Source organism: Ovis canadensis, chromosome 14 (genome assembly GCF_042477335.2).
Source record: "Ovis canadensis isolate MfBH-ARS-UI-01 breed Bighorn chromosome 14, ARS-UI_OviCan_v2, whole genome shotgun sequence".
Classification (NCBI taxonomy): Eukaryota; Metazoa; Chordata; class Mammalia; order Artiodactyla; family Bovidae; genus Ovis; species Ovis canadensis.
This window is the reverse complement of record NC_091258.1, coordinates 63,567,752-63,638,750: the sequence shown is the minus strand read 5'-3', so window position 1 is coordinate 63,638,750 and position 70,999 is coordinate 63,567,752. Positions and strand designations below refer to the sequence as shown.

Below are 70,999 nucleotides of genomic sequence, written 5' to 3'. Positions count from 1 at the left end.
GCCTGGTCACCTCCGGTGGGCAGAGAACTTGCCCCGTCCTCCCTTCCTAGAAGCCGAGGGAAAAGCCCTGTAACCCCTGGGCATTTGCAGGTGTCAAGAAACATCTGTAAGGCCACCCCTTTTGTCTCCCCTTCTTCCCTTCTTTCAACCTGGCCTCCTTTCCTCCCTTGGAACTCTTTGAAGGCCTGAGATATTTCCATTTCCTCTGTTAGCACTAAGATCTGAAGTTCTGTGTCTCAGTAGGAGGTTTTCTGAGGGACTTCAACCTTGTGTTTAAGGGAGGGTCTGATTAGGACGGCTGGGCCTGTGTGTGTTTTATACTTTGTGATTTGTGATGGCCATTCTGCCTTGTGAACTGGGATAACATTGTGTGGTCACTGTATTGTTTAGATTCCAGAGAAACTTGATTTAGGCAAAACTCTTAAAAGACTCATTCCGAAACTGGTTCTTTTTGCATATACAGTTAGTAAAAGCAAGCTTAATCAAACATCTTTTGAGAATTCTGACTCGGAGGGAACAAGTCCTACTTAGAGAACTTGATTTTCCCTCCCTGTGCCTTGAGACTAGGGCTCTCAGAAACACTTACTTAGACCAGACCATCTGATTCCTGAGACAGAGAAAAATAGGAAGAAGCCTTTAAAATTTTTACCTATTCCAACAGGTATTTATAAACTAGTGAATTTTATGATACCTGATTTTCATGACTGAGTTTAGAAAATGAAGCTAGATCTCCCATTCTGTCTGTCTGGATATATGTATGTCTCAGTATGTGTCTTTTCCTTTGGATAATATTGCAGAGGTTAATTCATAAATGAGCTAAATTTAATTGGCTTAAAGAAAAGTAAGTGCTTACTAATCAAACAATTCTAAATACAAAAGAAATTGAAATGGAGTAAAGACAATCTCTTTAACAAGTGGTGCTGGGAAAACTGGTCAACCACTTGTAAAAGAATGAAACTAGATCACTTCCTAACAGTGCACACAAAAATAAACTCAAAATGGATTAAAGATCTATATGTAAGATCAGAAACTATAAAACTCCTAGAGGAGAACATAGGCAAAACACTCTCAGACATAAATCACAGCAGGATCCTCTATGATCCACCTCCCAGAATTCTGGAAATAAAAGCAAAAATAAACAAATGGGATCTAATTAAAATTAAAAGCTTCTGCACAACAAAGGAAAATATAAGCAAGGTGAAAAGACAGCCTTCGGAATGGGAGAAAATAATAGCAAATGAAGCAACTGACAAACAACTAATCTCAAAAATATACAAGCAACTTATGCAGCTCAATTCCAGAAAAATAAACGACCCAATCAAAAAATGGGCCAAAGAACTAAATAGACATTTCTCCAAAGAAGACATACGGATGGCTAACAAACACATGAAAAGATGCTCAACATCACTCATTATTAGAGAAATGCAAATCAAAACCACAATGACGTACCACTTCACACCAGTCGGAATGGCTGTGATCCAAAAATCTGCAAGCAATAAATGCTGGAGAGGGTGTGGAGAAAAGGGAACCCTCCTACACTGTTGGTGGGAATGCAAACTAGTACAGCCACTATGGAGAACAGTGTGGAGATTCCTTAAAAAATTGCAAATAGAACTACCTTATGACCCAGCAATCCCACTTCTGGGCATACACACTGAGGAAACCAGAATTGAAAGAGACACATGTACCCCAATGTTCATCGCAGCACTGTTTATAATAGCCAGGACATGGAAACAACCTAGATGTCCATCAGCAGATGAATGGATAAGAAAGCTTTGGTACATATACACAATGGAGTATTACTCAGCTGTTAAAAAGAATTCATTTGAATCAGTTCTGATGAGATGGATGAAACTGGAGCCAATTATACAGAGTGAAGTAAGCCAGAAAGAAAAGCACCAATACAGGATACTAACACATATATATGGAATTTAGAAAGATGGCAATGACGACCCTGTATGCAAGACAGGGAAAGAGACACAGATGTGTATAACGGACTTTTGGACTCAGAGGGAGAGGGAGAGGGAGAGGGTGGGATGATTTGGGAGAATGACATTCTAACATGTATACTATCATGTAAGAATTGAATCGCCAGTCTATGTCTGACGCAGGATGCAGCATGCTTGGGGCTGGTGCATGGGGATGACCCAGAGAGATGTTATGGGGAGGGAGGTGGGAGGGGGGTTCATGTATGGGAATGCATGTAAGAATTAAAGATTGTAAAATTTAAAAAATAAAAAACTAAAAAAAAAAAAAAAAGAGAGAAATTGAAGTGAAAGTCGCTCAGACGTGTTCGACTCTTGGTGACCCCATGGACCATAGAGTCCGTGGGATTCTCCAGACCAGAATACTGGAGTGGGTAGCCGGTCCTTCTCCAGGGCATCTTCCCAACCCAGGGATCGAAGCCAGGCCTCCCACACTGCAGGCAGATTCTTTACCAGCTGAACCACTAGGAAATTAAGCTAAATGAATTTCAAGTTCATGTGAACTAGGAAATATTTTGTATTAAACTAATACATGGTATTAATGTTTATTAGTTGATCTAATTAGTATAGACATGTCTTCAGAGTCATCAATGTGACGTGTAATATTTCTGTTCTGCTTAGGGCTTCCCTGTGGCTCAGACGGTAAAGCATCTGCCCACAATGTGGGAGACCCGGGTTCAATTCCTGAGTCAGGAGGAGCCCCTGGAGAAGGAAATGGTAATCCACCCCAGCACTCTTGCCTGGAAAATCCCATAGACGGAGGAGCCTGATAGGCTACAGTCCACGGGGTCGCAAAGAGTCGGACACGACTGAGCGACTTCACTTCACTAGGTTTACGAGAGATCAAATAAGATCTTATTCTATCTGTTACAAAATTTTCAGCAAGAAAAGTAACTCAGTGTGGAAAAAACTTTTTAAGGAAAGTAAGCTCTGTGTTTTCTGTAAGAGAAGGTGTGAGAAATGAAGTAGTACTGAAAAGAGTTAGGCATGATCAGGCTTTTCTAAGATGGAAATGAATTGAGTGGGTAGACGGATTTTGTTAGAAAAGGGCTAGAACAAAACTGGATTTGTTCTATCCTTCCAAAGTAGTCTTGAAATGCTGCTTTTGACAACAGACTGTGTGTTTCTTTGCCTTTAAATGATTTGCATTTGCTTTTGAGATCTCTTGTTACTTTGGTTGAGGAATCAATATTGTCTCACAGTGACAGAAGATCTTATTTGACCAAGTATTTCCAAACGTTTTGACAAGTTCTCCAAATATCAAGTTTTAATTAAAGTTCTTTTGATTTCCAGCTAACCTTGAGATACTTGAGAGCTTCCCCGAGGTATCTTAAAGAAAAATATTTAGGAGTCAGCCCTGAATATTCGCTGGAAGGATTGGTTGCTGAAGCTGAAGCTCCAGTACTTTGACCACCTGATTCCAAGAGCCGACTCATTGGAAAAGACTCTGATGCTGGGAAACATTGAAGGCGAAAGGAGAAAGGGGCAGCAGAGGATGACATGGTTCGAGAGCATCACTGACTCAATGGACGTGAATTTGAACAGACTGGGAGAAAGTGGAAGACAGAGGAGCCTGGTGTGCTACAGTCCATGGGGTTGCAGAGTCAGACACAACTTAGTGACTGAAAAACAACAAATTTGGTATGTTAAGTTAAATGTAATCATTTGTAATTCTGGTTACTGTAACCAAGTTTCTTTATTGATTACACTGTAATCAGATGTTTTACCATTCCTCTGAAGTATCTATAGATACTTTTGTACCCTGGTGCTATCAAGGGTATTTTGCACCGTTAATGCTTCCTTATCAAGGAGATTCATAGAAAGACTGTGGAAGCAGTTACAGTAGTTGCACAGGCTGGATGGTGACTGGGCAGGGATTCTGGCCCATGCAGATAAAAGCAAGGAGCTGTCCTGCCCCTGGGGCCCCTAGATCAGGAATCCAGAGATTTTCACTCCCTGACAGGCAGGGTCGATGTCCCTACTCAGCCTTGAAGTAGTCACAGAAGATGGATCATCGCCCCTCTGCTTCACAAAAGAGTATGGGAATAACATCTCTGAGGGAGGAATGAAATAGGACGAAAGGGAGCAGAACGCAACCTTTAAAAGAATGACGTAGCCATAGGATATGATGAACCCTGGTTAGAACTGTGGGGCCCAGGTCAAGAACTAGGAGATCCCGGCTGAGGGCCTGTCCAAACAGGTGGGGGCTCTTTCTGAACCCCTGAGGTAATACTGTCCAAGTCATCTGTTGGTGTTTTTCTCTTGGGACCTCCCACTCAAAGGCAAAAAGATATTGGGATTCTTTAGCCAGTGGTATGCAAAAAATTGCATCTTTGAGATCCAAGACTGTAAACCACTTGGCACTGGGTGGGATTTCTCCCAAGATTACATAGGGATTGGGTACTGTGGGATGGAGGGGGACTACAGCTTCATTTGTGATCTGGAGATCTTGAACCATTCCCCAGGCTCCATCCTTTTTCTTTACTGAGAGGATTGGGGTGTTACATGGCCAACTGTTGGGGACCAATAGCCCACAAGCAAGGAATTTATTTATTAAAGGCTGTTGTCCCTCCCGAGCCTCTCTTTTGAAGGGATATTGTTTCTTGTTAGGAAACTGAGTGGGATCTCAGAGGACAGTGATGACCGGTTCAGCTTGGTGGGCTCGTCCAGGAGCCCCCTGGTACCACACCTGGGGGTTAATTTTGTCTTCCCATAGTTTTTGGTCCCTCTCAATTGGAGGTGTAATGGGTTCTTCAGTAGTAACCAGGAGCTGTAGGGCTCTGAAAAGCTTCCCATCACAAGGGTGGTCCCCAGTTTAGTGAGTATGTCTCTTCCCATTAAGGGAGTAGGACACTCAGGGACCATCAGAAACTGGTGGGAAAATATTGTCCATCCCAGCAACAAAGAAGTGCTCGGGTGAATCTTTTAGTAGTTGCTTTTCCTGTAGCACCCCAAATGGTACAGCTTTGGGAGGAGAACGCTCTGGAATAGGAGATCAAGACAGAGTAGGTAGCCCCTGTGTCAACCAAGAAATTCTTGGACCTACCTGCCACATCCAGTTGCACCCTTGGCTCCAGCCTCGGTGATGGTTATCTGTGACAGGCGAGCTGGCTGGAGCGGACAGCTTCAGTCCTCTTGAACCATCGTGAGGGTAGGCTTGGCGCTTGACCTTGAGGCTCTTGGGTCCTGAGGGCAGAGTGCCGCCCAGTGTCCCAGTTGATGGCATTTGTGGCAGCCGTTTTAGGAGACTTGTCACGGTTTGGACACTCTTTGGCCCAGTGAAAGGCTAAAGGAGGCCCTCCAAAAGTTTACTAGAAAGGTCCTTCAGAAAAACAGGCCTCCAAACAACTATGAAACAAGTGGTCTCCTCTTGGCCCACTTGCCAATGAAACAACCCCCAAGGAACTCGAAGACCCCAGCTGGCCCAGCCTGTCCAAGGACGTGGGGCCTACCCAGGAGACTGGCAGATGGACTTCACCCCGATGCCACTATATAATAGTCTAATAGTGTATAATAAATACCTATTAGTCATGAGAGATACATTCACAGGATGGACTGAAGGCTTTCCCACCCGGACTGAGGAGGCTGAGGAGGCAGTAAAAAAAGAACTGTTCCATGAAATCATTCCAAGATTTGGTCTGCCCAGGTCATTACAAAGTGACAATGGGACATCATTTACTTCTAAGGCCACCCAAGGGGTCTCTAAAGCATTGGGCATTACTGATTATGTCCATGTGCCTGGAGGCCTCAATCTTCAGGAAAAGTACAAAGAGCCAATCAATTCTTAAAATCAGAGATAAAAGAGATAACCCAGGAGACCTCCCTGGGATGGAAGGAGGCTTTACCAATAGCTCTCCTCCGCACCTGTATTGCCCCTAAGAACAGGTTAGTCTTAGTCCTTATGAGATGCTATATGGGAGACCTTTTGTTTCTGTCCATAACCTCCTTCTAGATCCAGAGGTTCACACCGTCCAGTCTTATAGCATGGCCATTGGGCAATTTCAACAGGATATACGATGTGGGGTATGAACCAGGACCCAAAAGATTCTAAGGAGTCACCACTATATGCTCCAGGGACCCAGGTCCTAATCAAAGCCTGGAAAGATGGGTCCCAAAAAGCTCAACTCCAGCCCACATGGAAGGGCCCCTACCCTGTAATACTTTCTACCCCTGCAGCAGTCAAGGTGCCAGGACATGACTCCTGGATTCACTATTCACAAGTCAAGCCATGGGAGAAAACAGAAGAAGACACTCAATACAGCTGTGAGCCCCTGGGAGATCTCAGATACCTATTCAGGACTACAAATGAGTGCCATTCCTATGAACACACCCAAAATCTGGTTTCTGAGGATAAGATTTCTTAGGATAGCTCTAAAGAGCCAACACAGCTTGGTAGAGACTGTACTCCAAAACAGACAGGAGATAGATCTTCTGATCTCTGAACAAGCAGGGACTTGAGCCATCCTGGCGATGTGAATTTGAAATTGGCTAATGCCCCTACTAGTCCTTGTCATGCTATATTGATGACGCTTATGATTATTCCATGTACTGTCAATTATCTAACCGGTTTTGTCTCTTGCCAGGTCAACAAGCTGCAACATGCAGTGCCAGTTCAACAAAGATATAAAACTACAGCCGACCACGGAAAATACCACTCACCCTTAGATGGACACCGCTATAAGGACTCTGAGGCTTGAGACTAGCAAGAGGGGGAGGCCCAATACCCCTCGCCGTCCCAGTTCAGCAGGAAGTAGCCAGAAAGACCTCGACGCCCCTAATCCCAAAGAATTGGGCCTTCCGTCTCTTGAGGGGGTAATGTTAGGTAGTTAGAATAGGGAAAAGGAGTCCGGAATGGCGGTGGCTACAAGATAAGAACAGAAAAGCCCGCGAAAATAGAACACAAGAAGGTCTGAGGACCGGAGTGAGGACCTCAGGTAAAACAAACAACACTCCTGACTGGCCCAATTTACATAGGACAGGCCCAGGAAAAAAACATATAAAAAGAGGAGCCAAAGCTAGCTCTCTCTCTCTCTCTCACCCGCATGCTGGGGCGCTCATCACTTCGTGTTTTTGGATAAACGTGCCCTCACGCCTCGAAGGTGGATTTTCCTGCTATCTTCTAAATAAAATAGAGCTGTAACACTGATTTGTCTAAGAGCTATAACACGGTCCGTTCAAGGTCTGAGAGCTATAACACGGTCTGTCCAAGACCCGATAGCTGTGACATGCCCAGGGGGCTTTCATGTCCGTCACTCCAAATCTTTGTTGTGACGAGGCAGAACCAATGAGCATACACTCGCCTGATAGACCCAACTAAAGCCAAGATGCAGAGTCGACTTCCACTAGACCCTGAGCCTCAGTATATGCTCACTGTAACATATCAGCAAGCTAAGTGACCATCCACCACCACTGGCAAAGTGAATAACCACGGTTTCACACTGATCTATGATTCTACCTGATTTAGTGTTTCAACCCCTTTTGATATTTTCAACAAAACTTCCTAAATCAAATTCTAATGAAGTCTTCTTGACCCCTAGCTAACTCTGGGATGCTTCAAAGGGCCCCTGAAACAGGACAAAGAGAGATATTAAGCTAATTAGGTTCCTTTGGTGGGTTAAATTACACGGGCAATATTATCAAATGAGTAATATGTTGAGGTCCTTTTGAAAAATCTAAGCTACTCCATTTTGTTAGCAGAAAAACTCCATTTTGTAAGGTTCCGGGAAAAGAGCCTTTGGAAAGCCTGTGACCTCACCCCACCACCCACGAGCCAATTGGACCCCAGACCAGAATCTCCTGACTTAACGTTCAGGAACTCGTGGTCTACCTAGGTAATAGGGACCAATCAAAAACCAACACACAACCCTTTGAAAGAAAGTGACCAATCAGACGTCCCCCTACCTAGAAATTCTTTTTTTTCCATGAACACTCCCTATATAAGCAATGTAACGCAAAACCCAGGGCTCCTCCCTATAGCCACTGTGTCGGTATCTGGTGGGAGCCCCAGCTCGAGCTTGGTAATAAAAACTCTCTTGTTTTTGCATGGGATATCAGCTCCCTGGTGGTCATTGGAAGATTTTGCGACTTGGGCATAACACTCTAATGGACTGGAACCTGGTGGTCCAGAGTCGACGATAAGAAAGTAAAAGAGAGAAAGAGGCTGATATTCCTTGGTTTATGCAGAAAACCAATAAAATGCTTTGACACAGGGCTTGTGCCACTCACAAAGGCACCTGGCGCCCTCTCGAGGGGGGTGAAGGCACAGGGTGCCTTCCTGAGAGGGTCTTAGGAGCCTGGGCAGGAGTGTGAGCACGACGGGTCTCTGTGCTCCAAAGAGTTAGCCAGAGAGAGAGAGAGAGAGAGAGAGAGAAAGACACGGGGACCAAAGCTCTATTGGAGCAAAGTGTTTTATTCAACACTGTGTGGGTATTTATACTGTCTTACAAGATAGTTATTTTCAGCAGAGATAAAATCAAAACTTACAGGTTATCAAGGAAACATGAGGTCATCCATATGAAAGAGAGAGGGTTGTAAATAATCACTTTTACCGTATGGTTCATAAAATGGAAGAGGGTCATAAATAGTTACTTATCTCAGCATGGAAAAACAAAAGAAGGAAATGCATGCATTCCTAAGCCCCAGGAGTAGTTTGCTACTCCACTTAATTCCTGAATATTCAGGAATTCATAAGGGACAGAGGATTCATGACAGATCCAAAACAGCACACAGGAAGCCTCCTCTTAAATGCTTCCTGACAATTCCCCCTATTTTATTATATTTGTAAAATGAAATTTGGTTTGTTCCCAGTTGTAGGCACTATGATTAAAATGAACAGGAGTAACACAAAATTGAAGTAATCTGGAAGCAAGTCCAGCCATGGGCCTTTCTCCCCAAGGTCGTTGGAGATTTCCTGGTAACCACAAATTACGTCGAGATCAAAGAATCAAAAGGGAATCATTTCTTAAAGAGATAGAGGAGTTAAGACAAGTATATGGTTTGCAATTAATACAAGTTACAGAACATAAAGTCCTATTAAATTGTCAATGTTATGCCCAGAGTCCGAGTCCCCAAAACTGAGAGAATAAGACGTCCACAGCAATGCAAAAGCATAAAGGGGTATATTACTAGCTCGAGCCAGGGCCCAGGTTTTATCCTGGGCACAGTGGATATCCGACAAAGGCCCCTTGCTCTGAATCACATATACTTTTATACAGACGGTTCTTTGTTTCTGTAACAGCATAGCTGATTGGTTAAACCATACGTGCACGCGGGACTTTTAAACCTCGTATCCCTATCTGGATTGGCTCGGGTCTGGCGCGGGCGGGGGGGGGCTATGGGGATTTTTTTGATTGGTCTAACTACACTGCCTGTGGGCTTGCCCCTTAGAGCCTGTCCTGGCTTCAGTTTGGTCCTAACAGTCAATTTCCTATGGCTGTAACAAAAGGAAGTGGGACACAGGCCTGTATAACATGTGACTGATTATAGCGAAAGAAATAGTTACTATGACCACGACTGGTTCCTGTGAAATGTCCGGTCCAAGTTCCAAGTTCTTCGGTGCTCAAGCAAATGTGCAAATGTCCCATTGTTCAGGCCCCTCTGTTGCTCGAGGACCATCCTAGGACGAGCTGGGGCTAATCCACCGGCAAGCCCCCAAGAAGTCCTTCGTCATGACAATGTTCCATCATAGTGTCAGTGACCTTCCATGTCACTTGCGTAACAGTCACACACCGTGCTGTTAACATCTTCTGAGCAGTTAGATAACCACATACCATGGGGTCCCCAATCAACAATTGTATGATTAGCCAGAAACATTAATTTTCCTGATTTGGCTTGACATTAGTCCCAACGAAGAGGAGTATATATAAAGTTCTTATAAGGAAGTGAAAGTGAAGTCGCTCAGTCTTGTCCGACTCTTTGTAACCCCATGGACTGTAGCCTACCAGGCTCCTCTGTCCATGGGATTTTCCAGGCAATAGTAATGGAATGGATTGCCATTTCCCTTTGCATAATGTTCTTTGTTCTTTCCCTAACACTTTCCCTAAAGTCTCAGTAGTATAAACATGGTTTACAGACAAAGAAAGGGCAGTAAATAATCCAAGCAACATCTGAAAATCCTTTTTGGGAGGTAGGGCGAAAGCCCAAGTTTGTCCGCTAAGGTTTATGCACAATTCTGCCAGGCCAACGCAGGGGAAGGACTTCATAGCCTAAAGATATGTTAATGAGTTTTCCCTCCTCCCCAGGGTGTGAGGGCCCTTTCACGTTCCAGGGAAGGGGCATGTGGGTGGAGTCAATGGTTGACAAGATCTGTTTTTTCCGGTCCATTCTATGTCCTGCAATAGAGGGGGTTTGGGTATGTAAGCTCAGTAAGTGTGATTAGTCAGAGCTGGAGCGGGGGAGGTACAGGCCAAAACACTGAGCATTGCCAGGAGAATGTATTCAGGACTCTGAGGCATTCCCTGTAGAGAGACCAAATTTTCAGCTCGATTAGTAAGGGTTTTTATTTGTCCCCAAGTGGGGAGATCATAAGGATGAGGCCACGGAGGGAGGTGCTTCTTGGAGATCTTCAGAACCGACATGGCCCGTGTTGGAATTGCTTCCTCCTGGGGTCCTTGTTGTCCCGTCTCCATTTTGAAGGTTGGGGGCCCCCTTGGGTCAAATCTTCCGAAGAGGAAGCCATGTGAGTTCGTTGGATCCATCTGAGGCAATACAAGCATACCCTTTCCCCTGTAAGATTAATTTCCCCCATTTCCATTTTTTCGTGAACTCATCCTGGTTCCAAGTGGGCAGAGGAAGAGAGGTGACCTTCAATTCCTTGAAGTGCTTCTCTGCCCTCGTTAAAATATCTCCCTGTGGTGAGTTTAAAAATTTTAAAACAAATAAAGCTGTATTAACAGTAGGTATAGGTTTAGAAAATATCTTATGTTGGAATTGTTAGGTAGAATAGGGAAAAGGAGTCCAAAATGGTGGTGGCTAAAAGACAAGCAAGGGAAAAGCCCGCGAAGATAGGACAAAAGAAGGTCCGAGGACCGGAGTGAGGACTTCAGGTAGAACAAACAGCTCTCCTGGCTGAGCCCAGTTTGTGTAAGGCAGACCCAGGGGGAGGAAAAACACATAAAAGGAGGAGCCAAAGCACTTTCTCTCTGTCTTCCTCTCCCACGTGTGTGCGGTCTTTCTCTCTCTCTCCCTCCCCACGAGCTCCTCTACTTTCTTCTCTTCAGATCTTTGGGTTGGCATGCCCTCATGCTTCGAGGACGGATTCTCCTGCTATCTTCTAAATAAAACAGAGCTGTAACACTGATTTGCCTAAGAGCTACAACACGGTTTGTCCAAGACCCGAGAGCTGTGACGCGCTGAGGGCTTTAATGTCGGTCGCTCCAAATCTTTGTTGTGACGAGACAAAGAACCGAGCAACATACACCCTCGTGACAGAATCTAGTAAGGTCTGCTTTAAATAAGGAAGACAGTAGTGTTCCTGTGTATTCCCCCTTTTAAAATTTTTTTATTTGCAACTTTAGTGTGTGATGTGTTCATTCGACTATGCCTTGTGCCTGTGGATTATAAGGAATACCTGTAATATGTTTAACAGAAAAAGATTGTAAAAATTGTTTAAAGTGTCTAGAAATATAGGCAGAACCATTGTCTGTTTTTTTATAGAATTAGGAGTTCCCATTACAGCAAAACAAGCCAGTAAGTGAGTCATATTCACTTTTCACTTTCATGCATTGGAGAAGGAAATGGCAACCCACTCCAGTATTCTGGCCTGGAGAATCCCAGGGATGGCAGAGCCTGGTGGGCTGCCGTCTATGGAGTCGCACAGAGTCGGACACGACTGAAGCGACTTAGCAGCAGCAGCAGCCGCAGCAGGAGTTCCCATTACAGCAAAACAAGCTAAGAAGTGAGTTATAACGTATTGTGTAGCCTCACCGTGAAGAGGTGTGGCCCAAATAAAAGAAGTATTAGTGTCGATACAGACATGCAAGAAAGAAGATGGAGAAAGTTCAGGGCAATGAGGTACATCCATTTGCCATAGTTCATTAGGTTGCAAACCACGAGAATTAATACCTTGTGCAATGAGTCGAAGATGTAGAGGTCTACAAGTAAAGCAATTACTAATAATTTCTTTAGCCTGGAGGTATGGGATTTTCCATAACTGGTATAGGGAGCCAGCATGGTTATGCAACAGAGCATGCTGTTCCTCTGGAGTCGCAAAGGAAACCAGTTTATCAGCTTGCTCATTACCGAAAGTCATGGGGCCAGGAAGACAAGAACGTGCTCGAATATGTGTAATATACATGGGAGAATTGCGGTTTCTAACAACAGATTGTAGTTCGAAAAAGAGTTGTTGAATAATAGGCTGATTGGAGTTTATGGTGGAGGTTTCTATATTTTTTAATACAAAATATATAGAATCAGAGACTATATTAATGGGGTAAGGATGTAGGCAAATAAGTTGAATAAGAGCATATAATTCATTTTGTTGAGCAGAAGGAAATTTAGTATAAAAGACTTTATATTCCCTAAGAGACCAGAATGAAGCTTTGGCGTTTTTAGTCCCACCTATATAAAAAGCCTCGGCCTGAGGTACAGGCTGTGAGTTGATAATGTGAGAACTAATAAATTCAGTATTTTTTGAAGAAATTCCACAGCTTACCAGAAGGATAATGAAATGAAATTTCTCCAAAATGTTCCAGAAAAGCTATTTGGAAATCGGTGGAAGTTTGTAATGAGTTCTCAAATTGAGATTTATTGATGGGTATTATAATTTTATGAGGATCAGAGCCGATTAGAGTTGTAGTCTTATTTTTTCCATTGATAATGATTAGAGCAATTAAATCAAGGTAGGGTGTAAGTGACTTTGTTCCCCTAAAACGAGTATAGATCCAGTCTATGGCTGTTCTGGTTGGGCAAGAAGTCCTGTGGGAGAAAGGAGAGGGGAGTATAAGCAATTCTAGAGGTAAATCCAGTTTGATGCGAGTAGGAAATTGTTTTTGTGATTTATTTCGCACCAAATAGAGTTCCTCTCATGCCTCTTGAGAAAGTGAACAAGGGCTATTTAAATCAGGATCTCCTTTTGAAGTATTAAATCGGTTATTCAGTTGATAATTAGCAATGCCTAAAGAAGGTCTGGAGAAGGCAATGGCACCCCACTCCAGTATTCTTGCCTGGAAAATCTCATGGACGGAGGAGCCTGGTGGGCTGTAGTCCATGGGGTCGCTTAGAGTTGGACACGACTGAGTGACTTCACTTTCACTTTTCACTTTCATGCATTGGAGAAGGAAATGGCAACCCACTCCAGTGTTCTTGCCTGGAGAATCCCAGGGACGGTGGAGCCTGATGGGCTGCCGTCTACGGGGTCGCACAGAGTCGGACACGACTGAGCGACTGAACTGAACTGAACTGAAGGAAGGTCTAATCCAATTTATATCACCGAAGAGCTTTTGAAAATCATTTAAGGTTGATAATTTATCAGTACGGATCTGAGTTAGTTGGGGAGTAGTACATTGTTTATTAACAACAAACCCCAAGTAATGGTAAGGTGTAGAGGTTTGAAATTTTTCAGGGGCAATGATTAATCCAGAGTTTTTAAAGCATAGTTGAGCTATATCAAACATGTGTTGAGTTTCTAAGATAGATGGAGCCGAAAACAATATATCATCCATATAGTGAATAACAAGAAAGTTAGGAAATTGGTTTCTCACAGGCTCAAGGGCTTTGGCTACGTAGTACTGACCCACGGTGGGAGAATTCATCATCCCCTGTGGCAGTACAGTCCATGGGTACCGCTTATGAGGTCCGATATGATTAGGGTAAGGGAGAGAGAAAGCGAATCTCTCTCGGTCTAAAGGGTGCAAAGGTATATTAAAAAAGCAGTCTTGTAAATCAATAATAATAATATGCCAACTTGGAGGAATAGTGGTAGGTGATGGGATTCCTGGTTGTAATGCACCCATAGGTTTCCGAGATGCATTAACTTTTCTAAGGTCTGTTAGGAGACGCCATTAGTTAGATTTCTTTTTTTATACCAAACATAGGAGAGTTCCAAGGAGAACAACATTCCTCAATATGCTTTAATTCTAGTTGTGTATCTATAAGTTTCTTAGCTGCCTATTATTTCTCTTTCCTGAGGGGCCACTGCTCTATCCAAATAGGCTCGTCATTCTTCTGAGTTGTTTTAATAATTGTATTGTTTGTTAAATGAGCAGTGGCCCCTCGGAAAAATCTGGAATGTATATCTGAGTTTGCCATTGCATAAGTAAATGTCTTTCTATTAGATAAAGGGGTGCCTCTATCACATAAGGTTTTAATGTTGCAGGTTGGCCTTCTGGTCCCTCACATGGATAAATTTGAGTACTCTGATATACCTCTTGTACTTTGCTTTGAGAAATCCCTGCAATTCGGAAGAAATTTTTTGTACAAGCCAGGATTGGGGGCCATAAATGTTTGGAAATAATAGTAATATCAGATCCAGTGTCGAGGAGACCAAAAAATCTTTTACCATTAGTTTTGATATTTATAGTTGGTCGGGCAAATTCGGGTACTAATGATGTCCAAAAGGACTGTTTTTGATCTGTACTGCCGAATCCGCCCGTCCGTACATCATTAGGGGAATTAATAGAAATGTAAGGTAAAAGGAGTAATTGAGCAATTTTATCCCCCCTTTGAATTGCCATAAAACCTGAGATGACATCATAATTTGAATTTCTCCTTTACAGTCTGAATCAATTACTCCAGGGTGAACAGTAATTCCTTTAGAAGTCAAACTAGATCGGCCAAGTAACAGACCAAAGGTTTGTTGGGGGCAGGGGTCCAAAAAGTCCGGTAGGTATTCCAGAGGGGACTGCCTGGGGGTAAAGGAGAAAGGCATTTAGGGCTGGTATATCGACTGCAGTGCGGCCAGCTGTTGAGGGTTTGAGGGAAAAGATGGAATTTGCCCCTGGTTTTTGTTGAAAGGGACCTGGGGGGTCCCCTGCTTGGAGTTTCCCCGGAATAGGTTTCCCTTCAGTGTCAAATTTAGATTTACAATCTTTGGCCCAATGCATTCCTCTATGGCAGAGAGGGCGGATTTTTGGAGGTTTTTAACTTTCTTAAGGGAGTCCCTTTCTAAATGGTTCTTATCTCCACATGTAAAGCATCCTTCATTTCCCTTTCTTAAGGGAGCAACCATTGTTTCAGCTAGCATTTGCACCTTTTGAGTTTCTGATCCTAGATTGTGACAAGCCTTCAAATAATCAATAATAGTCCCTGTCTCATGAATTGGAGCTATAGCTTTTTGACATTCCTGATTTGCATTTTCATAAGCAAGCGATTTCTCTAGTTGCCTTTTGGCTTCTTCTCCAATTACAGTATGGGAAATAGCAGTTTCTTTAGAGATACCAAGGGAACATTTCATGCAAAGATGGGCTCGAAATGGTCTGGACCTAACAGAAGCAGAAGATATTAAGAACAGGTGGCAAGAATACACGGAAGAACTGTACAAAAAAGATCTTCAATAATCACGATGATGTGATCCCTAATCTAGAGCCAGACATCTTGGAATGTGAAGTCAAGTGGGCCTTAGAAAGCATCACTACGAACAAAGCCAGTGGAGGTGATGGAATTCCAGATGAGCTGTTTCAAATCCTGAAAGATGATGCTATGAAAGTGCTGCACTCAATATGCCAGCAAGTTTGGAAGACTCAGCAGTGGCCACAGGACTGGAAAAGGTCAGTTTCCATTCCAATTCCAAAGAAAGGCAATGCAAAAGAATGCTCAAACTACTGCACAGTTGCACTCATCTCACATGCTAGTAAAGTAATGCTCAAAATCTCCAGGCCAGACTTCAGCAATACGTGAACCGTGAACTCCCTGATGTTCAAGCTGGTTTTAGAAAAGGCAGAGGAATCAGAGATCAAATTGGCAACATCTGCTGGATCATGGAAAGAGCAAGAGAGTTCCAGAAAAACATCTATTTCTGCTTTATTGACTATGCCAAAGCCTTTGACTGTGTGGATCACAATAAACTGTGGAAAATTCTGAAAGAGATGGGAATAGCAGACCACCTAACCTGCCTCTTGAGAAATCTGTATGCAGGCCAGGAAGCAACAGTTCGAACTGGACATGGAACAACAGACTGCTTCCAAATAGGAAAAGGAGTCCATCAAGGCTGTATATTGTCACCCCGCTTATTTAACTTCTATGCAGAGTACATCATGAGAAACCCTGGACTGGAAGAAACACAAGCTGGAATCAAGATTGCCGGGAGAAATATCAATAACCTCAGATATGCAGATGACACCACCTTTATGGCAGAAAGTGAAAAGGAACTAAAAAGCCTCTTGATGAAAGTGAAAGAGGAGAGTGAAAAAGTTGGCTTAAAGCTCCACATTCAGAAAACGAAGATCATGGCATCTGGTCCCATCGCTTCATGGGAAATAGATGGGGAAACAGTAGAGACAGTGTCAGACTTTATTTTGGGGGGCTCCAAAATCACTGCAGATGGTGACTGCAGCCATGAAATTAAAAGACGCTTACTCCTTGGAAGAAAAGTTATGAGCAACCTAGGTAGTATATTCAAAAGCAGAGACATTACTTTGCCGACTAAGGTCCATTTAGTCAAGGCTATGGTTTTTCCTGTGGTCATGTATGGATGTGAGAGTTGGACTGTGAAGAAGGCTGAGCGCCAAAGAATTGAGTGTTTGAACTGTGATGTTGGAGAAGACTCTTGAGGGTCCCTTGGACTGCAAGAAGATCCAACCAGTCCATTCTGAAGGAGATCAACCCTGGGATTTCTTTGGAAGGAATGATGCTAAAGCTGAAGCTCCAGTACTTTGGCCACCTCATGTGAAGAGTTGACTCATTGGAAAAGACTCTGATGCTGGGAGAGATTGGGGGCAGGAGGAGAAGGGGACGACCAAGAATGAGATGGCCGGATGGCATCACGGACTCGACGGATGTGAGTCTGAGTCAACTCCGGGAGTTGATGATGGACAGGGAGGCCTGGCGTGCTGCGATTCATGGGGTCACAAAGAGTCGGACACGACTGAGCGACTGAACTGAACTGAACTGAATCTAGCCAAAAAATCAGCACATGTTTCATTGGGTCCCTGTCATATTTTAGTATAGCTACCTGTAGGCTCCCCTTGAGGAGTAATTGGATCGCAAGCTTCAAGGGCCACTGTTTTTAATTGCTTATGTAACAAGGGAAGGCACTGTATTTGAGCTTCTATAGCGACAAATTGTCCTGTACCAGTTAGCATGTCAAAAGTAATTTGATTTGGGGGAGCGCCAGCTCGAGCATTTCTGCTAGCATCATCTCTGTTCTATATCACGAAACTACATCATCCACTGAAGATATTCTCTTGATTTAAGGAGAGCTTTTATTAAAGTTCGCCTGCTGCTGCCAAGTCGCTTCAGTCGTGTCCGACTCTGTGCGACCCCAAGAGATGGCAGCCCACCAGGCTCCCCTGTCCCTGGGATTCTCCAGGCAAGAACACTGGAGTGGGTTGCCATTTCCTCCTCCAATGCATGAAAGCGAAAAGTGAAAGTGAAGTTGCTCAGTCGTGTCCTACCCTCAGCGACCCCATGGACTGCAGCCTACCAGGCTCCCCCGTCCATGGGATTTTCCAGGCAAGAGTACTGGAGTGGGGTGCCGTTGCCTTCTCCAAACTTCGCCAATCATGGGTAATAAAATTTCCAATAGAGGATGTTATAGAATTTAGAAGTACTTTAGTAAAAGGTGAACATGGGCCGTACATAGTTATAGCTTTTTTAATTTGTTGCATGTGATAAAAGTTAATACCCTCATATTGAGGTATTATGTGCCCTTGAGCGTCAGGATTTCTTAAAACTGGAAAGGCGGAGAAACCATTTGCTTCAGAGACCTGTGATTGCAATTCCAGCAATTCAGAGAGCCTCTGTCGTGAAGGAGAGTGAGTAGGTAGATTATTGTTATTCAGAAAGGTGTTGTTGGTTTTAATGTCAAAAGGTGTCTTAGGGGAGTTGTTGCCAGAATCATTAGGTTCTAGCAAGGGAGGGACTTTGAGATTTGTGCCCACTGGCATGGGAGGAGCGCTTGGAGCAACCAGGGCAGGGCTTGTAGGAAAATTCTGAAATATTTTTATTTTGTTCTAATTGGGCCTTTCGTAAGGTTTCATCGTCTAATTCTTATTCATGTAAAAAGTATTCTGCCTGTTGCTGAATATCAGGAGGGCTAGAATTACGTTGAAATGGCAAAATCACGGCTTCAGTGAGAGCCCATAGAGGCCAAAAATCTATTGAGATATTTTTTCCCTGTCTGGTGGCACGTTCAACATTCTCTTTGGCCTGGTGCCAAATTTCTAAATCAAAACTACCTTCATCAGGGAACCAAGGGTTACATTCAACTGCTGTCTGAAGGCAAGCCTCTATTTGCTGAGACAAAACTGAAAATCCCTGAAGTTTAAATAAGTGCTGAAGTAAAGTGGAAAAGTGATAGGGCTTTCCAGCCATTTGACCCATGTCTAAGTACTTACCAGCCTCATTAGGCCATGGGGTCACTCTGTCCACATCTGCCACGTGTACCAGGTACCTGTTCTGGGCACCACTTGTTGAGGTCCTTTAATGGACCGGAACCTGGTGGTCCAGAGTCGATGATAAGAAAGAAAAAGAGAGAGAAAGAAAGAGGCTGATATTCCTTGGTTTATGCAGAAAACCAATAAAGTCCTTTGACACAGGGCTGTGTCACTCACGAAGGCACCTGGCGCCCTCTCAAGGGGGGTGAAGGCACAGGGCACCTTCTCGAGAGGGTCTTAGAAGCCTGGGCAGAAGAGTGCGCATGACAGGTCTCTGCGCTCCAGAGAATTAGCCTGAGAGAGAGAGACAGAGAGACAGAGAGACACAAGGATCAAAGCTCTAATGGAGCAAAGTTGTTTTATTCAACATTGTGTGGGTATTTATACTGTCTTACAAGATAGCTATTTTCAGCAGAGATAAAATCAAAACTTACAAGTTATCAAGGAAACATGAGGTCATCCATATGAAAGAGAGAGGGTTGTAAATAATCACTTTTACCATATGGTTCATAATAAGGAAGAGGGTCATAAATAGTTACTTATCACGGCATGGAAAAACAAAAGAAGGAAATGCATGCATTCCTAAGCCCCACCCCCACCCCGCCCAGAGTAGTTTGCTACTCCACTTAATTCCTGAATATTCAGGTATTAATCAGGGACAGAGGATTCATGACAGATCCAAAACAGCACACAGGAAGCCTCCTGTTAAATGCTTCCTGACAGTAATAAATCTTCTTAGGTTAGATAGTATGATAATTGTTACTAGGAATAATATAGATATTCTAGTGATTGAATGGAGTTCCTAAAAATCTAGTCTACCCTAGTAAAATGTTATCAGTCATAATTCTAGTTATTATCTGAAGGTGTTGTATGTCACAGCAGCAACCAAGCTACTTTGTCAATTGCACTGTAATCAGATTTTAAACATGCCTTCTTCTTTTGTCATTATAGACACAGTTTCACTACAATGCCTTTGCAAAAACGCTTCCTCTTCAAGAAGGTATATAAAAAGAGTTTTTGGATAAATACAGGCTTCTGACTTTCAGACCATAATGCTGAACTGAGTAAGAAACTGAAAAATTCTAATGAAAAACCTGATGGCTTCATAGAAAGTTAACAAAAGGACCGAATGCACTGTTTTTATTCACAGGACTGAGTGAATATGGTTATAATTTTTGTGGTTTCTATCTGAAAATTTACTGGCTTATCATTTATAATGTTTCCTTAACTTCTTGGACTTTTATATTTGGATCAAATGCTTTTCTATCATATGCATGCTCTTATGCTACTTTTAGAAATCAATCCCAATTGTTGAGTTTCTGGCCAATTACTTGCATCTAATACGTTTGGGTTACTGTGGTAAATTTCTCCACTCCAAGGGTCTAATTGTTTGGCCCTGAGGAAATTTATCTTAAAAGAAAGACTATAGTCATGCTCAGGTCACTACTGAACTTAGTAGATGAAATCCCCTCACCTGGCCAATTTATAATGCCTGCCCTGGAGGACCTGGTGAGAGTGGGCATGGACCACCTGGAGTACCTCCATGGGAAGGCCTGTCACTCATCTTCTTGGGATTCCTGCCCTGGAGGGACACCATGCTGTTGTGTGCCATGCTGGATGCCCACCCCAAGATGCAGTGCTGCCAGGAGACCCACATCATCCCCCATGTGCTGGCCATGCACCAGGCCTGGTCCAAGTCTGTCAGGAAGCATTTAACAGGAGGCTTCCTGTGTGCTGTTTTGGATCTGTCTTGAATCCTCTGTCCCTTATTAATTCCTGAATATTCAGGAATTAAGAGGAGTTGGCAAACCACTCCCGGGGCTGAGGAATGCATGCATTTCCTTCGTTAGTTTTTCCATATGGTGATAAGTAACTATTTACGGCCCTCTTCCTTTCTATGAACCATACGGTAAAAGTGATTATTTACAACCCTCTGTCTTTGATATGGATTGCCTTATGATAATTTGTAAGTCTGGACTTTTGATTTTTATCTTTGATGAAAATAGCTACCTTGATGCTGGGAGGGATTGGGGGCAGGAGGAGAAGGGGAAGACAGAGGGTGAGATGGCTGGATGGCATCACCAACTCGATGGACGTGAATCTGAGTGAACTCCGGGAGTTAGTGATGGACAGGGAGGCCTGGCGTGCTTCGATTCATGGGTTCGCAAAGAGTCGGACACTACTGAGCGACTGAACTGAACTGAACTGAACTGAACTGAAAACTGTATATATACCCACACTATGTTGAATAAAACAACTTTGCTCCATTAGAGCTTGGGTCCCTGTGTCTTTCTCTCTCTCTCTCTTCCTCTCTCTCTCTCTTCCTCTCTTTCTCTCTTTCTCTCTCTCTCTCTCAGGCTAATTCTTTGGAGCGCAGAAGCCCGCTGAGCTCACTTCCTTGCCTGGGCTTATAAGACCTTCTCGAGAAGGCACACTGTGCCTTCACCTCCTTGAGAGGGCTCCTGGTGCCTACGTGTAGCAGTGCAAGCTCTGTGTCAAGACCTTTATTGGTTTTCTGCATAAACCAAGGAATCTCAGTCTCTTTCTCTCTCTCTTTCTTATCGTCGACTCCGGACCACTAGGTTCCGGTCCATTAAAGGACCTCAGCATAAGTCCAGCCAGGAGAAGCTGCAGTTGGACGAGGTGGGCATGACTGATGAGGTGCTGGATGTGGCCATGCAGGCCTTCAGCCTGGAGGTGATAGCCAAGCACGGCAAGCCGGTCGGCATCCTCTGCCGCAAATACCCCTCCACACTCAAGTTTTCTGTCTACCTGTTGCACCTCCTCCCTGCCAGTGGTGCAGGACAGTTGGGCCTCCACGTACTCCATGGTCACCTGCCACATCACCATTGCCAGCTTCAACCTCGGCAGCTACCACGACTACCTCACCAAGTGGAGCCAGGCCATGGAGGTGATGTATGCCCTGTGCATGGAGGTGGGCAAGGACAAGTGCCTGCCTCTGTACTAACAGCAGGTGGTGCTGCACCCTGGTGCGCCCTCTAGCTCATCCTTGACCTCCTCGCCACCATCTGGAGCAGTACTGACCTGTGTGACAAAGACTTCATCAGCAAGCCCAGCACCATTTCCCAGTCCAAGATCGAGTGATCCACAGCCCAGGTCATCACGCCTGTGGATCTGGACTCTTTCTCCAAGTGGACAGGCCACATCCCTGGAGATGTGTCCCAGGACATGGTCCAGGTCCCCCCTGCTGGCTCAGCTCAGCTATGACCCCTACACAAACCCAACCCCATCATCATCAACAATGCACACCAGGTCTTGAAAGGGGATTGTAATCGACCAGCCATTCTGAAAGGCTGTTTTCAAATGAACAAGAATCACCTTGTTAGGAAAATTTAAATGGAGGTAGTCTTATTCAGGTTTCAGAAGTAGGCGAGCAAGCCTCTGACCAACTTCTGGCCTTTGCCTGAACCCTGCCTGAACTACATGCCTGCCCACAAGCATACCAATTGTTACCAATAAGTTAGATAAGAAAGGGAATTTCTTAAGCCCCTGGAGACCTGGCCAGTCCCCTGGGGTCTAAGGAATCTTGTGACTTACAAGGTGAAACAAACAGCATTATAAGTTAAAGAAAAACCAGAGCTGCACTTTTGCACATCAGTTAGTGGCCTGGGATTATAAGCGGGAGCCCCCAAAGCTGCAATATGAAGTCTCACCTGTGGGTTGGATGCACCACCTGGGAACTTTTTCCCAAATTGCTGTTATTTGGGGCTTCCCAGTGCTGTTCAAGTCTAGATATAGGTTTTGGCCCAATTTGGTGGTGTAAATCTCTCTCTCTTGTGGTTACATCTCTCTATTATTTCTATTTTTTTTTTGTTTGTTTGTTTAATGACCGTATATTGAAATTGTCACATAACCCACTATTAAATATTGAAATTGTTTAGTGTGTGTGTGTGTAATGAGTGATTTCTCTTGTTAAAAAAAATCCTTCAAGACTAAAACAAAAGTAAAACTTTTGGCAAAATACACCTTCTCTCTCCTAGGAAGCTCATGATTTCCAAATCTCTGCAAATGGCTTTGTTGCCAGAAGAGAAGAAACTGCATTCAAGTGGAAATATGACCTCTAATCCAAGAATATTGCTCGCTATTCATCGCCAAAACAGGACTGCTAATGGGGAATGTATTTGGATATGTTTGCAAAAGATGAATCCTTGAAAACTTACCTTGAAATACTCTCTCGGAACAATCCAAGGTAAAGAACCAAGAGTTTGGAAATAGTCTGGCTTTTGAAACGTTTGTTGTTCGGTTGTGTCCAACTCTTTCTGACCTCATGAACTGCAGTACACCAGGCTTCTCTGTCCTTCACTTATCTCCCGGAGTTGGCTCAAACTTATGTCCATTGAATCAGTGATGCCATCCAACCATCTCATCCTCTGTCATCCCCTCCTCCTCCTGCCTTCAGTCTTTCCCAGCATCAGGGTCTTTTCCAATGAGTCAGTTCTTCGAATCAGGTGGCCAAAGTATTGGACCTTTAGCTTCAGCATCAGTCCTTCCAATGAATATTCAGGATTGATTTTCTTTAGGATTGACTGGTTTGATCTCCTTGCTGTCCAAGAGATTCTCAAGAGTCTTCTCCAACACCACAGTTCAAAAGCATCAATTCTTTGGCAATCAACCTTCTTTATGGTCCAACTCTCACATCTGTACATAACTATTGGAAAAAGCATAGGTTTGACTATATAGACCTTTGTCAACAAAGTGATGTCTCTGCTTTTTAATACACTGTCTAAGGTCATAGCCTTTCTTCCAAAGAGCAAGCGTCTTTTAATTTCATTTCAAACTTAGGTATTTTATATATTCCCCCTTGAGAACTTTTTTTAAAGAAATGGATTTGCCCTCCTCCTTAATTTGCAAGACCACCTTGGTAGCCTTGTTTGCTGGGACAAGGCTCACTGCCTGTGCCTCCTCTATTGACTCTTTTAAAATCAAAGAATCTAAGAGTTTAATATATGAGGCTCTCTTTGATTCCTCCTTTGCTCTGATCTTGGGTGGCCTTAGCCTCCAATGGCTTGAAGTGGAGGTTCAACAGACTGAGATCCCAGAGACTGAGGACAAGTCACAGCAGTGAAAGCACTAGATCCTAGCCACTAGACCTGTGGTCAGTGACAAGAGCCCTAGCCCTTCAGGTCTGCAGAAGAGAATTTCCACCAAGACGGAAAGTAGTAAAGCAGGTAGAGTATTTATTAAGAGGAAAAAGCATAGTACTTGTGGATGGACACATGGGCAGACTCAGAAGGAGAGTCCCTGTGTTGCAACCTCACTTCAGTTCAGTTCAGTTGCTCAGTTGTGTCCGACTCTTTGGGACCCCATGGACCGCAGCACGCCAAGCCTCCCTGTCCATCACCAACTCCCAGAGTTCACTCAGACTCACGTCCATCGAGTCTGTGAAGCCATCCAACCATCTCATCCTCTGTCATCCCCTTCTCCTTCCGCCTTCAATCTTCCCCAGCATTAGGGTCTTTTCCAATCAGTCAGTTATTCGCCTCAGGTGGCCAAAGTATTGAAGTTTCAGCTTCAGCATCAGCCCTTCCAATAATATTCAGGATTCATTTCCTTTAGGATGGACTGGTTGGATCTCCTTGCAGTCCAAGGGACTCTCAAGAGTCTTCTCCAACACCACAGTTCAAAAGCATCAATTCTTCAGCACTCAGCTTTCTTTATAGTCCAACTCTCACATCCACACATGACTACTGGAAAAACCGTAGCCTTGACTAGATGGACCTTTGTTGGCAAAGTAATGTCTCTTCTTTTTAATATGCTCTCTAGGTTGGCCATAGCTTTTCTTCCAAGGAGCATACTCCCTTTAATCTCATGGCTGCAGTCACCATTTGCAGTGATTTTGGAGCCCTCAAAAATAAAGTCTGTCACTGTTTCCACTGTTTCCCCATTTATTTGCCATGAAGTGATGGGACCAGATGCCATGATCTTAGTTTTCTGAATCTTGCATTTTAAGCCAACTTTCTCATTCTTATCTTTCACTTTCAAGAGGCTCTTTAGTTCTTCTTTGCTTTTTGCCATAAAGGTGGTATCATCTGCATATCTGAGGTTATTGATATTTCTCCTAGCAATCTTGATTATAGCTTGTGTTTCATTTAGCCCAGCATTTCTCATGATGTACTCTTCATCTGAGTTAAATAAGCAGGATAACAATATACAGCCTTGACATACTCCTTTCCCTATTTGGAACCAGTCTGTTGTTCCATATCCAGTTCTAACTGTTGCTTCCTGACCTGCATATAGATTTTTCAAGAGGCAGATCAGGTGGTCTGGTATCCCTATCTCTTGAAGAATTTTCCATAGTTTGTTGTGATCCACACAGTCAAAGGCTTTTGGCAAAACAGAAGTAGATGTTTTTCTGAAACTCTCTAGTTTTTTTTCAATGATCCAACGGATGTTGGCAATTTGATCTCTGGTTCCTCTGCCTTTTTAAAATCCAGCTTGTACATCAGAAAGTTCAAGGTTCATGTACTGCTGAAGCCTGGCTTGGAGAATTTTGAGCATTACTTTGCTAGCGTGAAGTGAAGTCGCTCAGTCATGTCCGACTCTTTGCGACTCCATTGACTGTCGCCTACCAGGCTCCTCAGGCGACAGTCCATGGAGTTTTTTAGGCAAGAGTACTGGAGTGGGTTGCCATTTCCTTCTCCAGGGGACCTTCATGACCCAGGGACCAAACTTGGGTCTCCCGCATTGCAGGAAGACGCTTTACCATCTGAGCCACAGGGAAGATGAGTGCAATTGTGTGGTGTGTGAGGGTTGTACCCTCATGGCAGTTTGAATTACTTTCATGGGGCATTTCTTCTGAGTTTTCTTTGGCCAAGCATTTTGACTTGCCTGGTTCACAGTACATATTTGCTATATCTCAGGATCCTCCCATATGTGTACACGCATCTCTTAGCCCTGATGGATTCTACTGAAGGGACCTGTGGGTAACCTGGCCTTAGTTAACAATACTCCCGTTTGACTCCAAGGAGGCTTTTTGTACATGTGAGGTCAGGGAGGTCTCCCAACTTTGAGAATGAGAAATATATGGTCTGCGAAGGGCCCAGCCTCCTCCCTTAATTGTCCTGCTATTCTCGTCTTGGAGCTTTGGTTCAAAGGGAATAAATCTCCAGTCACTTTACCCTGGGGTTGGGGTGGAGGAAGAGAGGGCATCTACCTCTTGCCTCAGTTCTACTCAGTTTCAGGAATTTCTAGGGTTCCAGTGGTCAGGACACAGCACTTACACTGCTAAGGACCAGGTTCAATCCCTGGTTGCAGAACTAAGTTCCTGCAAACTGCACAACTCAGCAAAACATACAGAAAAATAAATGTATTAAAAAAAAAAATAAGACAACAGCTTCCTCACAAGACTGTCCCCAGCCTCCTTTGAGATCCTCCTTTGAGATCCTCCCTGGATCTCAAAATCCCCAAATAGAAATTATTAGTGTGGCAAAAGGGAGAAAAGGGAATAAATTTCAAAGGACCATCAGTTCAGTTCAGTCGCTCAGTCGTGTCCGACTCTTTGAGACCCCATGAATCGCAGCACACCAGGCCTCCCTGTCTATCACCAACTCCCAGAGTTCACTCAGACTCGCGTCCATCGAGTCAGTGATGCCATCCATCCACCTCATCCTCTGTCATCCCCGTCTCCTCCTGCCCCCAATCCCTCCCAGCATCAGAGTCTTTTCCAATGAGTCAACTCTTCGCATGAGGTGGCCAAAGCACTGGAGTTTCAGCTTCAGCATCATTCCCTCCAAAGAAATCCCAGGGTTGATCTCCTTCAGAATGGACTGGTTGGATCTCTTTGCAGTCCAAGGGACTCTCAAGAGTCTTCTCCAACACCACAGTTCAAAAGCATCAATTCTTCAGTGCTCAGCCTTTTTCACAGTCCAACTCTCACATCCATACATGACCACAGGAAAAACCATAGCCTTGACTAGACAGACCTTTGTTGGCAAAGTAATGTCTCTGCTTTTCAATATGCAGAATGTGGCTAATATGTACAACCAGGAACAAAAGCAGCCTACTTCTGAGCTAGGATCTAAGGAGTCATGTGATAATGGACTACAAATCTGAACACAGGGAGTGTGTCAGCATGGCAGGGGACTTCCCAGGTGGCTCAGGGGTAAAGAATTTGCCTTCCAATGCAGGAAATGTAGGAGACACGGGTTCGATCCCTGCATCGAGAAGAACCCATGGGGAAGGAAATGACAACCCACTCCAGTATTCTGGCCTGGGAAATTCCATGGACAGAGGAGCCTGGTGGGCTACAGTCCATGGGGTCTCAAAGAGTTGGACAGGACTGAGTGACTGAGCAGGAATGAAGGTCAACATGGGGACTACAAGTAACAGTGCAGTGTAATAAAATAACTTGTCAGGTCTTTGCCCCTGGTCCTGTAATTTCCCAAGTTATAGGACTGTCTTTGGTATTCAGGAGTTCCTGGACCCCTTCAGAGTTCATGCCAACACTTTGGCCCAGCTTGGGGGCCCAGTCATCCCAACGACCAACCTTGCAATTAGGAGATGAAGCTTTGGCCAGCCTGTCATCTAGGGATGGAAGTAAGGGTAGACATTGAGTTCAATATCATGGCCCGTGATTCAGTCACGCCTGCTGATGTGATAAAACTCGAATGAACAGTCTGAACACCAATGATCCGACGCGCTTGCTTCAGCATGGTTGAGGGTGATATGTCCTGCTTGACTCTATGGGGAGAGGACATGGGGGAGCTTGCATGTGGAACCTACCCTGTCTTTGACCTAGAACTCTCCCTTTTGCCGCTTCCAAATTGTGGCTCTTGCTATAATAATACTAATCATAAGCAGAGTATTTTCCTGAGTTCATGAGTTATTCTAGCAATATACCCAATCTGAGGAAGTCATGAGATTCTGAATTTGTAGCAACTGGGTCAGAAATGTGAGTGGAGGGCTTCCCTGGTTGTCCAGTGGTTAGGAATCTTTAAACGCATGGAAACACGGGTTCAATCCCTGGTCTGAGAAGATCCCACATGCCCAGGAACAACTAAGCCCATGTGCCACAACTACTGAAACTCATCCTCTAGAGCTCGTGCTCCCCAACAGTGAGAAGCAGGAGCACTTTAGTGAAGAGAAGCCCCCACGTGCTGCAATTAGAAAGCCCGTGCACAGCAACAAAGACCCAGCAGAGCAAGAATAAATTTTAAAATAAAAATTAAACAAACAAACAAACAAACAAACTGGGACTTCCCTGGTCGGCCAATGGTTAAGATTCTGAGCTCCCAAAGCAGGTGGCCCAGGTTCAATCCTGCTTCAGGGAACTAGATCCCAAATCCCACAACTAAGACCCAAGGCAGCCAAATAAATAAAAATTTAAAACAAGCAAATAAGAAGACAATGAAGCATGAGAGTTTCATGGCCTCAGGCACTATCCATGTCTCTGATCTCTCAGGTCTCCAATACTCCAGGCATGCTGGACCACCCAGAAGGAGGGTACATTATTATATCTGTACCTCCTTGAAAGATGCTTTATGGAGCCTCTGGTAGGACCTAATAAGAAAGAAGAAGTACAGAGTCCTAGGAGCAAGGCCATGCCTCTAGAGCAATAGGAAAACAGCTCCTGGTTTTTCTGTTTTTAAACAGGGGAACCTCGCTTGCTGCAGTTCATGGGGTAGCAGAGTCGCACACCACTGAGCAACTGAACAACAACAATTTTTCCATGGGTCAGAGTTTGGGGGGATGGTTTCTGGATGATTCAAACACATTACATTTATTGTGCACTTTATTTCTAATCTAATGCTGCTGCTGATCTGTAGGAGATATCAGTCTACATGAGCCAGAGCTTGGGGACCCCTGGGCTAGAGCATGATACAAGCCAGGGACATCTGTGACTTGCTTTCAGAATATCTCAAGCACTTGGGTTTTCATTGATTATTTTTTAGCACAGTCAAGCTTGTCATTGGAGGACTCTTTGAATTTTCAAACAAAGCCCAATGCTGCAGAAACCCTGCAGCATCTCAAAATAAAGCAATATTATAACCCAAAGAAAACAGGTGATTTCAAGGGCAGCTGAGCTAGCCTGCATGAGCCACATCCTTCACAGCCCCCAGGAGATGCACACACGTGACCTCCTGCTGGCCTATCCTGTTCTGTGACCCTCAGCTCCCTCTGAACACAAGTTCAGGCTCTCAGACTGCACTCACTGACCACAGCCAGACAGCCTTCACAGAAGTCAAATTATCAGAAGGAAATTGCTCTGGATAGGAACCAAAGGAGAAGGAAAACAATGTTATGTCCCAAATTGGTGGCCTTAATGCCTTCCGTGCTTTAGTTGCCCGAGACATGTGGAATCTCCCTGAACCTGTGTCCCCTGCATCAGCAGACAGATTGTTATCCACTGTACCACCAGAGAAGTTAAATACAACCTTCATTATGTTGAAAATTTTTATCAAAAGCTTTTTCTGCATCTCTTGAGATGATCATATGGCTTTTATTCTTATTGACTGATTTGCAGATATTGAAAAATTGTTGCATCTCTGGGATAAATCTCACGTGACCATGATGTAAGATATTTTGAATGTATCATTGGGTTCTGTTTGCTACTATTTTGTTGCAGATTTTTGCATCTGTGTGCATCAGTGATATTGACCTGTAACTATCTGTTTTGTGTGTGATGTCTCTTTCTGGTTGTGGTATCAGTATCTGGTTGCTGGCCTCACGGAATGTGTTCAGAAGCATTCCTCCCGCTGCAATTTTTGGGAATAGTTTCAGAAGAATAGGTATTATCTCTTCTCTAAGCGTAGACTTTTGTTTGTTGGAAGTTTTTAAATTTCTGATTCAGGGACTTCCCTGACAGTCCAGTGGTTAGGATTTTCCCTGCCAAGGGCCCAGGTTCAGTCCCTGCTGAGGGAATTAAGATCCTGCAAGCCATGAAGTGCAGCAAAAAATAATAATAAATAAATAACTGATCAATTTCAGTACAGTAAGTTCCTTACATGCAAACAAGTCCCATTCCAAGAGCATATTTATATATCTAAGTTGTTCATAATCCCAACAAATTTAGCCCAGGTACCAAACTAACATAATTGGCTAAATAGCACTGGACTGTAATAGGTCTATAATACTTTCCACACAACTAACAAATAGAAAACAAACACAAAAAATGAAGAAAACATTTTTAATCTTACAGGATGGAGCCTTGAAAAGTGCAGTAGTACAGTACAACAGCGGGCATACAGGGCCTGGCATCAAGTGAAAAAGCAAGGAGAGCTACTGTCTTTCTAGTTGGGAGAGAGGTTATTCCCAGAGAAGTGAGATGCTGCCAGATGTGAGAGTCTGTGCTCCTGCAACCCGGCCCTGACCCGTCTGTCTGTGCCTCCCCTCATCCCAGCCCTGCTCGTCTTGGCTGCTTCTATGTGTTAAGATGTGCCCCTCAACACACCTTGCTGGGCTGAGCACTTGGAAGGGCAAACCTGGCGCTTTTGTCACTGCTGGATGTAGCTCAGTAAGTGTGGCACTGAGGACAGCACCAGAAGAGGGGCTGCTGCCCACACCCACCCAAACTCCCTGAGTGTTTGATGAAGGTGACTCCCCTATAGATGTCACCTCTATGACCCAGGACATGGTCCAGAGCAACTCCCACCCCGACATCAGGAGCTACTGGTCATGCTGTTCTTTTTTAATACTGATTTTTCTATATGGTTGTGTCGGGTCTCCATTGCATCATTCAGGATCTTTCATTGCTGCGCACAGACTCTCTAGTTGTGGCATGCAGGCTCCATAGCTGTAGCGCGTGGGTTTAGGTGCTCCTTGGCACGTGGGATCTTAGTTCCCCGACCAAGGATCGAACTCGAGTCCCCTGCGTTGCAAGGCGGATTCTTAACCACTGGACCACCAGGGAAGTCCCCTTGCTGTTCTTGAATAGTAAGCATTCCTTCCCAAATCGCCCCCATCGGAGAGCTGTCTCCCTGGGCATCTCTTCTAAGAATGTGGACTTAGGCAGGAGTTAACGGAAGCAGCCCTACTTCTCTTCGGCAGCTATCTGCAGATACCTGCCCATCTCCTGCAGGTGGCGCTGTGACGCATTTGCATCGCGTCGGGGAACACGGATGAACCCTCGCGGCTCATCTGCTCACATCCACATTCCATTTTCAAACATCTGAAATAGTGCGGCGCAAGAGAAATACGGTGGGAGCCACTTATGTAATTTCAAGTTTTCTAGCAGTCATATTTTTAAATGTAAATAAGAAATGGGTGAATTAGCACAAGAAAAGATGCTCAACATCATTAATCATTAGGGACTGACTGCAGCCCGTCAGGCTCCTCTGTCCATGGGGATCCTCCAGGCAAGAATCCTGGAGTGGGTTGCCATGCTCTCCTCCAGCGGCCTTTCCTGGGATAGAACCTAGGTCCCCCGCATTGCAGGCAGATTCTTTACTGACTGAGCCACCAGGAAAGCCCAATCATTAGGGAAAGGCAAAGTAAACCCACAATGAGATACCACCTCACACCCACTAGGATGGCTATCGTGAAAAAAACAGAAAGAAAATAACAAGTGTTAGCAAGGGACTTCTCTGGTGGCCCAGTGGTTAAGACTGCACTTCCAACACAGGGGGCATAAGTTTTATCCCTGGTTGGAAACTAAGGTACCACAAGCCTCGGGGAACAGCCAAAAAATAAAGACAATAAAATAATAAAAGAATAATTAAATATTAAAAAAAACAAGTGTTGGCACGGAGGTAGAAAGTTGGAGCCCCTGTGCACTGGTCGTAGGGATGGGGATCGTGGTCATGGGCGTGTGGATGCAAATGGCATAACCAACAGCACAGCACTTCTCAATTAACTAAACAGAATCACCCACAGCCCAACAATCCCACTTCTGAGTATATACCCAAAAGAATTTTTAAGAAAAGACTTCCCTTGTGGTCCAGCGACTAAGGTTCTGCGCTCGCAATGCAGGGAGCCTGGGTTTGAGCCTGGTCAGGGAACTAAATCTCACATGCCACAGCTAAGATTGGAACAGCCAAATATATATATATATATTTAAAAAGAAAGAAAGCAGGGATTTGGACAGATATTTGTACACCCTTGTTCAGAGCAATGCTGTTCACCATCGCCAAAAGGTAGAAATGACCCAAGTGCCCATTGACAAATAAACAAAATGTGGTTGTTCATACAATGAAATATTATTCAGCCTCAAAGAGAAAGGAAACTCTGATACGTGTTGCAACATGGATGAACAAACCAGTCAGGAAAAGATACATGCCGTGCGATCCCATTTACATGAGGTTCGTAGAGTAGGCAAATTCATAGAGACACAAAGCAGAGGGGTGGTTGCCAGGGGCTGGGAGAGGGCAGATGAGGAGTTGTAAAACAGGTGCATTTTCAGTTTTGCAAGATGAAAACACATTCACACCACAACGTGAATGTATTTCACACTACTGAATGGTAAACTTTAAAATATGGTTAAAATGGGGGCTTCCCTGGTGGCTCAGCGGTTAAGAATCCACCTGCCAGTGCTGGAGACACAGGTTCGGATTCCTAGTCTGGGAAGATCCCATGTGCCTCGGAGCAACTAAGCCCGTGCGCCATAGCTTCTCAGCCTGTGCTCGAGAGCCCGGGAGCCGCAACTGCTGAAGCCTGTGTGCCCTAGAGCCTGTGTGCCCTAGAGCCGGTGCTCTGCGTCAAGAGCCACCGCAGCAAGTCCGTGCACCACAGCTAGAGAGTAGCCCCTGCTCTCCGCAACTAGAGAAAAGCCCGTGCAACCACAAAGACCCAGCACAGCCAAAAAGAATCCATTTAATTTAAAAATACACACACAGGGCTTCCCTGGTGTCTCAGTGGTAAAGAATCTGCCTGCCAAAGCAGGAGACACGGCTTCGATCCCTCATCTGGGAGGATCCCACATGCTGCAGAGTCACTCAGCCCGTTCACCACAACTGTTCAGCCTGTGCTCCAGAGCCTGGGAACACCAGCTACTGAGCCCACATGCTGAAACTACCAAAGCACACGCGTGAGAGTCCATCCTTCAACACGAGAGAAACCTGTACACCGCAACTAGAGAGGAGCCCCCTGCTCGCTGCAACTAGAGAGAAGCCCATGCCGTAAGGAAGACCCAGCACAGCCAAAAATAAATAAATAAATATTATTAAAAAAAAAATACAAACACAAAAACAACAGCTAGGAGAAAGGCGCCCTGACCTTCCCTTTGGTGGTGATTTAGTCACTAAGTTGTGTCTGACCCTTTAAAAATGGGTAAAAGGGTAACTTTTATGTTATGTGTCTTACCACGGTAAAAGAAATTTACAAATAAACAGGTGAAATTAGCTTTAGTCATATTTTTATTTATCCCAACATACCCCAAATATTATCATTTCAAAATAGAATTAACTTTTACAATGATTGAAATACTGAATATTCTTTTTATCAAACCCAGCTTGGAAATTCAGCGTGTGTGTTACACTTACAGCAGACCTCAGTTAGAGCTAGCCACTCTCCAAGTGCTTACTAGCCACCTGTACACATCTCCATCATATTTGCAAAGACACCAAGAGTTTCTCTGCAAACCTCCCACAGCATCTAGAAACACACACACCATTCAGGGGCCCACCCCTCAATCTCATCTCAGACACTTTCAGAGAAAGCACTTGCTCAGGGAGCACATGACCGTACCAAATTGGACATCTGCAGGTCAGTTAGACCTGCAAATCCCTCCCTTCCTGTCTTCTTACATAAATTTGCGTATCATTCACATGTCCATTGGAAGCACACTGGCAGGGCCTCAGATAGTCATCTCAAAGTCAGGGGGGCGGTGGTGGCCGGGGACTGGACTGTAGGCTCCCTCCAGTTTCCCTTTCAGCTCTCTGTCCTCCTCCTCTTCCTCGGTGTTCTCCTCTGCCTCCTCTTCCAGGAAGGCCACCAGTTCCTCCCGCAGTGCCCCCATCTCCAGTCCCAGGCTGCACAGCTGGCCCAGCAGCTGGACATCCACTCGGCGGAGGTTCCCCTGGGGTGGGAAGGGGCAGTCATGGGCGTGCCACTCCAGACGGCAAAGGGTTAGTGTGCCTCTGCCTGGAAACCTGGGTGGGAGCAGCTCCCAGCTCAAGTTCCAACACAGATTCTTTGCCTAACAAAACTTTAGTCAGGGTCCTGAACATTTTCTGGGGCCCATCAATTCTTCTTTGTATCAGTAAAATCCAGTTTTCGCAAGAATCCCCCTCCTTGTATGTTTTGGGCTTCCCTGGTGGCTCAGACGGTAAAGAATCTGCTTGCAATGCAGGAGACCCCAGTTCAATTTCTGGGTCGGGAAGATTCCCTGGAGAAGGGAAAGGTAACCCACTCCAGTATTCTTGCCTGGAGAATTCCATAGACAGAGGAGCCTGGCGGGCTACAGTTCATGGGGTCGTAAAGAGTTGGATGCGACTAAGAGACTAACAACACCCTCTTCCATATCTGATCAGATTCCTTGTCCTCCCCACTCCTCCATCCCCCAGGTAATGGCTGATCACCCTGGCCTGCCTTCAGCAAGAATCCTGCTAGATCAGTTTAGCCAGACTCCCTCCTTACCCCTGAGGTTGACTCTTAGGAATTTTTCTTTTTTTTCCCCCTTTTGGCTGTGCCACTTGGCATGTGGGGTCTTAGCTACCCACCAGGGATCAAACCCAAATCCCCCGCATTGGAACCTCTCTGAGGCTTAACTACTAGACCTCCAGGGACACCCCAGCCTCTTAAGGATGTTCTATCCCCTGACCCTGCTCCTTGGCTGTCAATTCCCAATAGCCCGTGCTATATTCAAGGTTCAGCCCAATCTCTCTCCTCTACTACAAAATCCCATTACAACGGGTCTTTATACCTACAGCCTTGCCATCTTTAGCTGCTGCTGCCACTGCTGCTAAGTTGGTTCAGTCATGTCCAACTCTGTGCGACCCCATAGATGGCAGCCCACTAGGCTCCTCTGTCCCCTGGATTCTCCAGGCAAGAATACTGGAGTGGGTTGCCATTTCCTTCTCCAATGCATGGAAGTGAAAAGTGAAGGTGAAGTCGCTCAGTCATGCCTGACTCTTAGCGACCCCATGGACTGCACTCTACCAGGCTCCAGTTACTTTTTCTTTAACAGTCTGGCCTACAGCATGTGGGTGGACCCCTCACTGTGTCTCTGGACTCTGTCAGCCTGCTTCTGTCCTGTCGCCCACTGCCTTGGTCTCTCCATTTCACTGTCCCCCGCTTTCTCCACCTCTCTGGTTCTCCCTGTGTCTTGAGTCTTAGTCTCCGTCTCTCTTATTAGGTCTCCCCCTCTTGTTATCCGTCTCCATCTCTCTGTCTCTGCTTGGCTGTCTCCCTCTCTGTCTTTCTGTCTGCCTCTATTTCTCTGCCCCTGCCTTTGACTTTCTCCCTCTCTGTCTTTCTGTCTGTCTCTATTTCTCTGCCCCTGCCTTTGACTTTCTCCCTCTCTGTCTTTCTGTCTGTCTCTATTTCTCTGCCCCTGCCTTTGACTTTCTCCCTCTCTGTCTTTCTGTCTGTCTCTATTTCTCTGCCCCTGCCTTTGACTTTCTCCATCTCTGTCTTAGATTTAATACGAGCCTGCCTTTGGCTCTCCGTCTCTGCTTTCCTTCTCTTGTCTCTCTCTCTGTCTCTGTCTCTATTACTGTCTCACTCTTTGGGTCGTTCTGTGTCTCTGTCTGTCTCCATCTCACCCTGTCTGTATCTGTCTCTGCCTCTATTTCTCTATTCCTCTCTCTCACTTTCTGTCGTTCAGTCTCTGGCACCTTTTATCTTCATCCATCCCCATTCATTTATCCACTCCCCATTCCCCCATCTCTGATTCCTCCGAACCCCTCACTCACCAGCTCCTCCCAGATCCACAGCAGACTCTCCCTGGCACCTCCAGCGCCAGCCCCTGGGGACGCGAGGATCTGACCAACCTTCTCCACTGGGGGGACTCCCCTCAGGGCGCGCGGGGGTAGGCCCAGCCCCGGGGGCACCAGTCCAGCCTGCCTCAGCTGCTTCCAGAGCTCCATAGCCTCTGAACTGCGGCAGCCAGTAACAGAAAGTAGCAAGGTCCAGAGTGACCTAGCCCCTGGGTAGCTGGGGGCGGGGGGAGGGGAAAGGGCAGTGGAGGGAGGAGCACCCCCTGGCATCACAAAGTCCGTTCTCCACAGAGAATCAGCAGCTTCGTGTGTGTGTGTGTGTGTGTGTGTGTGTGTTTTAATTGAAGTGTAACATCAGGTCTGCTCACAGGGATCCAACCTCAGCCCCTCTGGCCGGAGGTCAAACTCCACCCCTCCCTGCCTCTTCTCAGATGGACCCCTCACGGGTGAGCGGCTGCCCCGCCTCTTCTTGCCCCGCCCCTCCTGGGTCCCGCCCACTGCTCCTCCCCAACGCCCCCTGCAGCCCTCTCCTCCACTTGCCTCTGTCTTCCCCTGGTTTGATGCTTGCCCGTCTTCTCCGCTCTGGCCCTTGCAGGGCTTCCCAGAACCTGTGCCTGAAGAGCCAGGAGTGGCTTCCAGGAGAACGATCCCTCAGCCGGAGTTCCTTAGTGTTCAGGCTGCTGGCCCAGGCTGAGCAGCAGTTCTGCCAGCCCTGGACCTGTCCACAAACATTATCACTAGCAATTGAGGCCTCTCCATGAACTGTAGCACACACCAGGCTCCTCGGTCCTCTACTACTTCTGGGAGTTTGCTGAAACTCATATCCATTGAGTTGGTGATCAATCCCTGGGTTGGGGAGATACCCTGGAAAAGGGAATGGCAACCCACTCCACTATTCCTGCCTGGAGAATTCCATGGACAGAGAAGCCAGATGGGCTAAAGTCCATGGGGGTCACAAAGAGTTGGACATGGCTGAGCAACTAACATTTCCTAATGCCAGTTACAGAATCTAGGCAGTGACTTACTGTACAAATCTTCAACTTTTCTGTATATTTTCAAATTGTCCTATTAAAATGTTAGGAAGCTATGATGCTATTGGTCTCTGTCTCTTAGTGGAGACTGTTGATTCCTTTGGGAGAGTTCACTGGTTGAGATTTTCAACCGATGGGAGTTGAGTCAGTGCTCACGACTGGTGGGAGAGTGTAACAGAGCTTGACTAAGGCTTTCCCTCCAAAGATGCTGTAAGCAATGGAAAGTAACTCAAATTCATTTAGGCAGAAACAGGAATCTATTTTTCAGAGCTCTGGGGCAGGCCACATGCTGGATTCAGGCTTTAAATGATGTCTTTGTTGTTGTTCAGCTGCTCAGTCATGTCCAACTCTTTGTGATCCCATGGACTGCAGCACACCAGGCTTCCCTCTCCTTGACCATCTCCCAGAGTTTGCTCAACTCATGTCCATCAAGTCAGTGATGCCATCCAACCATGTCATTCTCTGTCATCCCCTTCTCCTCCTGCCTTGAATCTTTCCCAGCATCAGGGTCTTTTCCAATGAGTCAGTTCTTTGAATCAGGTGGCCAAAGCATTGGAGCTTCAGCCTCAGCATCAGTCCTTCCAATGAATATTCAGGGTTGATTTCCTTTAGGATTGACTGGTTTGATCTCCCTGCTGTTCAAAGGACTCTCGAGTCTTCTGCAGCATCACAGTTTGAAGGTATCAATTCTTCAGCTCAGCCTTTTTTTATTGTGATGATGTCTTTAGCAGCAGTAGTAGTTTAGTCGCTAAGTCGCGTCCGACTCTTGCGACCCCATGGACAGTAGCCTGCCAGGCTCCTCTGTCCTTGGGATTCTCCAGGCAAGAATACTGGAGTGGGACTCTGGTTTTCTCAATCTCTCTGCTGTCTTTGTCTCTTTTGTTGTCTGGTATTATCCATATGGTGGTAAGAGAGTTGCTGGAAGTCTCGTCCATGGTAGATTATATCATTTTCAAAATATTTTCTTCCCTCCCACTGGTCCTTTCCTTAGGAGAGGATTTTGTTTCCCTCTTCCCCGCTGATGAGTTTGTTGTGCAACTTGTTTTGGCAGTGACTCCTGTTGGCCTTCTTTTGTACCCATAGGTTTCACGGGGTTCCGGGGACTGATCTCTCCCTTTGACTCTTCAAGGATAAGGGTGTAACGGAGCCTCTCTGTGGCTAGTTTATTGGTGTTTCACCATCCCTCATTGGATACCCTTCACTTTGTAAATAGTGCTATTATTAGATGCTCTATTATCTTACTTGTGTGTGACTTACTTTTCTGCTGGGATCCTGACTGACACAGAATTCTATTGGATAGATCTACCACAATTTTTTTTTTTTTGAGGGGCTTCCCTGGTGCTTCAGCAGTAAAGAATCTGCCTGGCAATGCAGGAGATGTGGGTTCAATCTCTGGGTAGGGAGGATCCCCTGGAGCAGGGAATGGCAACCCACTCCAGTATTCTTGCCTGGAAAATCCCTTGGACAGAGGAGCCTGGTGGGCTACATGCAGTCCATTGAGTTGCAAAAGAGTTGACACGACTTATCGACTAAACAGGAAAACAACCGCCACCACAATTTATCGGTTGTATCTCATGCTCTGCTGCTGCTTCTAAGTCGCTTCAGTCGTGTCTGACTCTGTGTGACTCCAGAGACAGCAGCCCACCAGGCTCTGCTGTCCCTGGGATTCTCCAAGCAAGAACATTGGAGTGGGTTGCCGTGTCCTTCTCCAATGCATGAAAGTGAAAAGTGAAAGGAAGTCGCTCAGTCATGTCTGACTCTTTGCGACCCCATGGACTGCAGCCCACCAGGCTCCTCCATCCATGGGATTTTCTCTTTTACCTTCAATCTTTCCCAGCATCAGGGTCTTTTCCAATGAGTTGGCTCTTTGAATCAGGTGGCCAAAGTATTGGAACTTCAGCATCAGTCCTTTCAATGAATGTTCAGGGTTGATTCCCTTTAGGATTGACTGGTTGGATCTCCTTGCTGCCCAGGGGACTCTCAAGAGTCTTCTCCAGCACCACAATTCAAAAGCATCAATTCTTAGGCTCTCAGCTTTCTTTATGGTCCAACTCTCACATTCGTACATGACTACTGGGAAAACCATAGCTTTGACTAGACAGACTTTTGTCGGCAAAGTGATGTCTCTACTTTTTAATATGCTGTCTAGGTTTGTCAGGAGAAGGCAATGGCACCCCACTCCGATACTCTTGCCATAGCTTTTCTACCAAAGAGCTAGTGTCTTTTAATTTCATGGCTGCAATCACCATCCATAGTCAGCATCTAAGATCTATTAGGACTTCCCAGGTGGTCCAGTGGCTAAGAACCCACCTGCCAATGCAGAGGACACAGGTTTGAGCCCTGGTCTCGGATGATCCCACATGCCTTGGGGCAACTAAGGCCCTGTGCCACAACCACTGAGCGTGCACAGTCTAGAGCCTGAGTTCCACAACAAGACAAGACACCTCAACAAGCCCGCACACCACGACAGAGGAGCTCCTCGCTTGTCACAACTAGAGAAAGCAAAGCCTGGGTGCAGCAACAAAGACCCACCACATACATGAATAAATGAACAAATAAATAGAATCTTCAAAAAGAAAATATAAATCAGACCATGGCATGCCCGTGCAAATGGAATAAAGCACAGTCAATTTCTCGCCCCCTTCTCTGATCCAGTCTCCCACACTTCTGTGCAAGCCGGTCCCAGCTCTGGGCCTTTGCACTGGCTGTTACCTCTGCCTGAAACACTTTCCCCCCAGGCCCCTGAATGGCTGTTTCCTTCTCATCCATCAGTTCAGTTCAGTTCAGTCGCTCAGTCGTGTCTGACTCTTTGCGACCCCATGAATCGCAGCACACCGGGCCTCCCTGTCCATCACCAACTCCCAGAGTTCACTCAGACTCATGTCCATCGAGTCAGTGAGGCCATCCAGCCATCTCACCCTCTGTCGTCCCCTTCTCCTCCTGCCCCCAATCCCTCCCAGCATCAGAGTCTTTTCCAAAGAGTCGACTCTTTGCATGAGGTGGCCAAAGTACTGGAGTTTCAGCTTTAGCATCATTCCTTCCAAAGAAATCCCTGAGTTGATCTGCTTTAGAATGGATTGGTTGGATCTCCTTGCAGTCCAAGGGACTCTCAAGAGTCTTCTCCAACACCACAGTTCAAAAGCATCAATTCTTCAGCGCTCAGCTTTCTTCACAGTCCAACTCTCACGTCCATACATGACCACAGGAAAAACCATAGCCTTAACTAGACAGACCTTTGTTGGCAAAGTAATGTCTCTGCTTTTGAATATGCTATCTAGGTTGGTCATAACTTTTCTTCCAAGGAGTAAGCGTCTTTTAATTTCATGGCTGCAGTTACCATCTGCAGTGATTTTGGAGCCCCAAAAAATAAAGTCTGACACTGTTTCCACTCTTTCCCCATCTATTTCCCATGAAGTGATGGGACCGGATGCCATGATCTTCATTTTCTGAATGTTGAGCTTTAAGCCAACTTTTTCACTCTCCTCTTTCACATTCATCAAGAGGCTTTTTAGTTCCTCTTCACTTTCTGCCATAAGGGTGGTGTCATCTGCATATCTGAGGTTATTGATATTTCTCCTGGCAATCTTGATTCCAGCTTGTGTTTCTTCCAGCCCAGTGTTTCTCATGATGTACTCTGCATCTAAGTTAAATAAGCAGGGTGACAATATACAGCCTTGACGTACTCCTTTTCCTATTTGGAACCAGTCTGTTGTTTCATGTCCAGTTCTAACTGTTGCTTCCTGACCTGAATATAGGTTTCTCAAGAGGCAGGTCAGGTGGTCTGGTATTCCCTTCTCTTTCAGAATTTTCCACAGTTTGTTGTGATCCACACAGTCAAAGGCTTTGGCATAGTCAATAAAGCAGAAATAGGTGTTTTCTGGAACTCTCTTGCTTTTTCGATGATCCAGCGGATGTTGGCAATTTGATCTCTGGTTCCTCTGCCTTTCCTAAAACCAGCTTGAACATCTGGAACTTCACGGTTCATGTACTGCTAAAGCCTGGCTTGGAGAATTTTGAGCATTATTTTACTAGCATGTGAGATGAGTGCAATTGTGTGGTAGTTTGAGCATTCTTTGGCATTGCCTTTCTTTGGGATTGGAATGAAAACTGACCTTTCCCAGTCCTGTGACCACTGCTGAGTTTTCCAAATTTGCTGGCATATTGCGTGCAGCACTCTCATCCCTCACCTCCACTTAAAAGTCACCACTTCACAGAGGTCTTTATCGATGGCCCTGTGCCTCAGTCACTCCCTATTATATGGCTTGTTTTTATTTGCCTCTTATCAAACACTATCTGCAATTATCTTGCTTATTCATTTGTTTCTTAACCATCCTCTCACTGACTGGAATGTTGGCTCCATTCCATTCCTTGGTTCCATGGTAATCTCACAACTCAGAACAGTGCCTGCCACATGGTAGGGACTCAGTAAATATTTGTAGAATGAATGAATGAGTAATTCTATCCACAAGACTTCGTAATGAATTTTCCCTTGAGATGTAGCCTTGAACTCCAAACTGAAATTGCCAACACACCACAATACTAGTCTTGAATTCTGCCTCTGTCCCTTACCTTGAAACCTCAGATCACCATCTATTCGATCTTTCTCTTCCCTGAGAATGCTTTAAAGAAAGATGCGGGGCTCCCCTTGTGGTCAGGCTGGATGATGGGGAGACCACAGAAGGAACTTTCCACAGGAGAGAGTGAGCAGGGAAGTGAGGAGCCTGCACGTGTTAATTCTGGACAGAGAGAGAGGCTGCATGCAAGGACTCAGAGGGGATCTGAGCCTCTTCTTGCCTTCCGCCTCCCCTGCAGGGCAGGAAGCTGACCTGGAACACAGGGGGCAGTCTCCCCAGCCCATTCACCCTTGGTGTAAGGTCAACATCCTCAGGGGCCTTGTGAGACCCCAAGGAGAAGTTCTGCAGCAAGGAGGTAAAGATGAGGAAGGGCTGGGAGCGGGCCAAACTCTCACCTAGACAGAGGCATTTTCCTGCAGGTGTAAGGGAGAGAGTGTCAATGAGGGGAGCCCTGCAGAGCACTTGGTTGCCCCACCTCGAAAATCTAAGGATATTTGCATGCTCATTTACATAGATTTACATGCCAAGTACTTCTGATTCTATGTTGGTGATGGTTAGTTGCTAAGTTCTGTCCAACTCTTCACAACCCCACGGTCCTCTGTCCATGGGATTTTCCAGAGAAGAGTACTGGAGTGGATTTCCTCCTCCAGAGGACCTTCCTAGAGGGGTAGAGGGGAGCTGAAACCTCTGGCCTACCCTGGTGTAGGTGGGGACTTGGCTGATCAAATACTGACCTACTCTGCTCAGTGGATGCACAGTCCTTGCTCTAAGCTTCTGAGTGTCCGCACTCTTCTGGTCACTTTGACCCTCCTCCCAGCCCCCTGGTCCTGCCCACCATCAGCAGTCAACAGAGTCAGCCTGCCAGACCCAATCCCCACACCCCAGCCCATGGAGGTAGTCTAGTCATGCTCACATCATGATTGATAGAGACTTTGAATAACACCCTGCCCACTTTTACACCCATTTTTCTGACTCTCATGACCACTCCTCACATCGTCCTGCCACACAGAGTCAACTATCACCAATGGGTCCACCATGCAGGTGGAGCCCTGAATATCCTCGACCCACTTTAGCACAGGCTGTGTCCACTGGAGTAACCAAGAGAAGGACCAGCATGTTCCTGGGTTGAGCAAGAGTTTCATCTGCATCTTGTTGACCAGCAGTCTCGTGGGAAGGAAAGGAGCCCAGAGAGCTGCCTTGTGTGTGTGGCAAAGTTCATTACTGTTCGTCCATTAAGTATTCCCAGTACATCTCTTGGTGCATAAACTTCTCTGCCACATTGAACTTGGATGGGATTTCCTTCATCAGGTGAAATGAGGTCTAAACTTGTGCATGTCATGCATTTTCCCCTGGTTCTTCATATATCAGGAAAGAGTCCCCATTAGCCCCCATTTCTACATGACTGTTATGGTCAGGAAAATAATAACCTTTTAATTTTAAGTTGTTGAGATGTTCAGATTACAGCCAAGCCCTGCCCTGACCTCCACAGAACATGACTTCCTACCTGGCCTTGAGCAAGTAACCTGCCCACCCAGCCAGCCTCTCTTGTTCCGCTTTGACAACAGAGAATGATTCAACACTGAGACGGCGACTATTTTTTAAGTGATCAAAGGAGGAAGACAATTTGATCCTCCTGACAAGAGCTGAAAAGATTATTGAGAATACTCAGTGTAATATCTTGGTTAAAAATTTAAAAAGAATTTACTGTAAAATATGGAGGAGAAAAACATTTCCTTAGTTTGATTTACAGTTGAGAAAAATATATGGTAGACTAGCCATAAAATATCTGGAATAGGCAATAGCCAGCATTCAGCTTCATAGAGAAAATAAAAATATTCTCCTTAAAGTTAGGACTTGGACAAGATTGCTCACTATCTGTGCTATTGCTTCACATGATTCCAGAAGGGCTAGTCCTTGATATTTTGGAAAACATGACATGTGACCTGAACATAAGAAACAATTAAGTCAAAATATCATCATTTACAGCTGCTAACATCAGTTAACTCCACTCCAGTACTCTTGCCTGGAAAATCCCATGGACGGAGGAGCCTGGAAGGCTGCAGTCCATGGGGTCGCTGAGGGTCGGACACGACTGAGCAACTTCACTTTCACTTTTCACTTTCATGCATTGGAGAAGGAAATGGCAACCCACTCCAGTGTTCTTGCCTGGGGAATCCCAGGGACGGGAGAGCCTGGTGGGCTGCTGTCTATGGGGTCGCACAGAGTCGGACATGACTGAAGCGACTTAGCAGCAGCAGCAACATCAGTTATTAGGAAAATCCAAGAGCAAAAAATGAAACATTGTTAGGTATAAAAGTAATATAGGGAATTTGTTCAATTATTACAGAAATACACACCCCAAAAGATGAGTGGATTTCTGATACACTTAGTAAAACAATTTGAAATGCCTTTAGAAGAGTGCTCTGGACTGAAGCCTGTGCTCCCAAAATTTATATGTTGCAGTCCTGATGCCCACCGCGATACTTTGAGAAGGGATCTGGGAGGCAATTAGGTTTAAATTAGTTCAGTAGGGTGGGGTCTCCCTGAGAGGAGCGCGTTCTTAGAAGAAGTGAGACCACGGTCCCGAGGCTTGCGAGTCCACAGCAAGATAGTGGCTGTGTGCAAACCCCTCACCAGAACGGGACCATGCTGGCTCCCTGATCTCAGACTTGTGGCTTCCAGAACTGTGAGAAAATAAATTTCTTTTGTTTAAACCACCCAGTCTACAGCATTTTGTTACAGCAGCCCACAGCTGAGCTGACAAAGAGGTCCTACAAACAATAGCCACAATCTTCTCCCATGTTTCTTAGGAATAAATTTAGCAAAAAATATGCAAAACCTAGTTTTAGAAAAGTTCAAGATGCCACCAGTGGTACAAGGACGAAATGAACACACTGCCTTTTATGCTGCTGCTGCTGCTTAGGACATATCAAAAATGGGCTTCAGGTGGTGCTCATGGTAAAGAATCCATCTGCCAATGCAGGAAACGTAAGAGACACCTGTTAGATCCCTGGGTTCTGGGTCGGGAAGATCTGGAGAATGACATGGCAATCCACTCTGGTCTTCTTGCCTGGAGAATCCCATGGACAGAGGAGCCTTGCAGGCTGCAGTCCATAGGGTCGCAGGAGTCAGACATGACTTAGCGACTAAACCATTACTATCAAAAATGGAGATTTGGCAAAGCATCAGAATCAAAATACAATTTTAGATTAATCCTAGTAGAATCCCAGTGGGATATTTTGGGACGTTGACAAAATAATTCTAAAATACACTCAAGAAAAATAAAATGTGTTACAAACAAAAAAAGGAAGAGTAATGTCCCCTAGAAAACACTAAAATATATGTACAGGTATAATATTAATAATTCAAAGAATATTATATAGCTGAAAAAGACAGATTGGAGAGTCAGTGTGAATATGGATTATTACCAAAAAAAAAAGAACCCCAAAACAGAAATAGACCTGAGGAGGATAACCACTTCAAATATGATGAATTTCAAGTCAGTGGCTAAAACTGAATTATTTCATAAGTGATGAATACAGAATAACCCTAGGAATGCATATTGAATCAGGGTTAACCTAGGACTAAATATTCCTCACATTTCTGTGCCTTAAGTGTCTCATATATCTCACTCTAGTCTTGCTTGTATTTTTAAATATGAGATCAGCTAACAAGAAACAAATTAAGGAGTTTTCTTTCTTTTTCTTCCTTTCTGTTCCCTTCCTTTCCTGTTACTTTTAATTAAGTTACCTACCTATTATCTATTTACCTACCCACCACCTACCTTTGTGTGTGAGCAAATATTAATAGAACCAGTAAAGGCCATCCTCTGTAGTACTAATAGGTCAGGTTTAGTGGTGAATTACCGACGATTTTCACCTTTACTTCATACTTCACTTTCCGTATGAAAATGAGAGAAATGTCCTTATTTAATCTTGAAAGGAGAGTTGTGAACGCCTTTCCCCATTCTCGCCGCCTGGCAGGTGCTCAGCACTGGACCCTTGGTTTGCCTGCTCTCTGCGTGCAAGCATGTCTCTCTGCCTCTCACTTTATCTCCATCGCTGACTGAGTCTCCGTCTTCCTTCCCCATCATACCTCATCCCTATCCTTCCCCCTCACACTATTCTTATCTCTGAAGATGTCTTGCTTTCTCTTCCCTTTAGACTCCTCATCTTTTCCCAAACTGTTCACACAGGGCTTGGAGCTGGATCAAGAGAGGGAGTCACATACAGAGTGGGAGTGAGCAGACATGCCCACGGGGGAGAGAGAGCATGACTGACTTATGGAGAATGGAATGAAGACTTATGGCTTCTTGAACTTGCCCTGCGCATCCAGGAAGCGGCCAGGGTAGAGGGCATCTGGCTTCTCAAAGTGGCATGGGTCATGGAGGGCAGAACTCAGGATGGAGTACACAGGAATGCCCTAAGAGGACGTCAAAGACAAATGGGCCCAAATGGCCATCAACAAAGAGCGGCTGAATCCTCAGCAGATAAGGAGCTTTACCTGCTGTGTGGCTCTACAGTTGCTGGCAGGAATGTTGAAACAGTTCTGCCCTATTTGGTCAATAGTGTCCCATCCCTCCAGGTATCCTCACCAACCACCCTGATTCCTCCTCCCCAAGACCCCGGGTCTTCTTTATGATCTGTCGACGGAAAGGTTCACATCTGACTCAACAGAGCCCTGTAGGAAGCTGACTCCAGGACTGGGGCCTGAATATAATCGGGTGGGTGCTGTTCATTGGGCAATTTGATACTGCTCATTGGGCAAATTGATACATTCTATCAACTTGATACACAAATATCAGGTGTATCTAGATGCACCTGATCACCTAGATATCTAGGTGATACACCTAGAAACACCAATACTCAGCAGCATAATCAAGGACGAAGATAAGAGTTAGAACATAGGCATTGACCTGAAAAACATATCTACAGAGTATGGTTATATTTCAAAATGAAAGCCACACACACAAATTGCAAATTGTATCGGTATGGACATAAAGACCAGAGGGGAAGGTGACATGAACGCTGGGCACATAAATTGCACAGTAACAGATGCAGTAGGGCCCAATCATTGTGTATATAGGTATATATAAACATATGGGTTCATACAAAGGAGAGATTAGAACACAGATTATAAAACCAGTCAGCTGTATAACAAGTTTCAATAAGTACATGGTAGTTTTTTCAGCAAATGTAACATTTTGTAAAGGTTAAAAAGAAAAAAAGAACAAAAGGGAGAGGACTTTTCTCTTTCTAAAATCTCCCTCCCTCCCACAAAAATCTGGAAATAAGAATTCTTCTTATAGTCACGAACCAGACATGAACCGTAAGGCTGGAGGTGGCCAGCACCTTCCAAACAATATTCTCTGGCCCTTCTGGTCTCACCTTTGGGAGATAATATCCCCGGAAGTGAGTGTCCCTGATGGCAGAGTGGGGTAGGCCAAGTGGGACAGAGTCACTGGATCTCCGAATCTCACGGATGACGGCATCTGTATAAGGCATATTTACCCACTCTTCCGGTGCTGGGAGACGGGGTGCACCATTACTCTGTCGATTTGTGCCTGGACTTCCTCTGAGAATGGTTAGGGTGGGAGGAGGGTATGTCGATAAATATCCATATCAGTGGACTCAACCAAGTGACCTAAAAATGACCTGCAGCCTGATGGGAGGATCTTGTAAATTCTTTACTAAAGATGTTAGGCTACCATTCCTTCTTAATGAAAGCATCAAAAAGGAAGTTAGAAGCTTCTTTGAGGGAAGTCTTGTGTGGTGTTTCCACTCTAGTTACAACATGAGGATAACTTGGATAAAGATGGGTGGGTGGAAATTCATTCAACACTTCAGGGTGTGTTTTTTTCTTTTCAGCTAAAAATGAGTTGCAGGTAAAATGGGTGTCATCTCTTTTTGTCCCACTCACATGCTATGTAATTTCATATATGTCACTCCCCACTCGCCTTAAATTCATTCTTGGGAAATAATGTGTGTGACCAGGTGAGAGAACCTCCAAGTCGGATCTGCAGACCATTAACTTGAATGGAAGAGCTCTTTAATTAGTTGTAAATGGGTAATATACTTCAAAAAGTCAAGTTTTTTGTCAAACTCAAAAACCACGTACTTTCATAGACTGGCAAAATCCACTTCAAATGCTTTGTGCTTTTATTGTAAGTCCCAATAGAAGTGATTTTTTATTTTTCAGACTACTCAGGACAAAAGTTATCTGTCTTAGCCCATCAGACAACCACCTTCCCGTACGGCCTCAGGACACTCACCCCTCCATCGTCGCCACCTCCCATATGCCCAGCTCACCTGAAGACATCGGGATTTTTAAGAAGGAGTAGAAACCCATAGCTGAGAGTGGCGCTGGAGGTCTCTGTGTCAGCAATGAGCAGTGAGAGCTCCGCGTTAAGGAGATTTTTCTGGTGAAACTCACTCTCAGGATCTGAGCGCTCCAAGAGACAGCGATGGGCGCTTCCTAAGGTCTCGCCTTGCAAAGATTTCACTTTTTAGGGTCTTCCTCCCTCTGTACCAGCACCATGTTCCTCTGTGCCCCTCATTCTCTTTGCTGATCTGTTTTCTCTAGCCAAGGCCAATAAGATACTAAAAGGGTGAGCTCTGGAGCCAAAGCTCTGGATTTCAAACTCAGGTCCTACCATGTACTAACTGTGTATCTTTGTGCAATAAATAAAAATTCTATGTGCTTAGTTCATCACGTGGGTTGTCGTGATATAATGTATAATAAGCTCAATGGGCTTCCCTAGTAGCTCAGATGGTAAAAAAAATCTGCCTGCAATGCAGGAGAGCCCACTTGGGTTCCTGGGTGGGGAAGATCCCCTGGAGAAGGGATAGGCTCCCCACTCCAGTATTCCTGGTCTTCCCTGATGGCTCAGCTGGTAGAGAATCTGCCTGCGATGCTGGAGGCCTGGGTTGGGAAGATTCCCGCTGGAGGAGGGCATGGCAACCCACTCCAGTATTCTTGCCTGGAGAAGCCCCATGGACAGAGAGCCTGGTGGGCTGCAGTCCATGGAGTCACAAAGGGTTGGACACGACTGAGCCACTAAACACAGCACAGCACATGGCACATGCCCGACCAATCAGAACAGACTTGACTGTCAGAACTGGGGAAGAAGGGAGCTGTGTCTCAGAGAAAGCTTACTGGACACATGTTAACTGCTTAATTACCATCTCTTTAAAGGCTGCTGGGAGGAAGGCTTGGGGAGGCATAGGAAAAAACGGTGGGGGACTGTGGATCTTGGCTTTCTTCTAATCCTTAGGGAAATATTTCAACATTTAAAACACATGTAATCGCACCCAAAGATATTAGTTCAATGTCAGTACGGTTTCCATCACTCCGTTTCCCATCACCAACACCCATCTGGGCCAGGTCTTGCCTTGTCCATGTGAAGCAGGAAGGAATCCTTGAAGTCCTTAGGGCCACTGGGATCCAGCATCTTCTGGTGCCTATCCATGTTCTCAGTGATAAATCTTTCACCTCTTGAATCATGCTGTACAAGCACGTGCGTGTGCCAGGAAAGTGTTTTCAAAATGCCCAGGGAGATTTCAAAATCCTACAAGGTGGCAGACAAGGCCCCAGAACCCATTATACTCGCTGGACTGGTTCTGTGAGTGTTGATGTTGTGAGCTGCACATATAGCAACATCCAAAGGCTATTATTTACCCTGCAGACTTGGAGGGTGTGGCTCCCACCTGAGCACACTCACACACACATACACTGACACTCACACACACACTCACACACACACACACCCACACACAGTGTTGCATGGACCTCTGCATCCAGCCCCAGTCACTGTCTCATCTGCTGAGGTTTCTTCTCTCGAAGCCCATCCTTGTCCAAGGCCTGATTCTGACACCCAGACTGACAGATAGCTTCACCTGGGAGGGGTCAGGGCTTGGAGTGCGCACATGAAACTGATCTCTCGATGCCTTCTGCCTTTGGTGATCAGGACAGAAATCATCTGACCTCTTCCCAGGGTCTACCCACCCTGATTCCTGGCCCACCGGGGAATCTTTAGCCTCACCTGGCTATAGAAGGAGCTGACAATGACAGAGCCCTCATTCATTAAATGTAGGAGCTGTAATAATTGAGGGTCCTGGTAATTAAAGTGCTCGTTGAAGACAATGGAGGAGATGGTGTTCGCAGTGATGGAGTTAAAGAGAAAGTGGGGATCCAGGTGGGCCCCTGAGGAGGCGAGGTCTGTCATGGGGGTCCCCTGCAGTGTCCTTCTAGGAGACTGACCTGACTGGTGCCAGCCTAGCTTGTTTGATGGTTTTCCTCTTTTCTTCTTTGCTTTCATTGTCCCTCTCTCTCTCCCCTTTTCTTTCTAGGAATGTCCACATCTGTGTCTCTTGTAGTTTTTCTTGCTCTCTGTCTTGGGCTGACTTTCTCTGGTCTTATCTTTGACTCTTTATTCCAGGCTCACCCCTTCTCCTCTGTTCTCTCTCCAACTCCCCATCTACCCTCATGGCCCCTCTCCTTGACCTCACTGGCATTCCATGTTCCTCTGACTCTGTATCTCTCTACCTGTATCTTTGTACGGCTTTTTCTTGCAGCTTCTGCTCCCGGACTCACTCATTCATTCAGTGGCCTCAGCATCTCTCTGTCTCTTGTTTTCTCTCTGCCTCTGGTCTCTTGTGCTTCTGGCTGCTTTCTCTGCCTGTTTCTCTCTCTGCCTCTGCTGGTCTCACTTTGTCTCTCTCTCTACCATCTTCTGTTTTTCTGTTTATTCCTGTCTATCCCTTCTCTCTATTCCTGAACCTGTCTCTGCATCTCTCTCTCCCGCTCTCTCTCACCCCATCTCATCCCCACCTCCACCCAGCCCACACTCACCCAGCTCCTCCACCAGACACTGAACCCCTCCTTGATTCCTTCCTCAATACTCCGCTTCACCATCCCAAGTCCTTCAAGGTGGTCACAGAGAATTGCTGTAGAACCTTCCAAGATATTCCACTGGCAAACCCACACCCGATGGTGGGGCATGGAGGGAAGGTTTTGAAGGCACATGGGATAGTCCCTCCCTCTCTCCCTAATCCTCACCCTCGTCCCCCGCTCACCTGTTCCCTGGAAGACAGGGTCAGTGATGGCGACGTGCCCTCGGCCAGAGAACGCCACAGCCTGACCCACCAGGGCCTCCCTCATCACCTCGTACCCCCACAGGATGACAGCAGGCCTAGACCCCAGGTAGACGGTAAAGACATCCCTGTATTTCTCTCGCAGCTGTGGGGGCAAAGTCCAGGTCTCACGCTCTGACTCAAGAGAAGGCTCTCACCTCACCCCTGCATCACACCTCCCAGCTAGCTTACCCTGCAGGCTGCAGCCCCATCAGGGAAGAGAAGAGGCTGGAACTCTGTGGTCTCCTCCGAGCCTCAATTATATCACCTGACCCCCAGCATCCTCCTCTCTTGGCTTTTCCAAGAGCCCCCTCACCCCAGCTTTGCTTTTAAGAATTACAGAGACTCCCCACATCCAAGCTATGGAATCTCTCCTTCTCAACCCACACAGGACCACAGCTCAAAGTCTCAAGTCTATCAGAATCTCTCTCTCCAAAGGAAAGCCTCCTACACTGTTGGTGTAGCCACCATGATGCAGCCACCATAGAGAATAGAATGGACGTTCCTCAAAAATACTAAAAATCATTTCCGTGTGACCCAGCCATCCCACTCCTAGGCATATGTCTGGAGAAAAGCATAATTCAAAAAGATACATGCACCCCAGTGTTCATCGCAGCACTATTTACAAAAGCCAGGACGTGGAAGCAACCTAAATGTCCATCGATAGAGGAGTGGATGAAAAGGTGTGGCCCATATATCCAATGGACAATCACCCAGCATGAAAGAGAATGAAGTGACGCCGTTTGCACTGACACAGATGGACGTGGGCCTGGCAAACCGAGTGAAGGAAGGCAGATGGAAAAGGCAAATATGTGGTGTCACATACGTGGAATCTAAAAAATGGTACCAGAAAGCCTATCTAGAAACAGTAATTGAGTCACAGATGTAGAAAACAAACATATATACCTAGAGGGAAAGTGGGGAAGGGTAACTTGGGAGACTGGTTTGACATATACTCAGGCTAATATACAAAATAGGTAATTGATGAGAACTTACTGCATAACACAGAGAAGTCTGCTCAGTTCTCTGTAATGACCTATATGGGGATGCAGCCTAAAAGAGAGTGGGTATATATGTGCGTGTGTGGCTGACTCACTTTGCTGCACCAGAAACCAACACGCCATCAGAAATCAACTATACTCCAATAAAAAAGTAATTAAAATTGTGAAACAGAAATGGTCACAAATACAAAAAAAAAAAAAACAACAGTAACCAAGGATAAAAGAAGGGAGGGATTACTTGGGAGACTGGGATTAACGCATGTACATTAATATACATAAAATAGATAACTAATAAAAATTTACTGTAAGCACAGGGAACTCTACTCAATACTCTACAGTGACTTATATGAGAAAAGAATCTTAGAGTGTGTGTGTGTTAGCCACTGAGTCATGTCCAGCTATTTGTGATCCCATGGACTGTAGCCCACCAGGCTCCTCTGTCTCTGGGATTTTCCAGGCAAGAATATTGGAGTGGATTGCCATTCCCTTCTCCAGGGGATCTCTCAACCCAGGGATTGAACCTGGGTCTCCCACATTGCAGGCAGATTCTTTACTGTCTGAGCCACTAGGGAAGCCCATAAAAGGAGTGGATACATCTACATGTATAATTGATTCACTTTGCTAGCCAGCAGAAACTAACAAAGCATTCCAAGTCAACTAGACTCCAGCATAAAGTGATTAAAGAAACAAGACAGGACTTCCCTGTGGTACAGTGGATAAGAATCCTCCTGCCACTGCAGGGGACACGGGTTTGATCCCTGGACCGAGAGGATCCCACCAGCTACAGAGCAGCCAAGTCCATGCACCACAACCACTGAAGTCCACGTGCCCAGAGCCCATTCCCCTCAACAAGAGAAGCCCCCACAATGCGGAGCCCACACACCTCAGCTAGAGAGGAGCCCCTGCTGTCTGCAACTAGAGAGCCCACAAGCAGCCTCAAGACTCAGCTCGACCAAAAATTAAAAAATGTATTTAAAAAAAGAAGGCCTGAAGGAGCAACTCTTTCACTGCACCTTCCAAAGTCCTGATGATCATTGTCTATCCTTACTATGACTACTTTTTGAAAACCCATTTGGCACTTGTTATTAAACTGTATGAGGAACTGTGTTAAAAGTATTTTTTTTAAAATAAAAGACTCTTGCCCCCTAATGTTGACTGCAGCACTATTCGCAGGAAGAAACAGAAGGAACAGAACGCAACGTACTTGTCCATTGACAGAGGCTTGGGTAAGAAGATATGGTGTATGTATAGAGTGAAATATTACTTAGTCATAAAAAAGAACAAAATAATGCCATTCGCAGCAACATGGATGGACCTAGATTATCAAACGAAGTGAAGTAAGAAAGAGAACAAGTATCTTACGATGTTGTCAATATGTGGAATACAGTTTTTTTAAATGATACAAATGAACTTATTTCCAAAACGGAAACAGAGTCACAGATGTAGAAAACAAGGTTATGGTTTACTGAGGAGAAAATATAAGGCAGGGAGGCGGGACAGGATAAATTAGGAGTTTGGGGTTAACATACACACCCATCTATATATTAATATAAAACAGATAATCAACAAGGACCTCTATACAGCAGGGAACTCTACTCAATATTCTGTAATAACCTATATGGGCAAAGAATTTGAAAAGAGTGAATATATGTATATGCTTAGCTGAATCACTTCTCTGTACATCTGTAACTAACACAAGAGTGTAAATCAACTATGCACCAATAAACTATTTTAATCAAAAAAGAAAAAAGGTACTTCTCTCTTCACTCAACCCATCCTCCACTCCTTCTCATAGGAATTCTGGTAGCTTCTCTATCCCATATCTAGGGCCAGATCATGGCTGGAAGAAGACAGCTCCCAAGGGAGTCTGGGGAATCCCACCCAAAGTTGACCTGCCTCCCCCAGCTCCCTTGCTAACTGGGAGCTGTTTCCCATTCACCCCACCTCCTGGTGCCCCTTCCATCTCATCGCCTGCAATGACTTGAGTAAATCCTTGGGGTTCATTTGCAAAATGTTTCCCGGGAAGGGCAGAGGCCAAGGTCCAGTGGAGAGGCGGCTCTGGGAGGCAGGGCACCCCAGAGGAGCAGGAGGCCAATGAAGAGAATGAGGCGCAGGATGGCAGAGAGAGCCATGGTCCATGCCTGCCTTCCGTCCGACGTTCCTCTAAAAATTTAGGTGTCTCTGTTCTTTGTTATTTTGCCCGATGGGTGTGGAGGTTGTGCTAGGATCCTGCCTTGGCAGAACTCCTACTAATTCTCCAGAGACAGGAGAGAGCAGGGGTTGCAGAGGCCACGAGGTTTTATCATCTCAGCAGATCCCAAGCCAGCTCTCACGGGCCTCTGATGGGCTGGAGTTGTCTTGGTGGGCGATGCCATTGAACAGAGAGCAGGTCCCCCATGGAAGAGGGGTGGTGCCAGCTGAAGGAACTTGTGGAGGCTGCACTTAGGGTGGGGGCCGTGCAAGGGTGGCTCTCAGACATTTTATCAGTGAGTGGCATTGCAACATAAGAGATTAAGCTTAGCTTGCAAGCAGAAGCGGGCGTCCTGTGCCCACTGGGGACAGGGCTGTGTCTGCACATCTGTGAAGCGTGAGGTATAGACAAGGAGGCAGGGTCTGATGGAAGACCTAACTCCGTGTGGTCTGGGTTTAGGGGTTCATTGTTTTTTTTCATTCATCCATCAGCAAATGTTGTAGATGTCTGTCACCTACCACACACTGCCTCAGGTGCTGATGGTAGAGTGTTAAACAAGACAATAGGTTTTCCCTCAAGGAACAAGCATTGAGATGAAGCAGTTCTCACCTTCTGGAATGATCTCCAGTGATCTCACAATCAATGAGTCGTCTGTAAGCTGGCAGGGATCACCACCGGACCCAGGGATGTCAGACTTCTGATGTTTATTTGCAGCTCGGGGCATTGGAGGGGGGATGTCAGGGAATCCAAGACCCCTGTATAGAGCCACACAGCTCAGGGGCCATGGGCTGAGGTCCTTCATCGGAGGAGGGAGGCAGGAGAAGCAGGAAGATAAATAAGAAGGAGGACCACTCTGTGTAACCCATGGTCTACAACATGGATGTACCTCAAAAACACCACACTAAGTGAAAGAATCCAGACACGAAGGAACACACATTGTATGATCCGTTTATATGAAATGTGCAGAATAGCAAGTTCATGGAGACAGCAAGCATTTGGTTTTGCCAGGGGTTGAGCACGAGGGAAAATGGGGAATGACTACTAAGGGGTACCAGGTTTTCCTCTGGGTGAGGAAAATGCCTGAAACTAGATGATGGTGATGGCCAGGATTGTGAATGAACCAAGTGCCACCTTTTTATACACTTGAGATTGGTTAGTTACAAGACATGAACTTCATCTTCATTTTAAACTCTATCTCAGGGACAGAAAGGAGCTGTGTGAAGAGTTTAGGTTCAAGAGCCAGGGACCCAGAGTGTGAATCTCGCTTCTCCACTCACTAGCCAGGTCACCTCAGACCATGCTGGCCATTGCATGGCCTCTGTTTACTCATCTGTACAATGGGCATGATCAATACTCACTGCATAGGGCTACTGGAAGGACTCAAGTGAGCTCATGGATGCACAGATCATGGAGCCCAAGATGTGGAGAAAGGGAGGCTGTGGTTATTCTCAAGAGGGGAATAGTCACTTTTGTAAGCTCTGGTGCAGAGGCAGAAATGCCGAGCGATACTGAGGCAAGTTTTCATTCTTTGCCTCATTTATTTAGCCAAATATATATATATATATATATATATATATATATATATATATATATGTATACATCACTTGTGGAATTCTATTAATAGGTGAAAGGAAAACACCTCCTTGAGTTTAGAAGAGCTGCAAAGGGACGGAAGGAGGTGAGACGCAGATGGGACTTTCCCATGGAGGTGGCATCGATGGAAGGGAGGGATGCTGGCTCACAGCACAGCCTGTCCAGAGGCAAGAAGACAGGGAGAGGGTTCAGGAACCATTCTCTGCAGAGGTGGGGACGCATATGACCCTGGCATCCTTAATCGCCTTCCCTCAGCCCCTTTGACGGGGCAGGAACCGGATCTGGTATTTTGGGGGCACGTTGCCCACCCCAGTCTCCTGGGGAGTAAGGTCGATGTCCTCAGGGGCCACGGGGCTGGCCACGGAGAAGTTCTGGAGGATGGTGGTGAAGAAGAGGAATAATTCGGTGCGGGCAATGCCTTCGCCAAGACAGATACGCTTCCCTGTGAGGACAGAACAGAGGTTCACAATGCAGACACGAGGCACAGACTCTCGGGTCATGGTGTGCATCGGGGCAATGCACATACTTTGCCTTGTCACACCCCAAAGCCCAGACACCTGTGTTCATTGCAACAAAGTTGTGTGGGATTAGCCTTTAACCTGTAGTCACAGTAGACTCTTAGAGGATTTCAAAACTCTCTGAAAGCCAGTGGCAATTGTGGGCTGAATGTACCTTGCTCATTTTTTCTGGGACAGAGTTTGTAAGCTTCTGATCAATTTCCAGAGAGTTCTGTGGCCCCAGAGAATGGAAGGATGCTTGACTCTGTGTGTGTGTGTGTGTGTGTGTGTGTTCATCTACCTGCACATACAGACTGGTGCATATTTCTGACTTAATATTTTCATGTCTGTCATACCTAATATGGGAACAATGGTACCTATCTAGTAGGGCTCTTTTGAAGATAAAGTAGTTAGTGTTTTCTAAAATTTTTAGAAGACCTGACCAGTTCAGTTCAGTTCAGTCTCTCAGTCGTGTCCAGCTCTTTGCGACCCCATGGATTGCAGCACGCCAGGCCTCCCTATCCTTTACCATCACTGAGAGTTTGCTCAAACTCATGTCCATTGAGTCAGTGATACTATCCAGCCATCTCATCCTCTGTCACCCTATTCTCCTGCCCTCAGTCTTTCCCAACATCAGGGTCTTTTCAGATGAGTCAGTTCTTCTCATCAGCTGGCCAAAGTATTGGAGCTTCAGCTTCAGCATCAGCCCTTCCAGTGAATATTCAGGGTTGATTTCCTTTAGGATTGACTGGTTTGATCTCCTTGCAGTCCAAGGGACTCTCAAGAGTCTTCTCTAGCACCAGAATTCAAAAGCATCAATTCTTCAGTGTTCAGCCTTCTTTATGGTCCATCTGTCAAATCCATACATGACTAATGGAAAACCATAGCTTTGACTATATGGATCTTTGTCGGCAGAGTGATGTCTCTGCTTTTTAATACACAGTCTAGGTTTGTCATGGCTTTCCTTCCAAGGAGCAAGCATCATTTAATTTCATGGCTACAATCATCATCTGCAGTGATTTTGGAGCCCAAGAAAATGAAATCTACCAGTTTCCACTTTCTCCCCATCTTTTGGCCATGAAGTGATGGAACTGGATGCCATGATCTTCATGTTCTGAATGTTCTTTCACCCTCATCAAGTGGCTCTTTAGTTCCTCTTCACTTATCTTCTTCGCCCTTCTCTTCTGTAACCCACATCCCGGTCTTCCTGAGTTCTTTCTCAGATGAGCCATGCCATCTCCACCTTCAGGTTCTGCTCTTGCTTCTCCTTCTGAGAGAACATGCCTTCCAGTGGCTGGTTGATACTCCCTCATGATGTCATAGCTTAGAAGACACTCTTTAGGGTAAGCTTTTCCTCACCGACCCACCAGGAGTAGTCAGTATTTTCTATTTGATGTTCCCAAAGCCCCCATTAGAGCAGTTGTCATAATCATGATTCGTTACATGAATAAGAGTTGGCCTCTGAGCACTTACTTTAGTCAAGGAGTTCTAAGCCCATGGAAACATTTATTCATTTAATTATAGACTTTTCTGTAACCATATGACCCGTGCTTATCTCCCTTGTTGGGCTGTAAACTTCCTGGGGCAGGAACTGTGTCTCTTCCTGACTTGTCTGATGTGTTATCTTCAACCTCTGATAAAATGTTTGGCTCATGGTGGTGCTCAACGGATTTGATACCTGTGTGTAGAGAGGTATAATTGTGCCCCTTACAGAGCTGCGCCTTTGGGACATGATCTTGGTTCTCAAGCCCCCTCTAGCATTGGCGTGAAGATGAGATGAGTTAATACAGGTAAAGCAACTGGCACAAATAAACTGCTCAATGAACAAAGACCTCTCTTTGATTGTCTTCAAGAGGTCACGGCACCTGCACTCTGGAATGCAGGCCCAGCTTACCTATGGAGAAGGGCATAAAAGCATCATTTTTCTTCACTGCCCCACTGGCATCCAGAAAGTGGTCAGGGTTGAAGTCATCTGGTTTCTCAAAGTAACGTGAGTCGTGGAGAGCAGAGCTCAGGATGGGATAGACTTCTGTGCCCTGAGGGAGGGTCACAAGATTGAAAAATATTGCCATTTCCTCCCTCAACCCACCCCTACATATAATAAACCAAGGGTGAGTGATAAAACCAAAAAGAGGTCAAGGTTGGCAGATGAGAGAGAACCCAGGAGACCCACACAAGGGAGAGATGGGAGCCCAGTGAGGTGCTGTACCTTGGGGAGGATGTACCCTCGGAAATGAGTGTCTTTAGTGACCATGTGGGGCACACCAATGGGGATAAGGTCCGCAAATCTCTGAATCTCATGGATGACTGCGTCTGTGTATGGCATTTGGGCTCTGTCATCCAGGGCTGGAGGGCGATCTGAGCCAATCACCTGGTCAATCTCCTTGAGGACTCTCTCTGCACAGAAGAATGGGACCAGGGAACCTCATTTATATTTCTATGCTGGAACACAGTTCAATGTTCTATGAACCTTGGTCCATTGATTTCCAGGCCAATGAGCCCAGAAAACCTATAGGAAATGGTTAGATCATTGACACCCCTCTGAGTAACCAGCTTGTGGCAGGAGGTGAAGTGGGAAAACTGTGATTTCTCATCCGCTGGTATCTAATGAATGTTATGGATCCTCTCCCAACATACACAAGCAAACACACACACACACGTGCAGCCCACTTTTGCTCAGAATGTCAGACTAAGAACTCAAGGCTATAAACCTATCAAAGTTCCTCCTCTAAGATGAGTAGAAAGTGAGCTAATATTTATTGTGAGTATATTATAGACAGGCACTGTGCTAGGTCCTCAGGAATATAGCTGTGAAATACACCAGTGGATTAACCCATAAACAGCTGGGTAAATAAATGAGTACGTCAATCAGTAGATCGATCGGTAGATCAATTCATGAGTGGAAAGACTGGTAAATGGGAGAAGGCTAATGAGTGGATGCATTATTAACTCATCAAAGGTTAATTTATCACTAAATGATCCACAGACAAATAAATGAACTTGATGAACCAATGACTCGTGTGAATGGCTGGGTGGCTAAATTCATGGAAGAACATGTGAACGAGTACATTTAAAGGGACAGGTGAGCAGAGGAATGAGTGGGTGGTAGGAGGGACTGGACGACAGATGTATGAATCAAGGTGAATAAATGAGTGAATTATTAAACAAACAAATGAAAAGACAGATGGATGAGGATGGAGTGAAAAACAAGCGATGGAAGGATTAAGGTCTGTAACCAATTTTAGAAAAACAGATGGACGCATGAATGAAGGAACAGACGACTCAGTGACAAACAGTTCGTTCAACGAATCGCTGTTTCAAATGATCAATAGATGAGCCAGTCTGTCCAAATAAAGCATGGATATATACATCCTAGATGAGTCATAGATGAAAGAATCTGAGCGCACAGGTTGCTTGATGAGTTGAAAGGACAGATGGATAAATGATGGGTCGATCTTTAAGTGATAGGAGAAATAGTGGGAAAACAGATGGACAGATTTTTTTTTTTTCCTGCTACACTGCGCTACTTGCCAAATCTTAGTTTCCTGACCAGGGATTGAACCCAGGGCCATGGTAGTGAAAGCACTGGGTCCTAACCACTGGACCTCCAGGGAACTCCCCAGATTGACAGATTCTTCGTTCATCCATCCACCAACAAGGCTGGCTTAGTTGGGTAGATCATTCAAGACCTGCACCGCTCGGGGGACTTCCCTGGTCCAGTGGTTAAGACTGCACTCTGCCACAGCATGGGGTGCAAATTCCACCCCTGGTCAGGGGTCACGTGAGAAGAAGAACAGAAACAACCTTCAGGGCTCCTGGCATGAGAGGGGAATGCTGCCTCTCTCATTCACCAAAGACCTCTAGCCCCGTTTCTGTACCTGCAAAGGGCTCAGAACCCCTCCGCAGCGTCTGTCCCCAGCTTGCCCACCTGCAATGTGGGGGTATTTGAGCATGAGCAGGAACCCATAGCGAAGCGTGGTGCTGGTCGTCTCCGTGCCGGCAAAGAACAGCGACAGAGCAGACATGATGAGGTTCCGATGGTCGAACTGGCTGCGGGGGTCTGACTTGTCCTGCAGCCGGGTGGGTGGGGTGCCTATCAGGGGAGGCGGGGCCTGCTGCCCTCAGCTCTTCTCTCCGGGCCTCCACCTGGTTCCGGGTCTCACACCGCCCGGCCCTTCCCCCTTTCCTCTATGCTCTGTGTGTCCACCGTCTCTCTATCTCCGTCTCAATCTCTCTTCGCTCTGTCTTGCTCTGTTTCAATCATCTCGCATCTCTTTGGCGTTTTGTCCCCCTTCCTCTCCATCTCTTTCTGCCTCTGCGACTCTTTTCACCAGCTGCTGCAGTTTTCCCCCTTGTCCTGTATTTCCATACCTCTGTCTCCTCCCTACCATCTCCCCACTCTTTCCTCTCTCCCTCTCCCCTCCCCTCTCCCTCCCTCCACTGCTCCACTCCTTTCTCTTCCCTTCTCACTCTGCATCTTTTGTTCTCCTCCCTTCCACCCCCATTGCCTCTCCCAAATCCCACTTTTTCCATGCGGAGCAGGTAGCAGTCAATGAAATCCCGGGGGGCACTGGGGTCGAGGGTCTCACGGTGCTTCTCCACGCTGCGGTCAATGAAGACGTTGACTTCCTGCAGGTTTTTGTAGATTTGCCTGTGTGAGCCAGGAAAGTACTTCAAGAAGCTGGAGTAGAGCTCGAACAGCTGCAGGAGAGAAGGGGCTCTGAGGCCCTTCTGGGGTTGAGCTGGCCGGTCACGGGGAGGGACAGCCCTCCTGGCCCCCAGTACCTTCACAAGCGATCTCTGTTTTCCTGCCTCTCTCTGCCTCTCTGGGGTGTCTTGGTCTCCCTGTCCCTGCCTCTGTCTCCCTCCGGCCCTTACTCTGTGTCTGAGCCCCTCACTCACTGCTTGTGTGTCCCCGCTGTGTAAGAGACCTCACTTTTCTCTTTCTGCATCTTGCCCCTCTCCTTGTGTCTTCTTGTCAGTCTCCGGCCCACCTCTCTCTCTCCTTTCCACCTCTCCTCATCTCCGTGGGTCTCCTGCTCATCCACCCTCTGCCCTGTCCCTGCCTACCCCAGCCGGTTTATCTGTTCTGCTCAAACCTCTCTCTGTCTCTTTCCACCTCTTGCATCATCCTTGTGTGTCAGGCATTGATAACATGATGCTTACACAGAATGAAGCTGCTGACTATTTGGGAGCATATGTCTATTGCTTTGCCTAATGAGAAATGTAACATCTAACTTGTTGCCAACAGTTGCAAAAAATGCAGGATAATATAAATTATGCTGTGGAATTTCTCCTTCACCTGTCCTTCTAGAGATAACATGGTTAACTGTTTGGCAGATCTCCTTCCAGACTTTTCCCCTGTCTGTGGTTCTCTGTGAGAGGAGAAAATTGAAACCCCATGTTGGACTTCTGCATGTACTCATCTGAACTTCCTTCCAGATTTTCCAGGCCTGACTCTCCACTAGGACATCATGGGAATTTGTATTTTCGATATTCGTTCCTGTGACTCTGACCTGCACTCTCGGCTGAGAACAATAGCCAGGCAGACTTTTCTGAAGTTTCACTTTTTAACTTAACATACAGTAGGGGTGGGGATTCCCTGGTGGCTCAGAAGGTAAAGAATCTGCCTACAATGCCGGGGTCTGGGTTAGATCCCTGGGTCGGGAAGATCCCCTGGAGGAGAAAATGGCAACCCCTTCCAGCAGTCGTGCCTGGAGAACTGCATGGACAGAGGAGCCTGGCAGGCTACAGTCCATGGGGTCACAAAGAGTCAGACTCGACTGAGGACTAGCACTTTCACTTTTCACAATGGGGGTATTTCTAGGTTGACTGGGAAAGACAAACTTTATCATTTTGTTTTAAACGAGGAGCATGCTCATGTGTGTGTCTTTGATTCCTCTCTCTGTTTCTGCCTCCTCCGTCACTCCCCTTTCTTCCTCTTACTCTCTCAGTCCTGTCTCACCATCTCTCCCTTCCCCCAGGTCTCTGTGTCCCTGTGTCTCTGTCTCTGTCTGTTGTCTTTGCCCCTCTTCTGGCTGGAAGCTGCATTTCCAGTTCACAAAAGCAAATCACCCCTCTCCCCTGCCTGGATGTCCACCTGAGCTCTGCCCTCTCAGACCTGGCTGGACAAGGAGCTGATGAGCACGAAAGATTGGAATAACAACTCCAGCAGCCTCAGGAACTGAGGATCTCTGTAGTCAAAGCGTTTTCCGAAGACAATGGAGCAGATGATGTTGGCGGTGATGGAGTGGAAGTAGAAGACGGGATCCTGAAGGGCGCCTAGAGGGAAAGGGGTGGGTCGCAAGGCACAGACTTAAATGCCTGGGGACCTGTCTCTGTGTGACTCTCCTCTATCACTCAGTCACAATAAATAAATTTAAAAAACACCTGGCATCATAACAGCCAACACTCGCTAGCCTGGAAGTTGTGCCAGGCCCTATTCTAAGCACTTCACATATTATTTTATTAAATTCTCATCTCAGTCCTGTGAAGAAGGTGCAGAGCAGGTGTTCAATCAATTGCATGTGCCATTTACATAGCTCTGTTCTCCTGGCCCCTTAACTGTCCGCCCTCCCCCTCCCCATCTTTTTTGTCCACCTCTACAGTTCTCTGGTCTTTGGGGAACTGTTCTGCACTTGATTGTTGATGTCTAGATGTGCCAAGCTCGCCCCAGTCAGAGGGAGGGCGGGCTGTGCGCCCAGGAGTGTCAGCTCAGTGCAGTCTCTCTCCCTGGGGCTCGCCTGTCCATCGCCTCTTGTTCCCTTGCACACCCTTTCCTGAGCCTGTCTGTCTCTCTCTAATCTTCATGCCTCAGTTTCTCTCTGCCATTGTTCCTTCCTGCCTTTCTGAGTCTCTTCTCTTTTTGCCTCTGTCCCTCCATCCCTATCTCTTTCTTCCTCTCTGTGTCTCCATCTGAATCCCTCTGTCTCTTCTTGTCTTTCTTCTGAGTCCCTCAGTCCTTATACCTCTATAGCTCCCTGTGGCTCTGCCTCTTCCTCCCAGACTCTCCATTTATGTCTCAAAATCTCTTAAGAAAGCATATTGTCATCTCTATGTCTCAGACACACATTTCTGAGGAATCCTAAAACCACTGGAAGTGCCCACTTGAATTCCTAAGAGCAGAAAACCCTGACTGCGCCCCCTTGCTCACTGCCAGTTGTTCACCTAAAGAAAGGAAAACACAATTTGTCCTTTAAAAAAAAAATGTCTGTAGTTTTCTCTTTTTCTCTCTTTACTTTCTTTTTATTGAAGTCACATTTTGGCCATTGACAGATGCAATCAAACCGTGAACTGGTTCCCCAGAACACAGGCCATTAACATGCTATTTACTGTCTGAGTCGTCTTCGAGTTCCTCTTGACACTACACTTCTGTATCTCTCCTGTCCCTGCATTTCTCACCTACCCACCTCTGCCCCGTCTCTCTGCCCCTCTCTCTGTCCCTGCTCCTCTGACGGTCTCCCAAGCTCTGTCTCCTCTCTGTCTCTACATCTCTCTCTCTGCCCACCTATACCCTCTGTCTTTGGGTTACAGTCCTCACACAGCTTCCCATGTTTCTCTCCTGCCCACCCCCACCCCAGGGCTCACCCTGGGATTTCCGCAGCTCCTCCACCAGACACTGAGCCTCCTCCTGAATCCGCTCCTCCACACTCCGCTTTCCCATCCCAAAGTCCCTCATGGTGGCCAGAGAGAATCGCCGAAGGGCCTTCCAACGTTCCCCATTGGCAAAGACAACACCTAGGGTTTAGGAGAGGCTTGGGTTGCAGAGGAATTTTCAAGGAGACTCTGGGTCCCCCTCCACCCCTTCCCTTCCCTTCCCAGCCTCACCCTCCCCAATCCCTATCCACCATCCCTGTCCCTTCCCAGTGGCCCTGAGGCCCTTACCGTGTCCCTGGACAACTGGGTCAACAACAGCGATCTTCCCTCGGCCAGAGAAGACCTCGGCCTGGTCCACCAGGGCCTCCCGAATGGCCTCTGTCCCGCATATTATGACCACTGGCCTTGGCCCCAGGTACACCGTGAAGACATCCCCATATTTCTGTTGGAACTGCCAAGCACACCCACAGCCAGGGTTGCTATTAGTCGGTATGCGCCTCTGTCACTATCTCCACTTTTAAACCAGTAAAACACGTGTGTGTGTGTGTGTGTGTGTGTGTGTGTGTTAGTCACTCAGTTGTTTCTGACTCTTTGCGACCCCATAGACTGTAGCCCGTCAGACTTCTCTATCCATGGAATTCTGCAGGCAAGAATACTGGAGTGGGTTGCCATGTCCTTCTCCAGGGGATCTTCCCAAACCAGGGATCGAAACTGGGTCTCCTGTATTGCAAGCAAACTCTTTACCTTCTGAGCCACCAGGGAAGCCCTAAGACACTTGTATATAGATTGGTGATTAGACACTTGCATATGGATTGGTGACTAGACACTTGCATATAGATTGGTGACTAAATACTGGCATATAGATTGGTGATTAGACATGTGCATATAGATTGGTGATTGACACTTGCATATAGATTAGTGATTAGACACTTGCATATAGATTGATGACTAGCCACTGCCCCAAGACCTTACACCCCAGTCTGCCTTTTTGCTTCCCAGAACCCAGCAGTTAAAAGATTAACCCATGACCCAGCCCAGTCCACACTGGTTGGCTTGGTTGGTGTCTTAAGCAGCGTGTGTGTGCTAAGTCACTTCAGTCGTGTCCAACTCTTTACGATCCTGTGGACCGTAGTCCGCCAGACTCCTCTCTGCCAGACTCCTCTATCCATAGGATTCTCCAGGCAAGAATACTGGAGTGGGTTGCCATGCTGTCCTCCAGGGGATCTTTCTGACCCAGGGATTGAACCAACGTCTCTTACATCTCCTGCATTGACAGGTCGGTTCTTTACCACTAGCACCACCTGGAAAGCCCCCCAAGAATCACAGATGGTTAAATATTCCTATTAATAATTTCACCCAAGCCCAGGTGATATTAGTTGAGTCTGGTGAGATCTCCCTGGCATCTCAACTAAAGAATCATCCTTCTTGGAACTTCCCTGGTGGTCCACTGGCTAAGACTCTGCGCTCCCAATGCAGGGGCCCATGTTCAATCCCTGCTCAGGGAACTGGATCCCATTAAGTATTTGCATGCTGCAGTGAAGAGCAGCTAAGACCTGGCACAAGCAAAATAAATAAATAAAATATTAAAAAAAAAATCATCCTTCTTGTGACCCACCTTCAACCCCCATCTGCCTCCTGGCAATTTCCCCAGAGAACCTCCCACCCACTTGGGAGGCATGAAGGTAAAGTGATGGCCTTCTGGGGGTTATCATGAAATTTGAAAAGTCATAACATCAAGTCTTGCCACTGGGGCAACAGCTCAACAGTATTTATTGAAGCTGGAGGCAGGTATACTGAGTAACTCAGCCACTTCATTCCCAGAAACACACTCAACTAAAATGCATACATGTGCTCAGCAAAATAAAAAACAAGGAGATTCATAGATGCCTTATAATAAATGCTCGCAACACAGGGAATAAACAACTAGTGATGAATTCATATTGTGGACTACTATGCAACCATGAAAAAGAACAAACCACTTCTACAACCAACAACAAGAATGAAACTCACAGATGTAATGCTGAGTGAAAGCAACTAGACCCAGAAGAGTTCATATGTCATAATTGTATTTCTATGAAATTCAGAAACAGATAACAGGAACTTATAGTGTCAGAATAATAGGAGGGTAGTGACTGGAAGTGGAGAAGGCAATGGCGCCCCACTCCAGTCCTCTTGCCTGGAAAATCCCGTGGGTGGAGGAGCCTGGAAGGGTGCAGTCCATGGGGTCACGAAGAGTCGGACACGACTGAGTGACTTCACTTTCACTTTTCACTTTCATGCACTGGAGAAGGAAACGGCAACCCACTCCAGTGTTCTTGCCTGGAGAATCCCAGGGACGGGGGAGCCTAGTAGGCTGCCATCTTATGGGGTCGCACAGAGTCAGACACGACTAAAGTGACTTAGCAGCAGCAGCAGTGACTGGAAGGGGGACTTAAGGGGGTATCTGGGCATGAGCCAAGTTGTTACATATCTGTATGTCAACTCCATCAGTATGTTCATTTGAGAAACTTCACTGAACTGAGCACTTAGGATTTGTGTACTTTACCCTAAAGGTTAAACTTCAATTCCAAATTGACTTACAGAAGAAGAAAGACCAACAGCAAATGATATCACTTGTATGTGGAAGCTGAAGTATGACACAGTCAGGGAACTAAGATTCTGCGTGCTGCACAACGCGGCCAAAGAAATAATAATTAAATTAAGTAACATGGTGTAAAGGAATAAAAGCGACACAAATGAAACAAATACGACACAAGTTAACATACCTAAGAACCAGAAACAGAATCGCAGACACAGAGAACAGACTGGCTGTTGTCAAGGGGGAGGACGCATGATCGGAGAGGGAGGCTGGGCAGAGCAGATGCAAGCTTTCACATATGGAAGGGATAGACAATGAAGGCCTACTGTACAGCACAGGGAACTATACTCAATATCCCAAGATAAACCATAATGGAAAAGAAGATTTTTAAAAAGGAATGCATGTATATGTAAACTGAATCACTTTGCTGTACAGCAGAAATCAGCAAAACTTGGTACAGCAGAAATCAGCAAAACTTGGTAAATCAACGATACTGCAATTTCAAAAATTTATTTAAAAAGTTGACTTAAAATTATAAAACGGTTAAGTTTATTGAAAACTCTCTCACAGTGATCTCTGCAAACCCCCCTTGCTGGTCTCCCTACTTCCTTTCCTGTGCTACCCACAATCCTTTCACTGCACACCCCACCCTATCTTGAAACCAGAGCAATCTGATTAAAATGTAAATTAATTAATATCCCTAACCTGTTTCAAACCACCCAGCACTCCTACTCCCTTGAGTAAGGCCTGAAGTTTCCCCACGGTGGACAGAGCCTAAGTGATGTTGCCCATCACCCCTCTGACACCTCCACCTTCACCCACAGATCCTTTGATTGCACAGATCCAGGGTCCCTGGGGCTCCCCAAACATGCTGAGCTTGCTCCTGCTTCTGAGTTCTGGCGCTGATACCTGTCTCTCATTGATATCTTCCACAGGCATCTTTCAGGGTGTCTGATCATCGAAAAAGCAAGAGAGTTCCAGAAAAACATCTATTTCTGCTGTATTGACTATGCCAAAGCCTTTGACTGTGTGGATCACAATATGGAAAATTCTTCAAGAGATGGGAATACCAGACCACCTGACCTGCCTCTTGAGAAACCTATATGCAGGTCAGTAAGCAACAGTTCGAACTGGACATGGAACAACAGACTGGTTCCAAATAGGTAAAGGAGTCCGTCAAGGCTGTATATTGTCACCCTGCTCATTTAACTTCTATGCAGAGTACATCATGAGAAATGCTGGGCTGGAAGAAACACAAGCTGGAATCAAGATTGCCGGGAGAAATATCAATAACCTCAGATATGCAGATGACACCACCCTTATGGCAGAAAGTGAAGAGGAACTAAAAAGCCTCTTGATGAAAGTGAAAGAGGAGAGTGGAAAAGTTGGCTTAAAGCTCAACATTCAGAAAACGAAGATCATGGCATCCGGTCCCATCACTTCATGGGAAATAGATGGGGCAACAGTGGAAACAGTGTCAGACTTTATTTTTTGGGGCTCCAAAATCACTGCAGATGGTGACTGCAGCCATGAAATTAAAAGACACTTACTCCTTGGAAGAAAAGTTATGAGCAACCTAGATAGCATATTCAAAAGCAGAGACATTACTTTGCCAACAAAGGTTTGTCTAGTCAAGGCTATGGTTTTTCCTGTGGTCATGTATGGATGTGAGAGTTGGACTGCCAAGAAAGCTGAGCGCTGAAGAATTGATGCTTTTGAACTGTGGTGTTGCAGAAGACTCTTCAGAGTCCCTTGGACTGTAAGGAGATCCAACCAGTCCATTCTGAAGGAGATCAGCCCTGGGATTTCTTTGGAGGGAATGATGTTGAAGCTGAAACTCCAGTAGTTTGGCCACCTCATGCGAAGAGTTGACTCACTAGAAAAGATTCTGATGCTGGGAGAGATTGGGGGCAGGAGGAGAGGGGGATGACAGAGGATGAGATGGCTGGATGGCATCACTGACTCAATGGACACGAGTCTGAGTGAACTCCAGGAGTTGGTGATGGACAGGGAGGCCTGGCGTGCTGCAGTTCATGGGGTCACAAAGAGTTGGACATGACTGAGCGACTAACTGAACTGAACTGATCAGCAACAAGGCAAGATGGAGCTTTTCCTTCTCCACTCATTCTAAAGTAGCTTCAAGTAACTCCGGTCACTTTTTAAAAAATATATATTTATTTTTAATTAGAGGACAATGATTTTACACCATTACGTTGGTTTCTGCCGGATGTCAACATGAATCAGTCGTAGGTCCACCTATGTCCCTTCCCTCTTGAACCTCCCTCTCCCCTCCTGCCCCATCCCACTGCTCCAGGTTGTCACAGAGCCCTGGTTTGTAGCTCCCGCCACTCTTGAAAATATCACCTTGCTTTATTTTAATCATAGTTCTTACCAACCTAGTATTTCATTCTCTGTTTGTGTGCCCTGTCTAATGCCATATCATCAATGCCTAGAATGTTTCTGGGCACACAGAAGATACCCAGTAAGTTACCATTTAATGAATGAATAGATCGAGTATTAATGAGCACTTACTGTATACCATGCTCTACGCACTGTCTAGTCCTCACAACTCTCTTATGAGGCAGGCATTCTTATCATCACAACCTCATCTTGCTGAAGAGAAGCTAAGATTCAATGAGTAAGAGTTGAATCTGGAACACAAACCCTCATCTGTCTGACTCCAGAAGGATTTGGAAATAAATCATGACACCTACTAACCTATGACCTCTCTTTCCTTCCCTCCCTCCCTCTTTCTCTCCCAACCTCTCTCTCTCTCACCAAAGACGCAATGAGAATGGAGGATCATGGGGGATTCCCTGGTGGTCCAGTGGTTGGAATTCCAAGCTCCCACTGTAGGGGGCACGAGTTCAATCCCTGGTTGGGGAATTAAGATCCCACATGCCGCATGACACGACAGGAAAAAAAGAGGATCACGGACACACAGAAAACACTTGCAAGGACTATAGAAGAGATTTAGGGGGTTTGAAACTAGCAAAAATTTATGCAAAATGTATGTGAATATTTGCGGGGGAGGGGATCCACTGTGCCTTAAACGCCCAAAGGATTTAGTGATCCCCAAGTTGTCAGGAGACACAGGAGAAGGGGTTTCGATCCCTGGGTTGGGAAGATCCCCTGGAATAGAACATGGCAACCCACACCAGTATTCTTGCCTGGAGAATCCCATGGACAGAGCAGCCTGCCAGGCTACAGTCCATGGGGTCACAAAGAGTCAGACACGACTGAGTTTGCATGTGATAACAATAAATAAGATAACAAATTGTTAGGCAGCTTCCACCTGTGAAGGAGAAGAAAAGGGCTCTGTGCTGGACTCACACATCCCCTCTGTGAAGTCCCAGGGTGTAACTACAGACCAGTGCCTTCCCCAGGCTGCCCTCACTATCTATTTCTCTAAGGTGAAGGCGACACCTCTTCTAGCCCACAAGGCGTTGTAACCAAGACCTGATGAATTCCTTCCACGATACAAAGAAATCCAGCCACACAGCTCTGAGTGAAGAAACTAAGTCCAGGTATTTCCATGAAAGTCCATGGTGTTTACCCTTGCGATGAAAATGAAATAATACCCACTTGGGGCCTCCACGTCTGTGATAAAACACTCTCCCTTAAAATCAAAGGGTGGTCCAGTGGTTAAAAATCCACTTTCCAATGCAGAGGACACGGGTTCGGTCCCTGGTCGGGGATCCCACATGCCACAGAGGAATTAAACCAGAGGGCAGCAGCTAGAGAGCTCTCGAGCTCCGAGCCTGCACACTCTAGAGCCCGTGCGCTCCAAGTGAAGCTGGCACACCACAGCTAGAGGAAGTCTGCACACCACAGCAAAGAGCCAGCGGAGCTCAAAAAAAAATCAAACATGTGACAAGCCCAAGACTCAGGAGTGTGGTCACTGCAGCGGTTGTCCGGAGGGGACAGAGGCACCTGGGGCTGCTGGAAGTTACTGTCAAGTGTTCCCTAAGCCTAACCTGTCGGGGAGTGGGCTCACAGGTGTAGATTGCATGGTGGGTGTGCTTGGTTGCTCGGTGATGTCTGACTCCTTGCAGCCCCATGGACTGTAGCTCCCCAGGCTCCTCTGTCCATGGAATTTTCCAGGCAAGACTACTGGACTGGGTTGCCATTTCCTACTCCAAGGGATATTCCCAACAGAGGATTCGAACCCACTGACAGGAAGATTCTTTACCACTGCACCACCTGGGAAGCCCATGGATTACATTATTAATACATAAATAGATCATCAGTCATGAAATCGTGCCTAGAGAGCAGTGATGCAGGACCTGGTAAACACTCCAGCATCAGCTACTCATTGCACATTAATGTTTATGATTAGTAAGAACTTGGGACCTGGCCTCCCGTGCTGTTCTCCCTCCCTCCTCCTCTTTGGCGCTGGCTGGAACCAATCTTTGACAGCTTTTGTTGGCAGAGGAGAAACCTATTGATGGGTACTACCACCCCTTTTCTCCCTCTCTCCCTGTGGCAGGCAGGAAGGGGACAGAGGAGCAAGGATTTCTACACCCCTGGCTCATACCCAGACACCTCTTCACGCCCGCCTGCCCTCTCCAGGGACAGTGCCCACACACTTCCAACTGAGCAAGGGACGCCTCTGACTGCCTGATCGCCATCCACCACACTTCAGCTCCACATCCCTTCCTCACCGAACTTCCCACAGCCCACCCCTGAGCCTGGAAGGATGCCTCACATCTACTGGTGAATGATCCCCAGGGACGGAGGCAAGCAGCCACCCTCAGATCCCGCCCACCTGAGTCTCACCCTCAGGAAGGATTTGAGCAGGCCTTTTCTGTCCATCTGCAGAAGGTTCCCCAGGAAGGGCAGAGGACGGGGGCCAGGCGGGAGGTGGCCACGGGCCTTTGGGCGGCCTCTGGCCAGGAGGATCAAGAGTCCGGTGAGCAGAGCAAAGAGAAGGAGCACGCTGAGTTCCATGGCTGAAGACTGACGGTCTTCCAAACTGCTGGGCTTCTGGCTGAGCCTTTTATACTAAGCTTGTCCCCACACCCAGTTATGTAACATCATCCATTCCCTGGCATCCTCCAAGAGTGTGACCTCAAAGAGAAGGGGCACACACCTCCTGCTCTGACAGTCAGCTGACCTGCTCCCCTGATACCTCTACAGCCCCTCCCTAGATGCTGGCAGAGACACTGCGGTAGCAATGACAAGGTCCACATGAGTCTGTTTACTTTTGTGGGTATGGAGAGCACCCGCTGTCTCCCTGCTTTAGCTATGTTAGTGGGTTTGTGTTTACATACTTCGGTGCATACCTGCTTGCGTGTGTGTGCTTGCGTGATTCTTACATATGAAAGAGGGTTTGTACTTATGTGAACATGCCCGTGTGTGTTTCTGTACATGAGTGTGAGTGTGCTTATGCATGCGTCTCCACACGTGTGTGGACTTCTATGTATTTATGTGGGGTCTCACACCTGAAGGTGTGTCTGTG

General features: G+C 46.0%; 2 protein-coding genes, 1 long non-coding RNA gene and 2 pseudogenes across 6 annotated transcripts in view; 2 read left to right on the top strand and 3 right to left on the bottom strand.

Annotated features, from left to right (window-relative positions):
* Positions 1-7,131, top strand: part of LOC138418900 (uncharacterized) — a 12,675-nt gene extending 5,544 nt beyond the window's left edge. For 3 of the 4 annotated variants that reach the window (XR_011248770.1, XR_011248771.1, XR_011248773.1), the window contains 2 exons: positions 3,279-3,626; positions 6,569-7,131. This is a non-coding gene — a long non-coding RNA (uncharacterized lncRNA). Of the gene's footprint in view, positions 1-2,606; positions 2,703-3,278; positions 3,627-6,568 lie in introns of all 4 variants that reach the window. The other variant, XR_011248772.1, reaches the window with a different exon arrangement.
* The window catches only part of LOC138418899 (protein-tyrosine sulfotransferase 2-like), a 28,390-nt pseudogene extending 6,437 nt beyond the window's left edge, over positions 1-21,953 (top strand).
* Positions 21,954-32,805: 10,852 nt separating this feature from the next.
* ERICH4 (glutamate rich 4) lies at positions 32,806-35,737 on the bottom strand. The gene is made up of 2 exons (XM_069550838.1): positions 35,323-35,737; positions 32,806-33,485 (listed from the first exon to the last, which is right to left on the bottom strand). The coding sequence occupies exons 1-2, from the start codon at positions 35,614-35,616 to the stop codon at positions 33,264-33,266; spliced, it is 516 nt and encodes a 171-aa protein (XP_069406939.1). The 5' UTR covers positions 35,617-35,737; the 3' UTR covers positions 32,806-33,263.
* Positions 35,738-41,107: 5,370 nt separating this feature from the next.
* On the bottom strand, positions 41,108-50,693 carry LOC138419543 (cytochrome P450 2B10-like; annotated as a pseudogene).
* A 3,513-nt stretch (positions 50,694-54,206) lies between these two features.
* On the bottom strand, positions 54,207-70,521 carry LOC138418897 (cytochrome P450 2B11-like). The gene is made up of 9 exons (XM_069550837.1): positions 70,318-70,521; positions 63,249-63,411; positions 62,952-63,101; positions 61,486-61,646; positions 59,889-60,065; positions 59,293-59,434; positions 57,574-57,761; positions 57,259-57,400; positions 54,207-55,309 (listed from the first exon to the last, which is right to left on the bottom strand). The coding sequence occupies exons 1-9, from the start codon at positions 70,486-70,488 to the stop codon at positions 55,119-55,121; spliced, it is 1,485 nt and encodes a 494-aa protein (XP_069406938.1). The 5' UTR covers positions 70,489-70,521; the 3' UTR covers positions 54,207-55,118.
* Positions 70,522-70,999: the final 478 nt, after the last annotated feature.

What these genes read in the sequence shown, in the direction of transcription:
- LOC138418897 (XM_069550837.1), bottom strand. Translation starts at nt 70,488, where the DNA reads ATGGAACTCAGCGTGCTCCTTCTCTTTGCTCTGCTCACCGGACTCTTG. An exon ending in TCAGCTCCTTGTCCAGCCAG is followed by an intron (nt 60,066 to 61,485) that starts GTCTGAGAGGGC and finishes TCTCTCCTGCAG; the next exon opens with CTGTTCGAGCTCTACTCCAG. An exon ending in TTTTATGCCCTTCTCCATAG is followed by an intron (nt 55,310 to 57,258) that starts GTAAGCTGGGCC and finishes CTGTCCTCACAG; the next exon opens with GGAAGCGTATCTGTCTTGGC.
- ERICH4 (XM_069550838.1), bottom strand. Translation starts at nt 35,616, where the DNA reads ATGCCAGGGGGTGCTCCTCCCTCCACTGCCCTTTCCCCTCCCCCCGCC. An exon ending in TGTGGATCTGGGAGGAGCTG is followed by an intron (nt 33,486 to 35,322) that starts GTGAGTGAGGGG and finishes TTCCCACCCCAG; the next exon opens with GGGAACCTCCGCCGAGTGGA.